Below are 72,089 nucleotides of genomic sequence, written 5' to 3' on the forward strand. Positions count from 1 at the left end.
ACTTGCTGCCATGTATGACCTTGTGTTTTGTGAAACCATGTGCATGTTTATTAACTATATTAACCACACGTGAAGATGCTGGATTTAAATATGAGTGCAATGTACTGTCAATTAAATATTAATGCAATTGATGAACTTCATAAAGGATATGATGTTTAACACGTGAACAGTGTTGAATGCAATGAACAACATAAATGCTATGCAATCATATGAAAGTAAAAACATGAAAAACACGTGAAAACTATAAGTATTAAAAATGAATGCATGGATTTACATGAAACATGTTAATATGATAATGCTAATGAGCTAATCAAACGATTAAATATGAATGCAAATGATTTGCACTATGATATGTTTATTGTGTGAACAACACGTGAACTTAGTTGAAAACCTAGGAACTAAGATGAATGCACGTTAGCTATATATATGATGTGTATGCTGTTTATGGAAACATGCTACATAACACGTGAACATTTTAAATGCTAAGATGGAATGCAAAAACTAATAATATGCATGACATGAATTGATGTTTGAACGAAATTGTGAAACATGATATGCAAAGCTACTCTAACATGCTAAGCAAACTTAAATACTAATATATAAAGACATGTAATGCATAAATAAGTAAATAAGTAATAAAATAAGGTAAGACTCCCTTAGAGTTAACAAGGTAGAACGTCCTTGAAGTGTTCATGTTGTGGAGAAAGTCGGTGCTAAACATGATCACATCATTAATCCTGACGGGCGGGATGAAATATGAAGATAATCTCTTCTGTTTAGAAATCCATGTATGATTAGAATGGACTTTTAAGGCACGTAATGTAGGCCAGGGTTCATGGTTATGAAAGAAAATGAAAAATAGGCCCAAACAAGTGTTTCAGGGTGTTGAACCAAGGATCAATTCATTCTGATGCCTTCAATCTTGTCTTGCTCAAAATGTTTCTCTCTCTTGATGCTCTATGATCTTCGAGTGAAGTGATTCAATGATTCGGGAATGATTGTGCTTGATCAATCTCATAGTTTGAAGCTTGATGTGCCATTTGTCTTTAGGGAATCTTTGCATGTGCTTTTTGTCCCTTTTTCTTTTTGATTTTTGTTCATTCTTTTTGTTCTTTTGTTTTTTTCTCTTTTTATTTTCTCTTTGCTTTTTTCTCTTTTTGTTCTTGATTGAATCTTCGCACTTGGAATTTGGTTCACCTTTCGGTATCTCATCTGAATCAATGTCTTCACTCATGCGAGCAGATTTTCTCCACCTTGCCCCCCAGTGTGGAGGGTGATCCTTGGTTAGGGTTGAATCAGAAGAAAAATACTATAGGCTCAAAAGGGGACACAAGGGATATATATTTTCTCCTGTTGTGAAGGGGTAAAGAAAGAAAACCGTTCATCATTTCATACATGTAAATCTTCACAGAAGAGGTATCCCCAGGGGGATAGATTTGCAGGATTAATCATATTCACATGAAAACAATGTAATTAACGCATGAATTATTTCGAATGAATTCTTCTTTCTTCTTTTTTTTCTCCCAACATGTCTCAATGTTCAGGCTCCCTGCGAGATGCCCCAAGTTGTGTCTTTAGAAGAATGTTCATGTTCAATGCCTTGGGTTTTAATGGTATTAAAATGTCAATTTTGAGTCTAAAAAGACAATGGCGTGACTTTATTTGACTCAAAGAAAGGTATGGGTGTATCAAAAAGATAAAAGGCAATGTTAAAAAATTTCAAAGGGATGTTATGTCAAAATTTGGTCTTTTTGGTAATGACCATGAGTTATTTTGGGTAAAGAATCAAGGTATTTTATTTTGGGGTTTGAGACAGGATAAGAAAGGTCTAATCTTGCCACATGTCAAAAATCTATAATTCTTGAAGAATTAAAAGAATCCTTAATTCATTTAATATTCAAAGAACTAAAGATTAAAATTTGTTCAATTGCTCCACCTTAAAAAGTAGCATAAATTCAATCGTTTAAAAGATTAAGCAAACATGAAAGATCAAAAGCAATCCTCTAAGTGCAAATGGTATATGTCATGCCCCCTTTTTCGGCAAGCGCCTTACAGTTTTCAGAGGAATGTTTGGGGCTTCTTATATGGTAACAGCTAACAGCTTCAACATCGTAGCCCTTAGGATATGGGAATTCTTTTCTTAGATCATCCTGGCAGGCTTTGTCCTACAATCAGTTGATCCAGCTCTCACTGTACTGATTTCAGTTTTTTCTTTTGATGTTACAATCTTGCTTCTTTGTGGTGTCATGTGGTTAAAACCACTTCATCGAATCCTCCATGAAGAAATTTCATGTTTATGAAAATGCTTAAAAATGAAATGTAGATGCAAAATGCAAAAATGCATGAAATATTCGAGGCATTGATCCAAAAACATGTCTGTTATTATAAATAATCTTTATTGGGACAAAAGTGTTTTATATTTCAAGAGACAATAAACATATTTAAAGGTACATCTGGACTAAATCCTCTAGACCCTGAAACAAGTTGACTAGTCTTCTACATTCGTCTGTCACCGATCGAATACCCTGTCGAACCGCTCCGGCTTCTCTGACTAAACCGTGCAAGTGACGAGCTATTTTTTGTACATGTTCCCAAAAGTATCGAATGACTGCATCTCTAGCTTTCATCCTTTTGCTGAATCGGAAACTCCATTGAAATCCTCCATCAAAGGGATTATCTGAAGTTCATTTGCTTGTTTCATGAATTTGTCGACAATGACTTCCAATTCAGCTATCGTTTTGCCATCTTGTTCTTGTTGTCTTTGAATGTACTCTCGAGGTTAGTAACATTTTTCTCGTCTTGCCCCTGCAACCTGTGCCAACTCAAAAAATTGACTTTGTTTGTTCGGTGTAAATTCTGGTCCATTCGGACTCCTTTACAATGTAGCAAAGTGACATATTCTTCGATTGCGGGTACCACGTCTCTTTGGTTGAATTGTCCTACAGATTGTCTCCTGACCATAGCCGGACCTCTGCATTTTTTACCTCTTGTATTACAACCCCTTTGTCCATTAATGCAAATTATTTTGGTTTAACGAACATGTTTTAGTGGATCAACGCCTCTTTTTAATGATGCAAATGATGAAAATGAAATGAAAGAAAACATAAATGAAAAGAGTTAGTGAGGTAAAAATAATAAAAACAATCATGAAAATAAAAGTTCTACCCCACATGATATCTACCTCACATGCTTATTGTTCTTACCCGGACATGATCTCTATCCCGCATGCTAACTTCAAACAAATCCTAACCTCATATTTGTCTAGTTCGCATGCTTTGAACAGAAAGTAAAGCAGGAAATAAAAACAGCCTAGGGTTTGAAATGAGGTTTTGGGGTGGACTCTAATTCTCCATAATCTCCCAGTTTATGTTCTAAAAAGGTACTCGAGTTCTCCTTGCTGGTGCCCCCTTGGGCTTGCCAGACCCTTAGTCCTAAGCCTATTACAAGCTTGTGTGGACTAAGTTCAACTCGAGGGGAAACATTCCCTTATGCCCGCATGGTGAATAAATTCACACGAAGACATAAGGTATATGAATCCCGAAGCTACTTGCTAGGCCCGCACGATGAATAAATTCAAACGAAGGCGTCGCTTTCACCCCCACTTAAAAGGGTTCAGAGCTCGGGTATAGAGTCAGAGATGAAAACTTTTTCAAAAATCTGAAATCATTGAAAAAATGTCAGTACGACTATTTATTTGAAAAATAATCAAAGGTAAATAATTAGAATCGAATAAATAAATTAAAATTAAAATTTACTATTTTTGTATAAAAGACAACCGAAAATTAATTCTGGCTTGACTCACTTACCTGTCCCCAGCAGAGTCGCCAAGCTGTCGGAACCGTCTTTCGGGCGGGCCCCGGAATTGGGCTTTGACGTGAATGAATTGGGTTAGAGTCGCCACCGATCGTTTTAAAATGAATTTTAGGTAGATCGGACACCATCTGATCTGATCTACGTTTTACTAGAGTTATGTCGGGTTCGGGAGTCGGTTACGGTCAATGAAGGATTAACACCCTTGAACCGCCCTTTCGGTACCAATTAATTTGCCGGTTGTCTTTATTTGCAAAAACTAGAATTTAAATTAAAATTTAAAAGCATTCTATTCGAATTATTTACATGTGGTTGATTAAAAAAATCCCTAAAAAGTAAAAATAATAAATAATAAATAAACATTAAATAAATCAAAGGGAAAATGAAATAAATTAAAAATTTTAAAAGTAGTAAGATAAATGAAATGAAAAAAGAAGAAACTCATAATAATTGAGGGACCATGGCAAGATTTTACCCAAAGTTTACAACCACTTGATATTTTGTTTAATCTCACGCAATAGGAACCAGAATAATGGCTTTCCTATTCATTTACCTTATCTTTGAGATTTTGTTCTCTGAATTGGTTGGGAATATCATATGGGCCCTAAAAATAGCAAACAAACAAAGAAATTAGATAAGATATTAAGTAAAGATAATATAATAATAAACAATGATAAAAGAATTAAAAGATGAAAGAATACAACAACTTAAACAAATATGAAAGACAATACGATAAACAAATAATTAGCCTCTAAATAAAATCGAAAATCAATTAAATATGACTGAGAAGTGAGAAGTTTATATATTGATTGAAAGAAACCTGAGAATAAATAAAAGGAAAAATGTTAGATTAAAGGCTAAACATAAATTAAAATTTTTAAATAATATAAATTAAGATAAATATAGAAAAAAACTTGTCTAAAATAAAATTGAATAATTAAGTTAAATAAACGAAAATGGTAAAATTGACCAAATCAAATTAATGGAGAAAATTAGAGGACCGAGAGAATGATTTTCGCAGACTTCTTCAAATTAAGTGGGTTACACCCTGGAATGGTTTGGCACGTTCAGTTGAGTGTGAGAACCAAAATTAAGAAAAATTGGTCCATTCCTTCTCTTTCTCAAATCGTGTGAGAAAGAGAGAGCTTTCTCTACACTGGTCTGATTTTCGGAAGCTGGGGCTGGAGCTACCACGATGATCGATGTTGGTCCTGGTCCTCCGCTCATTGTCGACATCCGTCACCGCCGTCCACTGATTGCCGTCGTCGGCCGAACGGGAAGACTCCTTCCCTTCTCTTTGTTTCACGTTCTGTTCTTCTCTCCCTCACTAAGCTATTGCTTTTACATGTTGATCTTCACTATTATAGAAAATATGCAAACCAAAATTGTACCAGAAGAAAGAGATTGGAAAAAAATGCTTTATTGATTCTTTATTTGTCGAAAATACAGTGGTATTCTTCTTCCCTATTATATCCTACTCTCCCCTTTTTTCTCTCGTATCGGACTGAATATTTCCTGTGTCAATCCCCCAGCTTGTGTGCGTGGTTATATGAATTTATACTATGAGAAAAAGCCTATTTTTAGTTTGTGCTAGACTCCTGTTGAGATTGAAATTGCTTCCCTTATCTTCGGCTTCTTTCCGAGTCCCATGGGACTAACTTGCTTTTGTCTTGTTCATTTGGTGGTTGTTGCCATGAAAATCGATCGCGTGGGAGGCGTGAAGAAGTTGGGGTGATGATGCGGCGCTCGAGGGAACTTGCTTAGGAAAGGATGCGTAACTGAGATGGGAAACCCTAATCCAAATCGGGTCACTACTGGGCCACGTGTAATGGATCTTGTAAATGGTCTTGTGTGGGACCTGTCACATATAATTAAACCCAAATAAATAAATATATATATATTATATAATATAAATTGTAAATGAAAACAATATATTATATAATATAATTTTAGTGGACGAAATTTGGTGTCTTCAAACATCCTTTAAATCTGGCCAGAACTTTAAAAAATTAAGGTTAAAATCATCTGGCCCCGGGCTCGGTTCTCATCAGAATTCTTAAGAACTTGGAGAATTTCTGTTCAAAAAACATAACCTCCAACGCTCCCATTTGACCTGAACTTGACTTCTTAAACGGCAGATTGATATCCTCTACCTCCAAAATGAATTTAGCATTGTAAGCCTGTTGGAAGTGATACTGTATAGCTTGTTTAATCCTTATGGGATCGTCCATGGTAGCATCGGTGCCCTGCAGTGACACAATAAGGTTTTGGTTTCTTCTAGCTGAGACGAAAGAGTGGAAAAAAGGGGTGTTCCGATCACCCTCCAATATCCACACTACTCTAGACTTCTGGAGCCAAAATCTTTCCTCTTTCCTGTACTCTTCCCATAATTTAGATTCTGAACCAATGCATATTGAGAAGCATCGACTCCCTTCCTTTTTCCCTATGGCTGAGAGTGTTATTCCATCAGATAGACTTCGTGAAAATCAAAGATTATCAAAAGAGGTAATTGGTTCTTTGTGGTGAAAGGTTAAAGTTATTTCCTGTTTCTGAAACATAGTTATCTAAGAGCATAATTCATTTGCATGCACTTCATAGAGATGTGGGGTTAAACCATACATCGTCTAGTTATCATTTTTTTTTTCAGGTAAGCTGAAACAAGTAATTCCACCTTGAAATGAATGTGAACTTGCTTGTTATTGTTTGTAATCTGAAGTATCATCTTACTTAAAATTCCAGACACAAGTACATCTTGTCTGATATCTAAGTTTGTGAGCGGGATAACGTGTTTCTAGTTCTTCTTCTTCCAGTTTGAATGATCATTGGATGCTTTGTCTATGCATTATATTTTTTTTGTCTGATTTGGCATACTGTTCTACATTTTGAAGGTTTGGAGATGCCCTTTGGTCGATCATCTTCTAGTCACAAGGATCCTGACTTCGAATCTGGATGAACTGTTCCAAGTGGAGAAACTCCGGCAGGAGTTGTACAAGATATTTTAATGAAATGTGGAACCAAGGTAATTTGGAAGTAATTTCTACCATGAGTTAGCTCGTAATGTTTATGTTACAAATATCATCTTGTTTCACTATATGCCTATTGCTTCTAAATTTTGTTTCTAAAACTTGTAGGTAGAATTTAGACCCACTTTGGTTTCTAGCATGGGCATGTAATTCTCCGTTGAGGTTTATATGCACTTTCACTTATAAAGCAGTTTTTACTTTCTCACTCTATGAGCTTTTGGCCTTTTTGTTCACGATTAATCTATTTTTAAATATATTTTCGGGTTTGATTTCATTTGTTATTTCAAAACTTGATAGACATACTCTTTGACTCATCCTCTATCTTGCCTGTGGTAGGCTTGGTTTGCTGGGGAGAAAGTTGGTGAAAGAATTGGGAGAAAAAGAAGAGAAGCTCAACGTCAGGCTGCAGAGGATTTTATAAAAGGCTGAGCTAGTAATACTTCTTCCTATTTTTAGTCTTATCTACAAGTATGTACTGAATGTTACGGGTTGAGTTGCTTTTTAGGCTTACAATAATCAATGCACAAGAGCAAAAAACCTAAAAGCAATCTTGCTCCTCAATCTCTGATTTGCTGAACTTTTGTGATATAAACTGGAGACAAAAGAGGATAGACAGTGAAAGACAACTACTTCAATTATTAGTATATCTTTCAGCAATAAGAGAAAGATACTTTTAACTTTTCTTTGACCTTTTATTAAAAAAAATAGTTAATGTTATATAAACATGTAGTAATAATCTACAAAGAAAATTGCTCGATGGCTCAGCTTCGCCTAGCTGAATAAAACATTTCTTCCACAGAACTCGTCACTAGATTGTCTGTTTTCGAGACTTGTGATTAAACCCGTGTTGAGTTGGTTTTGTTTCTGTTTAATCTCAGAGGAAAGGATTTGTGGCATGTTTCCTTTTTGCTGTCCATATTCAGGCTCTCTTCGTATATTGTTCTTTTGGACTAATTCTGATTCTCCAATTTTGTACTTACAGATGCATATTTGTCACGTATTAAGCCTGATATTGGGTCTGCACAACGGGACAATGGTTTTCTTGGTAATGTGAATTTGTATGGGAACCAGCCATTGTCTAAAGAGGAATCTGTCATTTTCAACGGCACTGGAACCATCTAGGCTTCTTGATCCGAGGCTGGAAGGCTCCACGAAATCTATGGGTTTGGTCACCGTACCTAAAGAATTAGTAATGACCGTTTGGTACACGGAATGCAAGATTACTTTTGGGAATGACATTACTTAATATATTATTGGGAATATTGTATTATCTGTTGAAAGAATATAAGATAGAAAAAATGTATGCTTTACTAAATTATCCTGGAGATATATTTTTCTTTAACAATTTAATTCTCAATATAAAAGTTAAAATATTTACGTGAAAGCTCATAGAAAATATATTTTTCTATTATTTTAATTTTAATATTTTTTAATAAAATTTATACACAAATAACTTAATATATATTTTTTATGAGAGATGTACATACTTACATCGGTGTAAATATGTGTTTATTTTTAGGCTTGGAGATGTACATACTTACACCGAAGTAAGTATATGTTAATTGCTACACTTTTTATTTATGCTACAAGTACGAATTACACAATAAAATATCATATCAAATTATATGACAAAATTAATAGAAAATATTAAAAAATATAATATAAAATCCTTTTATGAAAATTAATCCTAAATAATACATGTAATAATACATATACAAAAAATAAAATTTGAATAGAACACATATGTAAAAATTATCAAAATAAAATAAAATGTTGATATATTTTTATTTAACTTTTTATTTTATATGCATCCTATTATTTTATAATGAGTATTAAAAAAGTCCTAAATCATTAAAAAATAAATAAAATAAATTTACACTTGTGTAATTATATACAAAAAGGATAATTATTTTGAAATAATTATATTATTTCAAGGATATTATTGTTTAAAGGGAAGAAAATTGTCTAATACCTAACAAAATAAGGGAATGGGATTCCCGGAAATACAATGTAAAAAAATCACGGTAGGTAATGTTTTATTACCTCTTGGTGGGAATACTTCTGAACTAAACGTAATAATGTGATTGTTGAAAAGATTATTACCCTTTTGATCCAAATGTCCCCTAAGATCTCATGATCTTGTTAGTTTTTTTTGTCTTCAAATTTTGTTACTACTTGCGGCAATGTAGTCTTTAGGTTGGACTGATAATATGCGGTTTGTCTATCATAGGGATGACAAAAAAATTCGAACCCGACGGAGAAAATCGAAAACCGAATTAAACGGAGATAGAGACGATAAAAAACCGTTTATGTTAAATGGGGACGGGACGGATTTAGTAATTCCCGCCCCGATTACCCGATTACCCGGCCCGATAAATATTAAAAATAATTAATTTATATATATAATATTAATAAATTTAATTTAAATTAAAAATATATATATAATATTTATATATTTAATTTAAATATATATACCCGGCCCGATACCCGGTCCGATACCCGTTTAAATAACCGTTTATGCTAAACGGGGATACCCGTTTCCCCGCGGTTTTTCCCGATTACCCGGATCCCCGTTTAAATCCCCGTGGTTTTTTAAGCGGAGACGGGTACGAGTTTTTTAAACGGGGACGGGGGACCAATACCCGGCCCGAACCCGGCCCGTTGCCATCCCTAGTCTACAGTGCATGATGGAGTATTTTTCTAGCAGAGTCTCCATCTGCATCAAATACACTGCAAAGAGATGATGCATATGTACAGGTTAACACTTGACAACTCGTTCATTCTTTAAGGTCTATCCAAGAACAGTTCATTTCGTTGAATTCATTGGGGAACCCTATTCATATAAATTACTTATTGTGGCAATAACAAAATTTTAGATGTAGAAGCAATTATGATTTTTTAATAATATTTAGTTACTCTTCATTATGATTTCAATAGTTTGTGTATTCTGGTTTATGGTTTAGGTTGAAGTAGATGGGCAGTTTTTAGGGAAAGGTATCGGGTTCACATGGGAAGAGGCTAAGATGCAGGTATACCGTTCTATTTGCATTTAAAATTTTCATTTTTGACAGTATTTTACATGATAATATTTTTTTTCTGACGGGGATCGTTTATCCTCCCTTAAGCAGCTGAAAAGGCCCTTGAAAATCTAAGATCAATGCTCGACGGTCAATTTACTCAGAAGCGTCAGAGTTCTTCAAGGTATACGATCTTCATGGAAAAAACGTAGTTGCTTCATTCATTTAAGTTTTCTTATTTGTTGTATCATTTTGTTACATCGGACAAGGTCATTGCAAGATATGCAAAGTAAATGCTTAAAGCCAGATTTTTCACGGGGTCTACGGTGGATGACTTCTTTCGGTAGATATCACAAGAATGTTTTCTTCTCATTTTATAGTGTAGCAGTTGTTGTGACATCTGTACGGTACACAATATGGACGACGGGTGACGGAGGATGAGACCTGCATCCCAAAGTTGATTGTTAACTTCTATTGTTCCTTGCTTCACATGTCTGAAGCCCGACAGATGAGATCCCATGACATGAATCATCTCCAAGTGATCTAAGGATACTTGTATTCACCGTGTTATCCTTCCTGGGGATGGACATCCGTTCGGTTCAGACAAGGTGGCAAAGCAAGATGCCCTAATTCATGGTGAAATTTTGTGGAATTATAGGCAGTATTGTTTTCCTTAACCATAGAGTCTAGAGCCCCCAACTAACTGGTTTGCTTGCTGTATATATCCGTCAGAACGTGAGAAAAGTACTCTTAGAAACCGTAGTTGAAATTTATGAAAATCGCTTAGTTCGCCGAGTTCATCATGAATTTGGCTTTTCTTATGTGTCAGCTGCTTCATCTACTGATGCTGGTTTTGCATTTTTATTTTTGTTTTAAAATTCGAAAAAGATTTACGATAATGAATTGACATAGTAAATCTTAAAATAATGTACATCAATCTATTTATAGATTTAGTTCTATTCATTTATTAATTATTAGTGTCATTTAATAAGAAGGATAACTCAAATTTAAACTCGATTTTTCTCACTTTATAAATATCCCAAGATTCTCTCTTTCATTATTTTCTATATTCAAAATTTTGAATTTGAAATCAAAGTTTTATCTTTAATAATTTTGAACTATAATCTTCCGTTAAATAAAAAGAAATGAACCCTCAGATAAAATCAACTTAATCTCAAAAAAATACTAATTTTGAACCCAGAAATAATTGAAAATTTTAATAGTATCTTACTCGTTGATTAGTAAAAAATTTCACTAACCGCATTTTTAATGATTTTCATTTTGAATAAAATTTTGATAATGACAACCAACTTAGCACTAACTAATAAATAAATTAGGCATGAAGCCAACTTTATTCCTGAAGTGAAAGCGCACGGCCACCAAAGAAACCGAAAACAGCGTAGTTTAATTTGACCTCCGGTTGTTCATAGGAAATTTTTTAGATATATAATAATTTAAATTTGAGACTTTGTTAAATGATATTAAACTGCTTTAATGAATTTAACTGTCTTTCAACTTTAGGATTAACATGTAATTTCGTGTATTTTTTTTCTTGCCAAAATCAAGTCCCGTCCCGTTCCGTCGGCCGTCAACGTTTAGTATTAAACGTCAAAAAAATCAAAATAAATGTTTAAAAAAAAGGAGGAAAGCGCTCTCTCTCTCTCTCTCTCTCTGTTGTAAGCTAAGAAAATTCATTTCCATTCGTTTTCTCTAACCTTCTTTACAGAGATTCAGAGAAAGATGGATTCCTTTGATGCGTACGGGATGGAAGGAGAAGAGATTCATGCGGCAGCAGATTCTGCACCAAATAACCGTCCTTTCGAAGTTGACGACGAGAGCTACTCCAATTACGGATCTTACTCGAACTTTACCGACAATCAGCAGTTTCCGGCGGAAGGAGGTGACGTGGCGGTGAATCATTTGGCTTCTTCTCCTGAGATCTTTGACTTCGGGTCTTCCGATCCGTCCCCTGCTTACTCGCAATCTCCTTTCGGAACTACGATTCATGTGGAAAACGGAAACGGAGACGGAATGAATGGGTTTGGTGGTGCAAACGATGACGTTTTCGCTTCTGATGGACCGGTGCTTCCTCCTCCTACTGAGATGGCACCTGAGGAAGGATTCCTTCTACGCGAGTGGCGGCGGTTAGTAGTTGTAATTTATTTAGTTGTTATTGAATCGCTTGATTTGTTGACCTCTTTGGATGGATTTGATCTGTTCTTTTGGTTTAGTAATCATACTTAGCTTAGATCTGCAATCCTTTAAGTCGGCTACGAATTGATGTTGCATGGATTGAGCTAAGATTAACTTAAAATCAAATTCGTTAATGACCATTTCGTGTTTTTAAATCGGTTCTTTTAGCTTAGCAATCCTTCTCAGCTTAAATCTGCAATGATTTTCTAACGGCTGCGAATTGCTGTTGCATTGATTGGATTAAGTTCAACTTTAATTCAAATTCGTTAATGATCATTTCATGTTTCTTGATCTGCCGTGGTCTTAACTATGGCGGTAATCAGCTTGTTTTTGCAGTTTTTTTTCATTATGAAGTTCAGATTTGTTGTGCTCTTTTGTATTAATTGAAGTTCTTGTTCGATTTATATTTGCCTTGGTTGATAGTTTGCTTCTTTATACTCAACTGTAAGAGTTAATTAGTTGTGAGACACAAATTAGGGAACATTTGAATGTCATTGCTACTTATATTCTCTCATTAGCCGATGGATGTAGCAGATTCAGATCCACAATGATTTTCCAATCACCCATAGCCTGCACACTCATATAATATAAAGATCATTTGCATTATTGTACTGTCACGATAACCTCAATGATATGAGAATAAGGTTCGCAGCTCTAAGGTGGTGGTGTTTCTATAGTTCCCACCTGATCTCTTGTAGGTTGAAAAAACATGTTTCCTTCCAGTTTTTTTTTTTTAATTATTTTTTGTCCTGATTTGATGTTTCCTTCCAGCTTATGATAGATAGAAGAGGATAGTTTTATCATTGATAATAGTGAGGATGATAAACATTCAGTAACTTGTTTATTGTAGATTCTAAGAATATTCTCGTGTCTATGAAAGCATATGATGTTTCAAATGCTTTGAACCTCTTATGACTTTGGTTCCTGTGACATTCCGCATATTGAACTCGACATTTGCAGTTACTGTTTCAAGATCTGATTGTGAAATTTTCTAAATGTTTTATATTGTGTTCATTTATGGCGGAGTCCTTTCTTAGTTTGGGCGCAATGGGCATGATAGTTTAATGACATTTCTGAACTTTTCACTTTATTTCGATTTTGGTAGAGTTTGTCTTCAGAAGATCTATGAACTAACATGTCCTTTTACCCTATATCAGAGATAATCTTGATTCCTTCTTTGGCTGTTTTTACTATATTTGTTGGTTTAGCTGAAATAAGTTTCTAATTACTATAGTATTACTTCTACGAATACTATTTTTTCTGAGTTACCTTGTGTTTCTTAAACTAGTCTGATCTCGTCTGGCCTGAACAGTGTCTGTAATCCAGTCTGGTCTGGCCTAACCCAATTTATCATTCATTTAATACCTCTAAACAGTTTCTAATCACTATAGTATTACTTCTACGAGTACTATAAAGGTTTTAATGTTATTAAATAGTGAAACGGACTCTTAGGTCCGGTCCTTGTGGCAAGTAAAAACTAAAATTTCCGAATCCAGCCTAACCCATTAATACCTCTAAAAAGTTGTATATGGGAAACCTTCTTGTTCTTTTCTCCTTCTACATATAAATTCCATTAACTTTTACTAGCCAAAAGTTCTAATAGTTGATTGTCGTTTCGTCATTGCAGTCAAAATGCCCTTGTGCTTGAAGAGAAGGAAAAGAAGGAAAAGGAGTTGCGGAACGAGATTATTGAAGAAGCTGAGGAGTATAAGCGAGCATTCTATGAGAAGCGGGAGAAAACTATCGAGACCAACAAGACTAACAACAGAGAAAGGGAGAAGGTAATATTTTGAACAAAATGTCTTTTCGTTCCCGTTAGATATGCCAGCTTATCTGATCACTTGATTTTTTCTTCTGCAGCTGTACTTGGCTAACCAAGAGAAGTTCCATAAGACTTCGGACAAACAGTACTGGACCGCAATAGCAGAACTCATTCCACGTGAGGTCCCTAATATCGAGAAAAGAGGAAAGAAGGATGCATACAAGAAGCCGTCAGTTACTGTCATTCAGGGACCAAAGCCCGGAAAACCAACCGATCTTTCCAGACTGCGGCGCATTCTTGTGAAGCTGAAGCATTCACCCCCACCTCATATGATTCCACCCACACCAGCAAAGGATGCTAAGGATGAAAAAGATGGGAAAAAGGAAAACAATGCTGCATCTGCAGAAAAAGGAGCACCCGTTTCATCCGCAAAAGAAGACACCACTGCTACTGCCACTGCCACTGCCGCAAATACTTCCTCTCCTGAACAAGATGCTACTGCCGCTCTTGTTGCGGCTGCGGACCAAACTGTCACGGAATCGGAAGCAACACCAAAAGCCTAATTGCTTGCAGCACTTTTACCATGGTTGTTTTCTTAGCCCCATTCTTTTTTGTTTTCCTCAAGGCTTCGGTTTCTTGTTGCATTTCATATTACTATATTTCCCTTGGATGGATTCCGTACCATTAATTAAAGTCAACCCTTTTCTTCAGTAGTTCTTTTTGGACATTACATGATATTGGATTTCCTGACTGAATTGTTTCTGTGTGGACTTATATTGCTTGTGCAAAGTTCCAAAATTGTTTATAATGCGTCTTATTATTTTCATTCATACAAAAATTGCTTGCTACTTCTCGATATGGAGACACCTAACGGTCGGAATATTTGATAAAACAATAAATTTAAGTACAATCCATACAGTGTAACAACAATCGTTAAGGTTGCCTTAAGTACAATCCTCAAGAAGGCGAATCTATTACACCTTATTGCATATCCATTTGCAAACAAAGTTATAGTTGCCGTATGTTAAAGAAAGCAATAAACCTAAAATCATTTTATCAACAAATTTTATTGAGACAGATTCTGGTGGGGTTATAAGACATAATTTGTTCCTATGTTTAAGCTTAAAACTGCAACAACTTCTAAGCCATGGAGGGATATACTCAAAAGCTCTCTCCCCTAAAACATACCCGTTGGTGGAAAAGAGGAACCGAGGAGAACCCCGGATAAGAAAAAAAAGAATCGACGTTTCTGCAGGCATCCTCTACACAACTCGAACCCAAGATGCCACCGCACATTGGACATCCATAGGCCACCGGCTGTTTGTTTTGACCAGGCTGGTTGGTTGAGTCAGGGGAAGTGAAAACTGAGGTTTTTGTGGATTTGCATTTCTTTGTGGAAAGCGAGGTTGTAGAGCTCGCTGAAAGAAAAAAAGCAGAAAAATAAATAAAGTAGAAGTCGACATAGTCTATGAAGAAAATGGCAACCCCCAATGAGCCTAACAGCAGGTGTTCCTGGAAAATTCAAGTATTAATGCTTATTGTCGTAAAGAAGAGGCAAGCAGTGGCGGATCCAGAAATTTTTTTGAGAGTGGGCACACGTGTATTAATAACATAAATTTTTCATATGGGGTAGACACAAATAAAATTTTAGGCTGGACACAATAAAATGAACTAGTGGAAAAGGGGCCACTTATGGGGTTGGGAGTTGAAGTGGAGACTCCATCAGTTGAGTCACCAATCTTAGTAATAGAACCCTGTACCCAAGCTTGCATCTGTGTGCTGCCAGTCGAACTTGTGGTGCCACTTTGACCAGCCGTATAAACATGGGGTGGCTTAGGCATATAAATACATCATATTTCAATGTACAATCAAGAAGGGTAACAGAGACATGAAGTTCTTCAGCATAACCAAATAGAGCAGAAAAGAAAAAAGAAGAGCAATTTCTATGGCTAATAAATTTTGAATATCAAACGAAATCGCTACTGACCTTGACTAGTTGCTGGAGTTGCTGAACTTTGGGTAGGACTCGTTACCAAATTGTTGGATCACGTCAAATGGTCGTGGTTTCTCGACAGGTATAAGGATCCAAAGACCCTGTCCTGTGTCCAAAGATTTTTCTTTCGAAGTTCTTTGAGGGTCTTATTGAAGAAATTTTGGAGGGATATAAGTTAACAAGAAGCAATATCAAACGAAAGGGCATCAGGATTGTTTATGTTAAGTACGGTTTTGCCAAAAATAATAGTTGAGTGGCCAATATAGAAATACTAGAATAGGTAGGATACTAAATAGGTAGATTATTCATTAGAGTAAAAGGACTAAGTATCAGGATTTGACTGTCACCTTAGCTTTTTTTTTAAAAAAAAGATTTGACTGTCATATTGAGACAAAACGACGGCGGTTAGAAAAACCCCGGGAACTTTGCTAACAGAAACTAGAGATACCGCGAGATTTCGTTACATTTTTCGTTCTTGTTCCCCTTTCATAGTCTCCCAAGCCTAAAAGACTCAGAAAATCCCGTTAAAGCCATGAGCTCGACGCCGCAAGGAACTCACTCACTGGCGTTTAGGGGTAATGCGGCTTTGCGACCCGTCGTTCCACGTCGAACCACCGTTCCGTCTCGACCCTGCCGATTTCTTCGTCGGCGAGGACATGTTCGACGATCCTCTCGTCACCTCTGAGCTCTCCCCTTTGTTATCTACCCACCTCAGTAAGTCCACCGACTCCTCCGATATGTCCTTCGCCGACAGATACTTCCTCCACCACCCTTCCGATGCTATGGACTTCTCCGGCCTCCTCCTCCTCCTCCTCCTCCTCCCCCAATCATTCGGGTCTCACTATGCATTCTTCTTTCTTTTCTTATTTTTCGGTTAATTGCACTATAAATCCTCATATTATGATCAAATTTTGATTGGCCTAAATTTTAAAACCTTTTAATTAATACCTCACACTAAAATACTGTTCCAGTCAAGTTTTTTTTTCTTTCAACACAACATATTCAAGCTGACATTTGGCTCTAAGGCTGACGGCTGAAAATCTTGATTGGAACAATAGTATTTAATTGGAATTTCTGCAGCTATATTAGCATTAATAACAGCTCAAATTTTGAAGTTAGAGACATTCTGATGCTATATTAGCATCATTTTGTTTCTTTTTTGTCATGAATTTACTGCAATTTTTAGTTATAACAACTGTTTACAGATTGCATTGATAATGTGTTTAAAACGGAAGAAACTTTTAATATCAATTGGCATTTTCTTTGTAGTTTTTTTCTGCCTCTGTAACTGTATTTGACTAAGCTTTTGTGTTGCTAGCTTTGTAAATTGTAAAGTGCCAGATCATGTGCTTCTTTTCAAGCTTGCACTGCGTTGTACAATGATGGTAGTGAGCGGAAATACCTTCCACAGTTTTTCAAGTTTGTTGTTGCGAATCCATTATCAGTTAGGACAAAGATACTATGCCTTTAGAATGAAATGAAATAAATAAAATGCATATGCTGCCCCGGGCTAGCTCCAAAGGCATCCATTGCTTCTACTTTCTTCTTTGAAACCATTTCTTGGTTTCTTAAAATTTTCCTTTCAAAAGAGTAATGTTTCTTGCCTCTGCTGTGCAGGTCCGCACTGTCAAGGTAGGTTGAGATTAATTTGGGTTCTCTAATGTAAGTGAATAAAGCCTAGATATTCATGCTGCTTCAATTATGTTCTTTTTTGTGTAAACTAAACTATAGAAATAAAATGTAATTGGCTTGGTGTTTATTGCTTTGTGATTTTATTGATAAAGTTGATATCAATCAAACTCCTAAAGGTAAAGGTTTGAGAGCCTCGCTATTTTATCCCTCCTTAACTGAGCATTGCAAGAGGAAATGGCAAGGGATACAAAATTTTTCTTTATTTTTGTTGTTTCTCATTGTATTATTAAAATCAAAGTCGGTTTTCAAATGTGCATACTTACGTTGCAACTTGCAACTCAGTTTCCGCAACGTGTAAAAGCTAATATCTCATGATTGGAGTGTCTCGTTTGATTTATAGGTGTTTGTCTATGTCAAGTGCAGCAAATACTAGCACTATTGTCTTTACATTTGTTTCCATCTTCATCATTAGTTGTAAAACTTGTGAGCCAACTTGGGCTTTCATCCTTCTGTAATATGAGTGTTTCCATCTCAGGAAACTACCTATTTAGAAGCTTGCATAGAGAATCATACAAAATCAAACCTTTTTGTGGACCAAGTTGAGTTTGAACCAGCTCCTCATTGGAGTGCTACAATACTAAAAGCTGATGGACTCCTCCATCCTGCAGATAACTCTTCAGCTGGGTCAGTAGTGGATATATCGCTTGGAAGTTCTAATTTCTTTTCTCTTTGGTTCTTTTAACTAAAACTATTGTAATCATTTCTTCTTTGTTAATAATTCACTTACTGGCAGAGAGATAGTTAAGCCACCTATTCTTGTCAGATCTGGTGGGGGTATTCACAATTACCTTTATCAAATTAATTTTCGTCATCTGGTACTGAACAAGTGAAGGCAAAGAGGAGTAATATCCTTGGTAAACTTCAGATAACATGGCGCACAAATTTGGGTGAACCTGGCCGCTTGCAAGCACTACAAATTCTTGGCACTGTAAGTTGAGCACTCTTATTATTTTAGAAGACTTTCATATCCCCTATTCTGAAATCTTTACCGCAATAAAGAAAAGATTTATTTATTATGGCTTAACATGGAAAAAGGAAAAATACTATTGAATTCTCTATGTTATGTTTACTGAGAGTTTGGGATATGCATAAATTTCAATACCAAAAAAAAAAAAAAAGAGAGATTTATCAAAATCATTCTGATATGCTTTTCTCCTTTTCAGCTCATGAGCTGCCAAGAGATTGAGTTGCAACTTCTGGAGATTCCATCTTTAATCAATTTGGATAGGTCCTCTGTATGTTTACAATTTGGAAAAGCCATTTTTTTCTAGAAATTCTTTTCACAATAATGGCAGAACTTAAGGTCTGTCCAGGCCTTAGAGTATCTTCCTTTGCTTCTTAGTCTTTAGCTTTATCCTTAAAGAATTTTTAATTGACCTTTAATTGGCTTAATCTATGTTTTGCAGGTACATTTGAAGCTTACAAACCATAAAGAGAGAGAGATGGGCCCATTTGAGGTTTGGTTATCACAAAATAGTGCACATGAAGAGAAGTTTGTTATGATTAACGGGCTTCAGACGATGGTAATTGATTTAATTGACTGCCAACACTGATTTAGCTTATTTTGCCTAAACTATTGTGATATTGTCTATCATACATTTTGTGAAGGCGTATATACCTAAGGCTTTCCTTTATTTGTAGAGGTAAAGGGGATAAATGACTTTTTGTCTTTAAAATATTCTCTTAGAACTTCTTGATCAAGAGGGATTTGTGGTAGGTGGTGGCTAAAGTGATATGTCACACCGCATAACATGCGTACATGAATGATATGGTAGGAATTCTTCTGAAATTGCCTTCTTATAGCTTCATGAAGAAATGTGGTTGGTGGCATCTAAAGTAATCTGTCAGTCTGCATAACATGTATGTATGAACAGTCGAAATTTCTGTCCATGTAATTTGATAGTGACGACTGAGGACACTTACATTTTTCCCCGATTACTACTCAAAATAACCAGATAGTGAGTCTTTTCTTAAATATTATAGCTGTAAGTTATTTTTCCATCATTTTCTGTTGTTGCCATGAGGTGTAGTTGCATCATGTGTTGTGCACGACTCAAATTGTCTTCAAGTAAGACTATCAGCATCAGATTAACATTAATAAACATTTATAACAATGTTTTATATGTTCTTTTCTCAGTATAACATACTAAAGTTATGATCTGCTGCAATACTTGAATACAAATTTGACACTTTTGTACAGGCAGTACCACAGGTGGAGGCATTTGGTTCCACTGATTTCTATTTGGTATGAAGAAAATTTACGCGCAAATCATTTACCACCAGTGTTGCTTCTACTTGGTCTGCAACTTTCTTGTACATAAGCTGCTTTTCTACTTTGCATGTGCAGAACCTAATCGCAACCAAACTCGGAGTCCAGAGAATTAGTGGCATTGTGGTATTTGACACAATAGAGAAAAAGACTTTCGACCCTTTGGCAGATGTGGAGGTTGGTATTTCACACTTGCAGGCTGATATGTTTTCTTGTAATCTCAAATTAGTAAAACCAGTTCAGTTCTAATGTACCTTTCGATTGTGATTGTAGATCTTCGTGGAGTCGGATTGATTTGTCATCGAGTTCTCGTTTGTCAGAGCTCGATGAAAGGTTGAAACATCTCTCAACTTAATAGAATGAGTTAGATTGAGAGCAACAATTCAGCAAAAAAGCAAGATAGTTCATTGCTACTCTTGCTTGCAGATGGTCAGTTGCGAGGGCGTATTTTTGCCCATCTTTTCAATTGCTTGCGGATGATCCAGAGCCGTGCCATTTATTAGATGAGGTTAGATTATGGTTTATTTCTTCCCTAGGATGCTCAAATTTTAAATTGTAGTTTATGTACATTAATTTAGATTAATTTTGACCTATTTTCTTAAATAAAAAACCCCCTATTTATTTAATTTTTTTCTATTATTTCCCTAAATAAGCCTCGGTTTTCATATGTAAACATAATATATATATATATAATTTTTTAAATCTTATTTATCAAACATGCCTTTTCATGCTTTTAGGCCATTTTTTTACAGTTCGACTTAAGTAGAAAATCCATAAACATGAAGGAAATAATGCCAAGAAAAAACAAGAAATCATTCAGAAATCAAGGAATAAAATGCGGGTCTTGTTATGATCTCAATCGTCTCAATTAAGTATTCAAGTATGGGAGCCTCGCAGTGCCCAGTTGGCTTCACTACCGACTCGCGGCATGGTTCCAATTCTTGACTGAACGTCGGCCTTGAAATCGGCACCACACATAACACCTTCGCTGTCGATTCTCGGCATTGCCTTCACTTTGCTCCTCGGGTGCTCGAAACTCATCAACCCTTGCTCACTATGGAACATACACCCTGCATTCACCCATAAAGAAAGTTAATACATTTGATTCTTTTGAAATGAAAGGATTAAATCTTAAACTTTACCGATGTGGAACTACTGATGCCAAATTTCTACCAAAAGGCAAAAGTAATTGAAAAATAAGAAGAGCATACCAGCTGGAAATGGTGCAAATGATTTTGCACAGCTTTCTTTTATAAGCTTCAGATTATCCGAGACAACAACCGATCCATCAGCTGCAACACCCCAATGGAGTTTAACCCTTTCATCTGAACCCTAATCACCACCAAAAAAAAACAGTTGCTCGATTAGAAGATCATAAATACATGGTGTTTCCATTAACAGAAGTTTGGAAATGATGTTACCAGTGCAGCAAAAACACTTCCTGCCTTGCTATCATACACCACAAATCCGTAGCTGCCTTCAAGATCCTTTAGCACCTGATCGGCCGGGTAAGGACCTCGGTCACGGAGGGTCCGATACGCCTCGATGATAAACATTGCTTCGTTGCTGCCTTTCGACAGAGCATACTGCCTTAAAAGGCTGTTTAGATTATTCAAACCCCCCAAGAAAATGCAGTACATTTCATCCACACCACAAAACAACCTGCATTTTCCACCATCAATACCCAGAAGCTTTAAAAATCACGAACCATTAAAGAGAGAAAAAAGGGGGTTCTTTGTGGTGTAATGGTGAGCAGCTTACCTTTGATAGTTACAGTAACAATTCTCGGGCGGGGCATAAGCAATGCAGGCTGAGGATCCGAACCCGATTGAGAAAGCATTGGTGGGATTTGAAGCGAGAAAATCCTTGATGATCTCTTCTGGGAACTTGGGTTTGTTGGATGAACTGAGTGAGGCTGGGCTGTGCAGCTCCTTTGGCGGATTCATCAAATCCTTGTTGAATATTGTTAGCATCTTCCTTGCTCTCTTACAAATTAACCCTCTCTCTCTCTCTCTCTCTCTGAAAATGAGATTGGTAATGGAAACCGATTCGAATCAAAGCTAGAACGCAGATAGTGTGAAATGAAGATGAGAGGAGCAGATGATCTATGGGTATATATATAATGAAGGGGGTGATGCATAAACGCGTGGCAGCGTTATCCAAAACTGGATCATTGATTGCTAGATTACACGTCACTATCCTGATTAAGATGAAATGTTACACAACTCCCAACGACTATTCTGTGTTCTTTTTTCATAAAATACTAATCATCAAATTATTTTCAAAATGGGTTTATTGTATTAACAATCCTAAAATTATAAGTTCATATCAAATTGGTCTATAAGTTTTAAAATTTTATAATTGAGTTAACAATTATTAGTATCAACATAAATATGTGTATACTTATTGTATGAATAACTTGTACCTAATGTGTTAATAAGTAGTCTTTGTAAATGATATAGACGAAATTACAAATTTGTTTATGAATTTGTTTTACATTATATTTAAATGGTTTAATTAAAAATTAATGTTTAAATTATATTTTTTATTTATCGGTTGTAATTTTTGTCAAAATAAATCTTTAACGTTTTTAAAATTATTATTTAGTTTTCCAATTATTAGCAATTGTTAAAAAATTGTTATCTAACCAATAGATGTAGCATAACATTTTAAGAAAAAACCCTAAGGTCATTAATTTTTTAAATTTTAAATTCATAAACTATTCAAAATCTTTTAAGTCTCTAAATTTCATATGTCATCGTTGAATTATTCACTGTTAGTTATTTCTTATTATCACACTCATATTAATCGGTTGTCTCTTTCTTCATTTTGTACTCTCATACATTATATATAAACCTTATCGTATAAAATTATTTTTCACTCAATCATCGTTTATTTGTTGTCATATATGATCTTTGATCTATAATGGGGAATATGGAATTTTAGGCTTTGAGAAAATTTAAAAAATCTATGAGATTTGTGACATTATTATCAGATCTAGTGATAATCTTATTATAAGTTTTTTAGTCTCAAATGATTGTAATATATTATATGCTCAAAAAAATTCTCAATCATTTAATGATAAACGTTCAAACAATAATGTATACATCTTTTTTGAATTTGAGACCTCTAAAAATAACAATTATATCTTTAATCACTGAGATTGTTTGGTTTGTACACTCTCATGTATCTTTAGAATGAAACTAATTGATCTTCATCATATAAATACAAAAAGATCTTTTAGAAAAATACTATTTTAATTAAATTATTAACAATGTTAACTTTTAAATAAATTAAAATAGTTAAATAATATAAATTAAAGATCTTTAGTTTGCTAAATTTGTATTTACTCTTTGGGAGAGTATGTACTCAAGGTTTTGAGGTATAAACCTTGAAGTGTTTGTAATGTTACACCTTGTCCTTAAAGGTAAGCAAATCTAGTGGATTTAGAAAATCCTTAGTGTGGATAGTTAAGGTAATGGATGTAGACTTGTTTTAGAAGTCATACCACTCTAAATTATTGTGCAAAGTCGTTAATTTTCGATTGCTTCCATTACAAATCATTTAAAGGCCAATTCACCCCCTCTTGGCGATTTTCGCTTGATCGATTTGATCCTAACAAATAGTATCATAGTAGGTCTCTATTGACAGTCTAACAACCTTGAGAATATCCTAGGAGAGCTCTATCAACTTATACTATCAAAAGATAATGATGGCTTCAACCTTCGGCTCCTACTACATTGAAGACTCTCAACCGATCAACAAGCCACCATATTTCAATAGAGAAAATTATGCCTTTTGGAAGAATATGATGATGCTCTTCATTCAAGCAAATGATCTAGGAGCTCAATATTGGATGGTAACTTTACTCCAACTAATGAAACGGAAGATTGGAGTTAAGAAGAAAAGAAGAAGTTCTAACAAAATGCCAAGACCATGCACATTCTATTTTGTGCATTATGCCCAAATAATATGGAAGTGTTTCCTCTTATTCTAATGCCAAGGAGGTTTAGGATAAGCTCCAAGTCACTCATGAAGGAACCAATGAAGTAAGAGAAACAAAAATCGGTCTTCTCAATCATAGTTGTGAAAATCTCATGATGAAACATGATGAATACATGAAAGCTATGACGGATAGATTTTTCGTGATTGTTAGGTTTCAAGGGATACAGAGAAATCATCCTTAATGAAAAGCTTGTGAGGAAGGTGGTTTACTCTCATCCAAAGTCTTGGAAATCAAAGAAGACGACGATAATTGAAGCAAAGAACCTAAAGTCCCTCAATCTTGATGAGCTTATTGGTTCCTTGCTCACACATGAGTTGATGGTGAAAGAGGAGGAGTAAGAACAAGAAAAAGAAAAAGGATGTTGGCATTGTTCTTAAGTTCGCAAATGAAGTTAAGGAAGATTTTAGTGAATATATGGATGAAGAAGATGAAAAGATGGCCAAGCTCCTCAAAAGATTCATAATATTCATGTCTTCCAAATGAAAAAAATGAAACATGAATCGAGTAAGAAGAAAGGTCCCCCAGTGTGCTATAAATGCCAAAGAACAGGACATGTGAAAAATGAATGTTATATTCTAAAGAAGAAGGGATCAAGCAAGAAGAAGGCTTTTGTTGCTACATGGAGTGATAAGGACATCACTGATGATGAAGAATATGAAGTATCCAACTTTTTCCTTATGGCCATCCAAGAAGATTCAAATGTATCTTCTAACTCAAATAAATTAAATTTATATTCTTTTTATGAGTTACAAAATGCTTACAATGAATTGATTTTAGAATTTGAGACCATGAATTCCATATACAAGAAAATAATTTAAAATTTTAAAAATGAAAATGACTTTTGAAAATTAAATTGGATTTTGAAAGCAAAAATGATTTTGAAAAAAGGATTTGGAGCTTTCAAAATTGAAAAATGAAAATTTTGAAAAACAAATTGATATGAAAATTAAGCTTGATAGCTTAAGAAGAAAGAAAAAAATTATTTCTCACAATTCATCAAATTCAATAATAACAAAATGTTCACATTGCCATTATCAAGGTCATTGTAACACCCTAAACCCTATTAGACCTAAAGTGTCACATTGGGCTAACAAGGCAACCCCTGATTTTCAAGCCTGTACATTTTCTTTTCAAACATGCTGAATAATATCATAAATAAATCATAAATACTGTTATAAACTCATTTTACGAAACTGGAGCTCTGTGACACATAATTTAAAATCAAAATAATACAAACCTTGAGTTTAGTAAACTGAATACATAAGTAAGGTTCTATGAATGCATATGCCCACTAAGCTACGATATCGTACTCTAAAGGTGATGCTGGAAATCCTACTGTGACAATGCTCCATGAACTGCTCATGCTACAAATATGCCAACGGAAAACATCCGAAGGCTGAGCTTACAAAGCCCAATAGTAGAATCACTAATCTAGAGCAATATAAAAATTCATAAACACAAGCATGCCAAAGATGTGGTACTAAGCTATAAGTATTTACATGATCTAGATCAAGTTATACCTACTTAAGGCTTAGTTGTTCTATCTCTGAAGTAGGGGTCTCTAACCCTAACGTCTGAATCTACTACATATTATCTAAATGTGTTACTACCTCTACTGTGCATTATCTGAATGTCATACGAACTATGTTGTGCATTATCTGAATGCAATACTAACTCTGTTGTGACTAATACACTAGCTGTGGCAGGCATCATGGTGCGCCTGAGGAGTTATATCTTGGAGCTCATACACCCCTCTATCATGCCGGAATACCCTCGGGTACATGAGGTGAGATTCAGAACTGCATCGGAAATATACACTTGGCCCCTCAGACATATGGGGTGAGATCTAGAGCTGCATCAGAAATGTACACCCCACCAACTTACTCCACCGAGTCTTGGGGCATCTGCGCCCAGCTGGCAAGAGAAGTACCTCAGCACTGACTGGTATATACCTAGACATACTGACAAACAATACAATCACCCTACTGCTAAAGTAACATGGGTGTCCTGGCTGTTTCTCGAGTGTCACACAAAGGCTAGCTCTATGACATCCTAGTTGTAGCCATTTTTAGCTGCTATTACTACTGTTTTTAACTGTTACTACTACTATTTCTGTTTCTAGTTGTGTTGAGTTATTACTGATCTTTTTTACTATTTTTCCTAGTTGTTATCTCGCTCATTCTCTCATCTAGAACTTTATAAAAGGGTTAATTAATCTGTTACTTCTGATAAACTGTATTGATATGGTTATTTGATACTCAAGGGTATTTTAGTTATTCTATGACTATGAGGGAAATCTCTACGCGATTTGAGACTTCATGGAGATTGTTGTTTTTATTGTTTACTAGTTATTGTTTTGGTTGACCCGATATTTGACTCGAGCTCATTCCTGGGTAGCGATACTCTATTTACTATTACCGTGTTTCCCCTAAATTCACCTTTGAATTAAAGAAATATTTGTACGTCTAACACTCTCGATCGTTCATGCAGTATAACACACTATTGTTTCATAATCTGATTCCTTAATCATACATCTCGATGGTACACCCTGTACACTGATCTTCCATCCATAATTATCTGTTATGTATTCACTGAAGATACTTAGACGCGTTATGCCATCTATGGTTGCTTTGGTTGTAACCCACTCCTACGAGTGTCTCTGAGCCCCTTTGGTTATTTTCGTACCTCACAGACTAAGCCTTATCCTTACAGACCATCCTAAACTTTTATAGACCTTAATCGGGTCAAAACTAATCATCTGAGGTGGGTAGTATTGATACTCTAGCTATAGTATCGATACCTTAGGATCAAGTATTGATACCCCTATGATTATCGGTACCAAAAATACATTTTAATGCTGAAATTGGGGCCCGATCTCAAGACCAACACTTCTAGTCTTGAGACTGAAGGATCAGTATCAATACTCCTTTGGTATATCAATACTCTCTGCCCAGAAAACGTAATTTTTCCTGATTCATGCAATATCGATACTGTTTATCCCAATATAGATACTCGAATTGATATTTTAGGCTCACAAAAACACCCAAAATCATCCTAAATGACTTGGGTTAGTTCCTAAAATGACTCTAAAGTTTTATTAAGTTATTTAGGGTCCTTAGGTGTCATAAAAACACTTTCTTTACATCTAGAACATCATCTATGGCATGAATCAAGTTTAAACCCTAAAATGTTCAACTACAAAAATCTTGGCAACATCATGAAATTTATGAAAGCTTAATACCTAAAGGATTAGAAATACATTACCTTGCTAATTGAATCTCGAAATTGAGCTCCTTTAACTAGAAATAATCCCCCACTATGGCTTGGATGATAAAACCCCTAACTTTCTCTTGCAATCAAAGAACCCATGCCTTGAATGGTTAAATCCATGTTGCTTAAAGGATTAAGAACGAAAATTAAACTTGAAACAAGTAAGAAATGGTTCCATAGACTCACCTTGGCTTAAGGAGCTTGAGGAAAGAAAAAAGAGAAAATGGAAAATAAGAGGAAGAAAATGAAATGAGAGAATATAAAAGCTCTCATCCACAAAAATGAGGTAATTACACTATTGGTCCCTCCTTATCTTCCAACTATGAAAAAGTCCATTTTTATGGCTAATTATGCCCAAGACCATCCCAATTAAGCCCAACGACTTGAATTATAATTTTTGTGGGGTTCACTTACCTTTCGAGTAGACCCGAAACTACTAGCCTAGAATTTGGGGTGTTACAGTTATAATTCCAATACTTGTCCTATAAAGAAAAGAAAATCTTATAAAATAAGGCAAGTATGGGTTCCTAAGGGAACTAGATGCATTGAAACTAACAATCAAGGACCCAAAGCAATTTAGGTACCAAAAATCAAGTAAGTGTCTCTTATAGGTGTGTTAGAGCAATGGTTAGCAATGTCAAGCTATTTGAAGGCTCTGAAATACACTAAGGAAAGACACTTGAAGAAAGAGAGACAATCTTAATTCAAGTGGTAAAATGTTTTAATTTCATGCAATTTTTGTTCTTGATTATGTGTCCCCAAGTAGTGCTTAACTATAATTAGTGAGGGGAGTTAATATTGCATGAATTGTATTTTTGTGGCATTGTATGCTTAATTTAATATTCTTTGGCCTTAATTAATCCTTGTGGTATGTTTTGAACCTTGTTTTCTTTAACTAATTTTTTTATAAAGTCCATAATATACACTCTAGTAAAGTAGCTAAGGGAACACTATATTTTAGTATCAAATTATAACTTTTAGTACTTAAATAAGTTTCTAGTGCATTCTATAGTCTTAAAAATCATTAGGTGCTTATTCTGGAAGCATTTGAGGGCTAAAAATGTCAAATTTGACATTTCCAAGCATTCAGTCTCCAGACCAACTCATTGGTATCGAGACCAAAATTTCACTAGCTAAAATGGTATCGATATCGCCTATTCAGTATCGATACTGGGTAGGGAGTCTCGAGACCGTATGTCTCAGTTTCAAAACCGAGGGGCCATAATTGGTCATAATTAGGTTGTTTATTGGATATATATTTGCATGTTTTTCTTGCAGGAGGTCAACCCATTCACCATTCTTAGCCTAGAATCATTGTTTTATGATTGTCCTATAAGTGTTTGACACAATTCCTAAACGAAAATTCTTCTTGTCATATCTATTTTTCTTTATCAAAAATGCCTCCGAGAACTTCTAACAAGCGTCCTAGGTCTAGTAGGACTATCCTCGAAGGTCAATCTTCTAATTTCACAATCTTTGAAAATGCTTGCTTTAGGAACTCCGATGCTCTCGGTATGTTCAATCGATTTTAAAAAACTAAACAAATCTGTTTTGAGCATACCACATACCCTAATTTTCTTATGTCATGGGAGTATCAATTTCCTATATTTGAAACATTTGTCTGGTAGGGATAGTTAGACTTGTTTAGTATTCCTCCCAAGGTTCATCCGAGCCTTATTCGTGCTTTATTTTCTAATGTTATTCTTGTCCATGCCCAAGGTATTGAGGATATAATCATTGGAATTTATTTGTATCTTATGGGTCACACTTTCACTCTTACTCCATCCTCCATTGCTTTGTATTTGAATATTATTGATAATAATGATGATCCATTCAAAGAAAATTCTTATTCATATGGCGAGATTTCCAAATGACAGCCCTACCCATCTTGAGATTCCTGACCGTTTTTTATTGCTCTTCATTACTTGGTTCTTTCGTCCTTCCGATGGTAAGGCTACCCATATGCGCACTTGCGACTATTGGTGGTTTTATCATATTAAGAACAACATCCACCCAAACTTTGCCAAGATCATATTCTTAGACCTAGTTGATGTTGTCCATAAAGGGGTCAATTACACTAAAACGCTTCCCTATGCTTGTATTTGTATAAACTTATAGTGTCTACTGCCCTTGACCCTCATATTCCCCTCGTTAGTGTCATCGACATCAAATTGACCCACAAAGCCAATTGGGATTTTGATGACATTTTCGGTTAGTGGCATCCTTTTAGAAGACAAAACTTGGACGACATCAAGGAGGAAGAGGATGAAATATAAGAGCAACTGGTGCCCCCACCTCAAGAGGAGGTATCAATGAAGACCATGTATGATTACATGGTTCAGAACTTTGGTAATATAAATAATCATATGTCTATCATTAATCATTGCTTGGACTCTTTTGAGTTTACCATGGATTGTCGCTTGAACGCACTTGAGAATGGCGTTCACTTGATAAGTCATCACTTGATGCCTCCCTCTTCTTCCCCATCTCATCCGGAAGATTAGGCATTTATTTGTCATTTTAGGACTTTTATATTTTCATTTGGACTTTATGCACTTTGTGACTTATTTTGGAACTTTAAGTTATTTTATGTTTGATACTTTGTTACTTTGGTACTTTATGGATTTATGTTTGAACTATTGGTGTTGATATTATTTTTTTGAACTTGATTATTTTATGTTAAGCATAATTTAACTTTTGAATATTTTATGTTGAATATTTGAGTTTCCTATTACACTAGCATATTTTCTCTTTTGAAGCTTAAAATGAGTTTTCTATAACAAAAAAGGGGAGAAATATGTATAAGTGTAAATTTGCTAGCCGAAAATCATTTTAGCCAAAAATTGTTTTTCTAAGGCGGAGATTTTATTTTTCACAAATTATGACAAATCAATTTTAAAGAAAAATTTCTCAAAAGGTTTTGTTAGGTTAAAAAATGGAGATTGTTGAACTAAGTTTTTATTTTGATATAACATGATTATTTTAATGTTTTAAGTTGTTAAAATTTACATTTCACAATTTTTATAAATAATTTTTCATAAACAATTTTAAAGTATTTTTAAATGTGAAAATAATCCCAAGTGTTTTTCAGTTAATCCACATTTTATAAACATTGTTTTAAAGCTCAAAACACTTAATTTGTTTTGCCAAAATCACTGTTAGTCTCGAGACCATTAAGGCAGTCTTGATACCAACATTCCATAATGTATTTTGATATTGATACCAAGGCCTCAGTCTCGAGACCGGTGGGTTGGTATCGATACTGATTCAAACAATATCGATACTAGAGGTTCAACGGATATAAATTTGACCGTTGGAAATTTCGATCTCAAGACCAACATGTTGGTATCGATACCATATGTGCATGTGAGAATTAAATGCTCAAAATTAATGAATCCAATGGCTCTATTCATTCCCTAACGGCTCCAAACATGTAGATTGATGTTAGAAGACATAAAAGGAACCAAGATTCAAATGGAGAATATAAAGAAAGTCAATTGCAAGATCAATTTAATATCAAAAGAGTTTTTAGTGCTACATTGTTATATTCTTTGTAAATTCAACATCAAGTGTAATTTGGGAGTGTGCTTAGTTAGTAGCAAACTCATTTGCCTTTGTGAGGTTTTCTTTAGTTTGCTAAATTTGTATTTACTCTTTGGGAAAGTGTATACTCAAGGCTTTGTGGTATAAACCTTTAAGTGTTAGTAAGGTAACACCTTGTCCTTAAAGGTTTGCAAATCTATTGGATTTGGGAAATCCTTAGTGTGGATAGCTAAGGTAGTGGATGTAGACTTGTTTTAGAAGTCGAATTACTCTAAATCGTTGTGCAAAGTTGTTAATTTTTTATTTCTTCCACGACAAATCATTCAAAGGCCAATTCACCCCTCTTGTTGATTTTCAGTTGATTGATTCGAGCTTAACAAATTTAACTCGTTTAGTACCTAAACTATCAGTTTTAGTAACTAAACTTTTAATTTTTTTAAAATTTGATATTAAATTTTGAACGGGGTACTAAAAAGAAACAAAAACTAAAGTTTTAACGACAATGTACTAAAATAAAAAAAATTAAATTTTAGATACAATTTTAAAAAATTGAAAGTTTAGATTCTAAAATGGACCAACACTAATAGTTTAGGTACTAAACGACTTTTTTTTCGTGGAAAAGAGCATTTCCAAGGGGAATAATCTTTTCTGAAATTGTATTTTCACGTTTGGTTCACGGAAAAGATTATTACCTAGGAATAATATTTTCCCAATAGTAGTATTTTTTGTTAAAATGGTGAGAATGTCATTACCTCCAAATTCTTATGTATTAGACAATTCTCACCACTTTGGACAAGAATACCCCTATATTAATGAATTCTTTTTATAATGATCATTTTCAATTCTTATTTTTTTTATTTTACTCAAAAATATAAATATAATAATAATATACGAAGAGTTAATTTAGTAAAATATTAATAAATTTGAGTATTTAAAATTATTTTATATTTTTAATATTTAATATATTAATTCTTTATAATTTTATGAGGTAAAAAATAGTATGATTGTAAAAATGTAATTATTTAAAACAATCTAACTTTAAGTTATTTAAAATAGATCGTATACATTAAAAAAGAATATCTTTGTCCACTCGAGATCATAATATATAAATAAGTATGATGATTATGAGAATTATTTAATAATATAAGTGTAATATACTAATTATATATTAAATATATTTTTCTCTAAAATTAAATAGTATAACAATTAAAATATTTCTATGAATTTTCATTTAAATATTTTCTAATTTAATATTAAATTTTATTTTTAAAAAAAATATATTATAAGGATAATTTGATAAAATATACATTTAAGTAATTTTATATTTTTTCAACGAAACACTGTAATTTTACATTCTTAGTAAATGCCATGTTTCTTGGAGAATTTTAGAGCTCCGACTAAGGCAGAGAATTAAAAAACAATAAGGAAATTAAGCCGAAAAAAATACAAGAAATAATTGAGAATTCAAAAGTAATATGTGATTGTTATAATTATCCCAATTCCGTGGATTATTCAAGCTGTGGAGCCGCGCAGTGCCCAGTTGGCTTCGATACCCACTATTTTCTTCTCTACCAGAAGCATCCCTTCATAGAGATACTGAAGGAGCATTTGTTTGGATAAGTTGGGTTGCGAACAACTGGCACAAAGCTTTTTAAATTGCTCTCGGTAGTCGTAGAGTGACTCTCCATCATTATGTCGAATTCCCAAGATATGTTTTCTCAGTTCACTTGCTTTCGCCACCAGAAAAACCTATCAAGAAAAACATGAGTTAAGTTAGCCCATGTAGTAATGGAATTTGGTGGTAAATAAAATAAGCATTCATTAGACTAAGGAAAAATTCTAAGTTTGATTTGGTCTTTGAATACTTCCTGGGGTTTTATATTGGAGTAAACCATGTGAAATTTCGCGAGATGTTTGTGCAGACTCTCACTAGGGAGATCGTGATAGGTAGGAAGGATATGGATAACCCTTGTCTTGAGTTGAAATGGAGTCTCATCGTGAACGAAAACAATGCAAAGTGGTTACTGAACGGCGAGAGCTGTGGATAACTCTCTGATTGTCTGATTTGCAATTAGTTATGTTTTTCTTGGCGTGGAATTGATAACTGGAGTGGCATTGAGTTTTGTCTCTTCGTGGGAATGGGCGTTAACTAATGTCTCGAAAGTGGATTCAATATCTGAGTGCCTCTCGCTATGTTCTTGCTATTGTTTCTTTCATTGAAGCGTCTGGTCGTGGGTCTTACAAGATTTTGCTTTGATCTTCAAGTCACTTGACCTCTCGGGTTTCACCTGGTCATAAAATCAAATACAAAAAATAAATCAGTAAATTGCCGAAGTCCCTGGCAACGACGCCAATTTGTAAGAATTGTTTTACTCATCAAATAAATTCCTTTTCTCAAAATAAAAATAGATACGAATAAGAGTAATATAAAAAAGAAAAACATCAATCCATAGGGACGTAGAAATTCCTAATGTAAAGTTGCATTTATTTTGATCCGGGTAACTATAACAAAAAAGTAAATAAGGGGGTTTGGTGGAATACGAATCGAAGAAAATTAAATAAATGAAAACAATAAAAGTAAAAGATTCAAAAACAATTATAGAGAAAATAGCCCTGAGCTTAGCTTTGGTTAAATTCCATTTGATCATCGAAATAGATTTTACTTAGTGATTTATGCCGGTTACAGTCTACAAGGCCAATCCTTGTAACTTGATTTTCTCATTGGTAGTCGATCTTCCCAAGTCACTCTTCGAAATTTGGTCCTTGAATGGACTAACTACAACTATCTTCGTTAAAACAAATCATATTATGTTTTGGAAAAGCCCGACTCGGATTATGTTGTCTCGTTGAGAATCAAATTCGATCTCAGTTTCCCTTAGTGGACCACCACTAAGTGTGTTCCCAGGAAGTCGAACTAACTACCAGCTGATTCTTCCTCTACAATTTAAATCAGAACAACATCCAGTCTAACATCGACTTTTTGAACTGCAAGTGTTAAGATTTTTAAAAGTAAGGCCAATTACCAAACTAATTTTCCAGAAATCTGAGAATGTAACCCGAAGGTATTATGTTATTTCTTCAATTCTCACGTTTGGAATTGAGTCATTGCTAGCTCTTGGCTAAACAAGAAAATTAACTAAGCATGATAGAAATCATACTTAGCATATTTTGTGAAAACAATAAAAGCGTAAAGTAAAATAAAGTGAAAATGAAAAAATAAAGAAAACTTTTTATAAAAATAAAAGCAAAGTAAAAAAGTAAAATACAAGATGTGTTCAAGCTATACCTAATGAGATAGCTTTCTAAGTCCCTAAAGATTGCATGGAAATTCAAATGAAAATAATCCTAAAAATTGAAAGATAATTCCAAGTGTTTTGAATTCAAAATTAAAACTAGAATTCCTAAAAGATCTCCTCGAATTGTGCTGACTAGGTTGCTTCCAGAATTTTTCCAATACTGATTGGACCTTATAGAAACTTTCATGTTAGACTGCATCCTGCCCATGTCCTCGACATTAATCAGATAATAAAAAAATATGAACAACACCCTTTTACTGTTGATTCTGGCAAGTAGACCATTGCACGAAAATAAGCAAAACAGAACCCAAATCAGCAGTAATAAATTCAAAACATAGGAAAATTAACAAGTAGTGTCAATCTAGAACGCTCATCACCACCTTACCCAATCAACCCATATAAATCAGTGGGTATCGATACCAATAGGTGGGTATTGATACTAAGGGTTTAGTATCGATACAGAAGGGTCAGTATCGATATCATAGGACAATTTTGGGAAGACACTCCAATGATTAAGGGATTAGACTTGAGGGGCCCAAATACATCAGAATGACTGTAGATAAAACTACAACTATGAACAATAAATAATAACAAAATAGTAAAAACAGTAACAGTTAGGATTACATAAACCTAGCCTTGTTTGACACTTGAGAAACAGTCAGGACACCCGAGTCTCTTTAGTAGAACACTACAGTCAGTGGTATTCAGTTAGTGCCAAAGCACTTCAGTAGCTGACTGGGCACAGATGCCCCAAGACTAGATGGAGTAAGTTGACGGGTGTACGTTTCCAATGCATTTATGGATCTCACCCTATATACTCAAGGGTATCTCAGAAAGTCTAGAGGGATGTGAGAGCTCCAAGATGAAGAACACTCAGCCGCACCCTGATGCGTACTCAACAGTCTATACCAATATTTTGCATGTTTTCATACCTATGCCACTAGCTAGCTCACTTAGTGAATGCATGTAGTACAATAAAATTATTTGTAAGGTACCGAGCTCGTAAGCTCAGCATATGGAATGTGTTTCCGTGCGCATGTCCTTAGGTGATCAGTTCGGGAGCGTCGTCACTAGATATTCCAGCTCAGCAAAGATTTTCTGAGTATGTTTTGATTTGTATTAGAGGGCATGTACTAGTGTAGACCCTTATGTATTCAGATGTAACTCTATTTTGATTTGAACTCATTGTATTTGTTTGGATGATTTGGGAGCTCTCCACATTTTGTAAACTTGATTTATGATGTTTTATTTTACTTTGTTTCAGATGGATATATGAGATGGTTTTAAATCAGTTTTAAAGAAATTTTTGGGTTAGACATTTCGATGGTCCCGTGTGACATCGAAATTCATTGATCTTCGGGTTGGACTGGATTAAGGTATTACATTTGCAACATTTTTGCTATCAGATCTAGTGATAATCTTATTATATGTTTTTTAGTCTTAAATGATTATAAGATATTATATGTTCAAAAAAACTTTTAATCATTTAATGACAAACGTTCAAACACCAATATAAACATCTTGTTCGAATTCGAGACCCCTGAAAATAACAATTATTTCTTTAACCACTGAGATTATTTAGTTTGTGCTCTCCTATTTTATCTTTAGAATGAAACTAATTTATCTTCATCATATAAATACAAATCTTTTAGAAAAATATTATTTCAATTAAATTATTATCAATGTTAACTTTTAATTAAATTAAAGCCGTTATAAATAAAAGAAAATTATTTTATAAACTGATACATCAATTACAAGATAGACTTTGAACTCTTTCACATTTTTCGGTAGACGTCGTATATTAGAAAATTTCCCTCATTTTTCATTTTAAGATAATCTATGCATTTAGTACCTAAACTATTAATTTGATCCATTTTAGTATGTATGCTTTCAATTTTTTCAAAATCATACATAACATTTAGTTTTCATTTTATTTTAATACCCACCGTTAAAATTTTAACGCGTTTAATGACTAAACTATTAGTTTTAGTCAATTTTAGTAACTAAACTTTATTTTTTTTCAAAACTTGACGTTAAATTCTAAACGGGATATTAAAAAGAAACAAAACTAAAATTTTAACGGCAATGTAAGAAAATAATAAAAAAACTAAATTTTAGATATAGTTTAAAAGAAATTAAAGTTTAGGTACTAAAACGAGCCAAGACTAATAGTTTAAGAACTAAACGCATAATTTTCCCTTCATTTTATTTATTAAACATTCCTCTTCATGTTTCCAGGAGAATTTTACAGCTCCGACGCAGAGAATTCAAAAACAAGGAAATTAAGCCGAAAAATATACAAGAAATGATTGAGAATTCAAAAGTAATAACAGGGGTGTGATTGTAATAATTATCCCAATTCCGTGGATTATTCAAGCTGTGTAGCCTCGCAGTGCCCAGTTGGCTTCGCTACCCACTCTCGGCATGGAACCGATTCTCGACTGGACATCGGCCTTGAAATCGGCACCGCACATCACTCCTTCGCTGTCGATCCTCGGCATTGCCTTCATTTTGCTCCTCGGATGCTCGAAACTCATCAACCCTTGCTCGCTGTGGAACATACACCCTGCAATGCAATCACCCAGAAACAAAGTTAATAATACAGTTGGTTTTTTTTTTAAATGCAAGGATTAAATGTATGTCAAAATTTGACCAAAAGTAAATTGAATAAGAAGAAGAGCGTACCAGCTGGAAATGGTGCAAATGATTTAGCACAGCTTTGTTTGATAAGCTTCAGACTATCCGAGACAACCACCGATCCATCAGCTGCAACACCCCAATGGAGTTTAACCCTTTCATCTGAACCCTAATCACCACAAAAAATAAATAACAGTTACTCGATAAGAATATCACAAATACATAGTGTTTCCATTAACAGAACTTTGGAAATGATGTTTACCAGTGCAGCAAAAACACTTCCGGCCTTGCTATCATACACCACAAATCCATAGCTGCCTTCAAGATCCTTTAGCACCTGATCGGCCGGGTACGGACCTCGGTCCCGAAGGGTCCGATAAGCCTCGATGATAAAAATTGCTTCGTTGCTGCCTTTCGACAGACCATACTGCCTTAAAAGGCTGTTTAGATTATTCAAACCCCCCAAGAAAATGCAGTATATTTCATCCACTCCACAAAACAACCTACATTTTTCACCATCAATACCCAGAAACTTTAAAATCACGAAACATTAAAGAGAAAAAAAGGGTTTCTTTGTGGTGTAATGGTGAGCAGCTTACCTTTGATAATTAGAGTAACGGTTCTCGAGCGGGGCATAAGCAATGCAAGCTGAGGATCCGAACCCGATTGAGAAAGCATTGCTGTGATTTGAAGCGAGAAAATCCTTGATGATTTCTTCTGGGGACTTGGGTTTGTTGGATGAACTCAGTGAAGCAGGGCTGTGCAGCTCCTTTGGTGGATTCATCAACTCTTTGTTGAAAATTGTTAACATCTTCCTTGCTCTCTTTCAGATTAACCCTCCTCTCTTATTGACAGAAAAATGATAAAACGGAATTTGATTCGAAACAGAGATAAACGCAAATGATGTGAGACGAATGATGAAGATTGTGAGAAAATCCGGTATATATAACGGAGGGGGTGATGCACAAGAACATGGCAACATTATCCAAATCTCCAAAATTGATGCTTAGGTTACACGTCAATATCCCATTTGGATAGATTTGATGTTTCACACTTCACGACAACTTTCCACGTTCTTTTCGCTCTCTCTCTTTGAATTAATATATGATATCTAATTTGTTTATCGATTAATTTAGATAGAATACTGCAGATACGAAAGTTATTCTCTCAATTCAGTTTGTTTCATTCATACACGTCAGAGTTCGAATTCCTGATATTACTTAAAGAATTTAGTGCATCATCTCACTAAATCAACTGATTGTTGGGACTTTACATGTTCTTGATTAAATTATTTAAATCAAATCTATATATATTTTAATGGTAGATATGTATTAGACTTCCTCAAACTATGACTCAAGTTTCAAATTGATCCTCAATTTTTTAAACATTGTAAATATCGTATCAATTAAACCTTTTTAGTAAACACCTGGATCAATGTATAAACATATGTATATCTACTGCAATACATAAGTCTACCTAATATGCAAAGAAAACTTCCCTTAAATTTTAGGGTAAGTACACAAATTATCCATTGGTTATAGGTTGATACTTTGTTGAGTCTCCGCTATTAAAACTTACAAAATGCTCTTCTAATTATATAGTATTGTTTTATTGAGTCTTCCGACTAGTAAAAGTTACAAAATGGTCACCTAACTATTTATATGCTCTAAAGTCAACCTTGTCCATTAAAATTTTGAGTGGAGTCTGAACTGGACGTTAACCCTTTGACCGATATATGATAAAATTTGATCACAAAATCTCAAAAGATTATCATATCCTAATCAGAATGTTAACGTCTAGCTCAGACAACTGTCAATTTTTAACGATAAGGGACGAGTTTGGAATATATAAATAGTCGGGTGACCATTTTATAACTTTTAATAGTCGAAAGGCTCAACCAAATAACACCCTATAATCGAGGGACTATTCGTAGTGGCGGAACTTAGTGATAGAATTTTTGGGGGACAAATTAAAACTTTAAAAAAAATCAGAGGTTTAAATTAAAATTTGTAAAAAATTTGAGGGATTTAATTTACATTTTTTTTAAAATTAGGGTCTAACTAAAATTTTTGAAATTTTGATAGCTTAATGAGAAATTTTAAAATTATGGGAGGGGATTTAATTAAGAACACTAATTTTTTTTTAAAATTTAATCTGAATTTTTAAAGATTTTAAGAAGAGCTAAATTAAAATTTTTGAAAAATTTAAGGGTATGAATTATAATTTTTTAAAATGGGGGCATGACCCCCACTAGCCCCTCTTTAGTTATGCCACTGACTATTCGTGTACTTTACTTTATATTTTATTAACATCGTATCTTCTACTTAACGTATTAGATCCAAATTACCTATACAATAACCATGTACATTTTTATGTTTTCATTTAAGTACTTTCAATTACGTTTTATATACTTTTGAACTGAATTTTTAAATTGACTAATAGTTTGGTGAAAGGATTTAAATGATAAAATATTAATACTTTGAGGATTCAATTGAATATTTTTAAATTTACAGGCTAGATTAGAATATGGGTATGGTGTAGGGATAAACCTTGTTTTTAGTTATATATAATTAGTTTTAAATTAATAGAACTATTAGAATATTAATTTTGTTGACTAAAAACAGTGGATTTTAACTGTTTTAATTAAATGGAAAAAATATTGCATATTATAAAAGGACAATGATTTATTTAAAACTTTTAAAAAAAGTATATACACTTTTCAATATTCTTTAGCTTCAAATATTATTTGGAAAGAGACAGGAGACCTTATCGCTTAAACCACAAATTAATGTAAAATGTGTTGAACAAATCATCAAGTGGGGACATTGATAAGTAAAAAATGAAAAATTGAAATTTTGTATTTATATTTTATTATACTTAAATACATGAATTAATTTTTAAGTTAGAAGAGTTATATTATATGTAATGAGTTTTATATTTACATGTTAATTTTAAATATTTAGTTATTAATTAAATCAATTTTGTAATGTTTAATTATAAAATGGAGTAATTCAAAAAGAAAAGGTTATAAGTTCATTATTGGTGGGTTGCGTTTCTTACGAATAAAGGATAAATTATTATATTCAATGAGTTGTTTACAAGTTTTATTAAAGTTGAGGAGAAGATAGTTTAAGAATATTGACTACAAAGCTCGGGCTTATCCTTAGCCACAAGCCAAGAGTGGAACTGACACCGAACCAAGTCAGCACATTATTTCCACTGCTGACACGTGTTTCATAATAATTTTTAGGATAAACTATAACCTAACCATAGATTGTTTCGTAAACTACATGTTTGGTATTTAAACATTACTCCTCTTCAATTTTGGTACTTAAACTTTATTTTTTTTCAAAATCACACATAATATTTAGTTTAAGTTTCATTTTGGTAACCCGTTAAAAATATAAGAAACTGTGACATTTTTGTGTGGGTAAAATATATTATTCGTCACACAACTATCTTCTTACTCTTATTTTGTTCACTATAAGTTCAAAAACTTTTAATTTAACTATTCAACTTTCAAATTACTCATATTTTAATCAATCTAATTTATTTTATTAATATATTTTTATGACATTATTATTATTATTATTTTATTAATATATAATTAAAATAAAAAAAATTAAAATTGATTTTTTGGATAAGTCAATTTTATTATCCAAGAATAAGCATAACCTGCTTACAAAATACATAGAAAATTCCCTACCAATCTTATTTTAAACCCCAAGCTGTGCAAAGCCTAACGTTAATCAGGTCCTTCCTGTCTATACATTTGGTGTGTAAACGAATGCGCACTATATTCTTTATACAATCAAGAATCTCACTATTATTACGACATCGCCCCCTAAAATGTCAAGCATTCCTTTCATTCCACACAGTGTAAACAAAAACATTCCAAGAGAGTTTTAGAACAATCACCAGGAGAGATTTACATTTTAAACATGCAGAAGCCCAAGCAAGCTTATCATACCAGCCTTGAACAGGATTGGTAATACAGCAAAGCCTCAAAACATTCGACCAAATTCTCCTTGAGAAAACACATTCAAAGAAAATGTGGTCCCTCGACTCCATAGCATTCCCACACAAAAGTCAGCCATTCACCACTGTTAATCCCATGTGCTGAAGACAATCGTAAGTAAGCAATCTGTCCAAAATAGACATCGACCCAATAACGGCATGCTTTGGAACATGCAACGAAAACCAAAGCAACTTCTGCCACACCACCTTGCTCCTCTTCTCTCTAATGACATCCCAAATCCCTCGAGCATTAATAGCCATCCAGTTTCTGCCAGCCAAGGAAAGCCCCACAGCCTCACTTTTCAGTTTAAGAAGCTTTTTCATGATCCAACTGTATGCAGGCTTCCAATCTACTGTCCAAAAATCAATACCCCTCAGAATATATTCACGCACTCAAGCTAACCATAACGATCCATGATTAGCAAGGACATTTTTAATGAGGGCCAAAAGACAAGCCTTGGACAAACACTCCAATTCTTTTAACCTAAGTCCTCCCTCAGATTTGAGAAAGCAAACCTTCTTCCAACCAACTCTACCCCCCTTAGCTAAGCTATCGCACCCTTTCCAAAAAAAAAAACGGGAACAAAGTTTTTCTATCCTTAGAATTTCAACTTTAAGGAAAGGGACCTGCCCGCACTAATAGTTAGACAAACTATGCAGAACAACTTGTATCATTTGCAGCCTTCCACCATAACTAAGAGGTTTGCCAGACCACATTCTCAGCTTACCAACAGTCTTATCAAGCAGAGGTGTACAATCCTTGACGGATAGCTTTCGAGCCACGAGAGTTATCCTCAAATATTGAACCAACAACTTCCCAATCTGGAAACCAGTGCTATCAATGAAACTGGTGATGGAAACCTGACTTGTGCCAGCTACATAAATTTCAGTTTTTGCAACACTGAGCTTCAAGCCCAAGACACTATGAAAGACCTCAAGAACGCTCATCACCCTCAAAATGGAGTCAATGTCTCCCTTACAAAAAATAAGCAAGTCATCCGCAAAAACTAAATGAGTAAGGCCAATCCTTTTACACCTAGGATGAAACTTGAAAATCCCTTGCATAGCAACCAAATCGAGCATGGAAGACAACACATTCATCACAAACACAAACAAATAGGGTAAAAGGGGATCACCCTGTCTTAACCCTCGTCCCCATTTGAAGAAGCCCAGAAGACTTCTGGCAAAAACGATAAAAAAATGAGAATAAGTGACACAAGCAGTAATCCAACCTCTGAACTTCGGAGGCAGCCCCATGGCCTCCAAAACGGTCAGGATAAACTCCCAATCAACATAGTCAAAGGCCTTTTTCTACCTTAAGAGCGCATCTAAGGAAAATGACATTCTTATCATAACACTTAACTTTATCTTGAGCAAGAAGAATGTTGTTTGCAATGCTTTTTCTTTTTATAAATGTAAATTGATTGGAAGACACCAAATCAGGAAGAAAACTCACCAGTCTCAAGACCAGAATTTTGTAATTTTTTTATAGATTACATAGCAACATGAGATGGGACAAAATTCGCTCGGTCTGGAAGCATTTACCACCTTAGGAACCAAGGTGATAGAAGTAGCGTTGAAGGCAGAAAGCATACAGGAAGTGTGGAAGAAGTACTGCACAGCCTTAAAAAACTTTTCCACAACACTCCAAGAAGCTCTAAAAAAATCAGGGATAAACCATCAGGACCTAGGCTTTAATTCTTGCCTTGCTGGAAAAGGGCGTTCCTAACTTCAGAGCTAGTGACAGGCCTAAACAAGTCCTCAGAAGCAGAAACAGGGAAAGAGCACTGAAAGATATCAGCTAATGAATCCACCGAGCAAGCTTGCACAGAGTCATCTTTACTATCAATTAGCCTATACAAATATTTTACCTTTTCAGAAGACGTCCTCAAATGTTTCCAATCTATTACCCTCATCATCTACAAGCATACTAATAATATTATGCTTCTTCTTGCTACTGAAAACGATGTGAAAAAATTAGAACTAGAACCCCCTCATGTATTTATTGAATACGAACTTTTTACTGAAGGAAAGAAGCTTCAGACTTCTCCAAAGGCATCAGCTTAGACTACAACCTAGCCCCGATAGCATGATCAACATTGTGACCAGACAAATTCACCAACTGTTGCATGTCAAACTACTTTCGTTTCTCAATTACCCTAATATTAATATCGTTAAAATGCCTTTTATTGAACTCTATAAGGCAACTCTTCAAACATTTAAGCTTGACAAAAGGCAATTGCAAAGGGCCCCCTCCAATATCAGCTCTCCAAGAGACATTAACCACATCTATAAAATCAGGCCGCTGCAACCAGAAGTTAAAGAATTTAATGGTTTGGGCCTGTTCACAGTAGGGATGGACATTTAACCCAAGCCCAATGAGTTCCGACCCGATCCGAACCTATAAAGTCGATTTTTTTAAAAAAATCGAGTTTGGGTTTAGCTCGAGTAGTACGGGAGAGAATATCGGGTTTGGGTCAGAGTCGAGTTTAGAATGAAAAATATCATACTCCACCTGACACGATATGATATAAAATAATATTTGAAATATTTAAAAAAATGCCATTATATATATATATATAGGGTTTTGGTTCCCTTTCATTTTCCCACTTTAGCTTATGCCGCTCCTCCATTTGCCATTTTCTTCTTTATTCTTCTAATGTTCTTCATTTATTTTGTTAGATTTTCATTGTTTTTTTTTTATTTTTCCTTCATTCTCATGAGGTTTGTTTCGATTTTCCATAGAAAAAGCAGTCATTTGTAGTCTCTCCCATCTCACATTTGGAATAATTTTTTGAAGATTTTATGAGGGTTTCATAATCTAAATGAAGATTCAAGTATTACATGTATTATTTGTGGATTATTTTTCTTATTCTATTTTTTTGTTTAGTTTTTTGAGACTATTTTTAAAAATCACACATTTTTGTAGTAATTTAGATTTAGTTTTCAAGTTTGCATTATTTTTAAGTTCATTCTTATGCTTGGTTGTTTGTTTGGTTAGTAAGAAAATATGGGAATAGATGTAACACCCTAAACCCGATTGGGCCTAAAGTACCACACACTACAAGAAAATATACTTTTAACGACACACGAACGATGACACGCGCTAATTTATGACTTGCAAAAAATGTGTGTCATAAAAAATGCCATGTTTTTTAAAATCTGAACGATTTATGACTTACAATAATGTGTGTCATATTTAATAGTCATAATCCAAAACAATTGCAAAAACACGGAGTACATTTTTAATTGTATGTCATCTGTAAAAGTCGTATTTTAAATTTCCCCCCATTATTTTCATCCTTTCCTCGCTTCTTCCCCCTCGATAACAAAATTCACGCCGTATGCTTCCCCCATTTTTCTCTTCCATTTCCTGTTCCAGGAATCGGGTTTATCAAAGGTTCCCATTCTTAATCCCAATATCCTCTCTTTTTGACATTTTCTTTGGGAACGGAGGGTATGGCTTCCCCACTGTTGCTTTTGGTTACTTCTTTGTTGCTTCTCGCCACGGTTCACCCAAAGGTATTTCTGATTTTTCTTTCCTTTGCGTTCAATTTTTCTTTCGTTTTTTCTGGGTTATATATGTGTGTGTAGATTTGATACTATTTTTGACTTCGATAAATGTTAACGGTATATAAGAATATACCAGATCGGTTTTCAGTATTTTAGATTGAAACTCTTAAATTGTTGACTTTTTTGAGATGATAGTGGTGAAAAGCCTATTGTTCCTTTTATTAGTTACCTATGTGTTCGATGAAAGGATATAAACTAGCTCAGTATAAACTGAAAACAAAAATGGTTTTCTTCGGGAGAATTCAAGGGAGCTTATTTGCTGCTGGTAGTTTTGCTTTTTATGTATGTTTGCCAATTGTGGCTTTGTTGGCTGATAAACTATTTGATTAGATTATCGTTCAGTCCCCAAAGCTAGAATTTACACTTAGTTGATATTGAATTGTCAGCAGGTGATTGGTGTGGAACAACTTTCAAAAGTCAAGCTTAACTCTTGGATCCTTCAGGTATTATCTCAATTTGAAGCGTTGAAGGAGGGCAAAATAACTGTTGCCCTATTTGTTTTAAAATAAACTGTATTTGTATCCCCTTTTCTTTGGTAATTATCGCTCTATGTTTTTTTTGTTGAATGTTGCTTCTTGCGTTTTTCCCCATTTTGTTTTCAATTATGACGTGGTTGGATTAAAAGGAAAATACTGTTAAATGGGTTTTCCTTTTGAGCTGAATTATTAATGAGCTTGTATATGCAAATATGGGTTTTGGATTCTACTTTACTTATGAGCTAAAAAATTTAGGAAAAGAAAAAGAAAATTTAAGTTGGGATATTTGATTTCAGCTTTTACAAGCTTCCGCTTTTATTTGATGCTAAAAATGTGATTTTTTAAAGTCCATTTTTGTTGCCTATTTTTTTGTAGCAATCAAAATTTATTAGGTTAGATAAGTTGGTTCAGTTTGTTTCATTGGTTGGTGTGGAAATTTCGTTTTTACTCTCTTGTTTAATGACTCTTTTCAATCTTATACAATATGAAGCTTTTTTAGGCAGTATGCTTTGTTCTCATCCGGCCACTGTCCAATAAGACGTATAGAAAGATCAATCGTGTGGTGGCAGAGTTGTTGTGGCTAGAACTCGTTTGGCTTGTTGATTGGTGGGTGGGTATTAAGGTGTTAACCAACTCTTTTATTTCATTGTTTAATTCTAAAATCCTGTTTGAAGATATTACTCATTTTGGGCATTTTTGAAGATAACATAGTTTAATTATGAAATCCTTTATGGCATTGTATTGTTTTAATCTTGAAATCTGAGACAACATTTTATGATGACCAAATGCTTAAATTGTTTTATATTTCCATTTCCAACTAGACTTCAAAAAGTAGGTCTCCAAAATAATCTTTGCATGCTAAGTACCAAGATGCAGAATCGAGTTAAAGATTCTCTCTGCTTCGTTTGGGATTCTGAGTGTGGAAAACTTTGTTGGGTAAGTTATATTTAGGTGAAGAATGTTTGCCTAACTCATATTTTTGGTGTCCAGAGGCATAAAGATCGGTGCATTGTCAATTCATCTAGATTTTAGGCAAATAATGATTTGAACAGTTGTTGTGAAGTTTCCTATCTTCTCTAAGGGCTGATAGGTGTTATGTGAATAAGTTGTTAATTATTGAATTTTATTGAGCCAACCAGGATTTAATGTGGAAAAAGAACCGATACCATGAATGCCATTTCTTTAGCTGTCTCCTGAAAATTAACTTTAGATCTTTGATACATTTTATTTGTAGATTAAAGCTTTTGCAGACCATGAAAGCTTTAGTTTTATGGGTGACGTTAATTTCCTCTACTAAGAAACTTAGGTCTTGGGCTTAGAGTTATATGGATAATGGCTATTGTTCTATCCTAAATCTTTTGAATCATTTACTTGCCATCTGATATTGTTGATTTTTTCAGGTAAGGAACATGCCCTTGTCTTATCGAATCACATAAGTGATATTGATTGGTTAATTGGATGAGTTTTGGCTCAGGTCTGTAATTAATATATTCCAATTCAGAACATTTTACATATTGTTGAAACATCCATTCTAAAACATATTTGGCTGTGCTCAGAAATTTTCTACTTGGCACTTTAACTTTGTTTTTTTCTCTTAAAATGCTTTATGGGCTAAGATACAATTACAGTTGCTCTTGACAGTGATCAGGTTGTCTTGGCAGTACATTAGCTGTTATGAAGAAATCATCAAAATTCCTTCCGATATGTGTTGGTGTTATTCGTTTGAAGTTACAAATTTCTATCACGAGATTGTGTTTGTCACCATTTCTTTTAGTTTCATATGATATTCATATTTTGTCTTTAATTTTAACTGGTAATAGCTAATGACAATGACATGTGCATGGTATTTTCATAAACAATTGTCTGTGCTTGAGATACATGTTAATGTGTATAAAGTGTGAGATGTAATTATTGCAATAGGTAGCTAATGAGATAAGAAAGAATATTAAGTTGACTAGTTTGACATTTTGGTCAATGTTCCTCAATTTTATCCTATGTAATATTAGCTTATGCTTTTAAAAATGGAATATGATTGTTCACTTGAAAATCTAGTATTCTTAGTCATAGTAAGAACTTTGGTTTGCTTATCACGTGTTAAGTGAGTTTGTCTGGAGTATGGAGGGATGACCTTAAAATTTTCATGAATATGTTCATATAAATTTATGAAATTTATCTGGGTGATGAATAAACAAGCTTCCTGTCGAAGCAACAGTTTATTCCTTTTCTTTTCTACTTTTGTTTAACTGGCTCAAATTCTGATTGTTAACATTTTCGTCTTCCTTTATTTTTATCTAAAGAAAAATGATGAAACAAATGCTCTTATGAGTTTGCTACAGTTAATTTTGTTCTTTATAGTGACAATTAGTGCTGGTCTTTTGAAGATAGGCCATGCAGTGAAGTGATTGAAGTCTAGATTTTCTTTTGCTTTATTTTCCATCTGTGAATCTCACTGTATAAAGAAGCAAGTTTAATTTAGTTGTGCTTAGTTATGAAGAATAGAACCATGTCTGATTGTGTAGGTCATCGGTTGGTCAATGTGTTTTTAGTCAACTAGTTTGCTCATTTTTTTTGTAGGACATTCTAGAAGTGAAAATTTATGCTTAATGTAGCAGTTTTATTTGGATTTATTTGTAAAACCACATTAGTACTGAGAAATTGGATGGATGTGGGACATGAGATCAATTCTTATATTTGTATATGAAAAATTTGCTATTCTTTTGAATGACTTGAGAATCTGCTGCTTATTTTTATAAAGACATTTACTAGATCTGTGTGTCTTATTTCTAGGTGATTATTCTTGCATATACATGGTGTATTTGTATCAGATTATTGCTTCTTAGGATATATGATTCTTAATCCCTTTGTTTTTATCTTTTCAACCAAGGCTAATTATTTTCCATTTTTTTATTGCATATATATGATTCTCCACTGGAATATCTAAACACTGCCTCTCTTGCCCCAAAAAAGGATTATCAAACAAACATGTATCCTTAATCGTATCTATGCAACTAGGGGAAGTTAATGTCTGCAAGCATTAAGAAAACAGCTTGGAACCTTCAGCTTTTTCTTTTCTAAATAACTTCACGTTGTATTGCAGATTGATTCCTGGAGTTCTTTAGCTACCTACAAACTCAAAATTCATGGTTAATGAAACACAACTAGAATCAGGAAGCCTTAACTCCATTGGAATTGAGAATACAAAGTTGCTGAAAAATCTGATAGAGTTTCAAAAAGTATGCTGTCAGTTGGTTTGTTGAAACATGAGTGCATGTTTGTGCATAAATATACTGGACTAAGGAAGGTGTTTTCATAAGTTTAATGTGCATATTAGGAATGTGTTTGTTCTATATATTGCAACTAGTTTTAACTGTTACAATTATTTTCAATTATTTCTTGTGTACATGCCCGGATGGCGAGGGCATATTAGTAGAACTTTATTATGCCGTAATATTTTGTATCGACATATGATTACAATATTTTTGATAACTTAATGTGAATATATTGTATGTAAATGGATTGCATATATATAATATGATATATATATATATATATAATTTACGAAATACAATCACGATACACGAATGTGTGTCATCTTTTTTAATGATGTGTGCTTCAATGACACGCAATGTAAGTCATACATGCGTGTCACATATTTATGACACACAAATGTGTGTCATCTTAATTTATGACGGGGGCTTCAATGACGCTCAATGAACGTCATAAATGTGCGTCATAAATGTGTGTCATAAATGCGCGTCATAAATTTATGACGCACAGTTGCGCGTCATCTTAAATTCATGTCGGTGGCTTCAACAATAGGCAAATGTGTGTCATTCGCACCCATAGATGACGCACAATGCGTGTCATTAAAGGGGGTTTTTTCTACTAGTGACACTAGGCTACCTAGGCAACCTCTGATTTAAAAACCTGTTCATTTTCTTTTCAAACATACTGAATGGTATCATGACAAATCATAAATAACTGATTTAAAACATTTTATAAAACCAGAGCTCAATGACACTTAATTTAAAACAAATAATACATCTTGAAATTTAGAACTCAAATACATACGTAAGGTTCTATGAATTCATATGTCCACTAAAGCTATAGTACATTACTCTACTTGAGATGCTTGAAGTCCTACTGCGACGGTGCTCCACGAACTGCCCAAGCTACTAACCTGCCAACGAAAAAACATCCGAAGGCTGAGCTTATAAAGCCCAGCAGTATAATCGCTAATCTAAAGCAACATAAGAATTTCATAAACAAAAGCATGTTGAAGACATGGTATTAAACAGTAGGTGTATGCATGACCTAAATCAAGTGCTACCTACTTAAGATTTTACTGTTCTACCACTGAAGTAAGGGTCTCACACTTCTTTTAATCCTTTACTAAGGGCCTCACCATGAGAACACCTCCGAAGTATCTCTAACCAACGAATGAACATGCTATGCATTATCTAAATGTGACACTGATACTCCTATGCATTATCTGAATGCAAACCTAAAAAACTGTGCATTATTTGAATGCAAACCTAACTAGTATCTGGTCTCACATAGCTCCCAAACACTAGTTACTTAGGGAACCCCGATGTCACTTAGCATCAGCGTAATTCCTAAAAAACATACTGAATGATCTTTTGGTCTTTACATAACCATCAAATAGATCATTGAGGGGAACTCGGCGTCACATAGCATCGGTACAATTCACGTACAAACTAAAGCACTGGCTCGATATCACATAACATTCAATCCAGGCTTTAACATATATGACATACTGAACTGATGGGACTATACATGCCTGACTGACACAAAGATACATGAGATAAGTCTGGTGGTGTGGTCGGAGGAATTTACGTAAATCTCGGAATGACACCCCGACCTACCATGAGTACGAAATAGCCTAGAGTTAAGAACCAGAATTTACGTGCATCAGAAGCTTACCTGACTGTACTGAACTGACATAACTACCCATTCATATGTAAGGTCCATATGCCATATAACACTGACATCGGTAGCACACCCCTTCGGGAGTGTTTGGGCTTCACACCCTAGTTAGCCCCTGAAGTGCTTTGTGCACTGACAATGCCCCAGTATGGAAACTAAGGTAACCTAGGTATACCTTAACATAGTTGGACTCACTAAAGTGAAGTCAACATCACACTAGCTATTATCTGGCTCGTTCTCTCGTCTCGAATATTATACGAAGGCATACTTATTATCTGTGGAACTAGCTATCCCAATATCTAGCTCGAGTTCATTTCTGAGTAGCGATACTCTATTTTATCTTATCATACGTCCCTTCAAAGCCTTTTGAATTAAAAATGACAGTTTACTTTTCCTGGGTACATTGACATTCTCGAAGCTCATACTTTTCGCTACCACTGAATCTAATATATTCATCATACCAGTTATCAGATGCCTCCTTTAATGATCCTCTGTCCCAACTATCCATACACATCCTCGTTTGAAGATAATTTAGCATATTACGCTTAATATGGTTACACTTGATATAACTTGCTCGTACGAGTGTTTTTAGGCATGCTTGGCCATTTATGTCCCTCACGGACTAAGTCTTACTATTATGAATCGTCTTTAGCTCTTATAGACCTTAAACGAGTCAAATCTAACAATCCAAAGTGAGTAGTATTGATACTCTACTTGCAGTATTAATACCCTAGGGTCAAGTATCGATACCCCTATGAGCATCGATACCAAAAATACATTCTGTTATGAAATTGGGCTTTGGTTTCCATATTGTCACCTTGAGTATCGATACTGTAGGGGCAATATCGATACTCCCTTTGGCAGTATCGATACTTCAGCTCAAAATCCCTAATTTTTGCCCCAATTCAGCCAGTATCAATAATGTTCATCTTAGTATTGATACTCAAACCCTGAATGGCTTATTTTAGGCTTGAGAATAACTCAAAATTCATCCTAAAGGTAATAGTTTGATTCTATATATTTACTAAAGTTTAGAGAGCTAATTAGGGTCCTTAGGTGTCATAAAACACATTAATAACACCCAAAACATCTTTTAATCTTGAAATCAAATTTAAACCCTAATATGCTAAACTAAACAAATCTTAGTAAATACTTGAAATTCATGAAAGCTTAATAATCGAAAGGATTAAAAATATACCACCTTGAAGTTTGAATCCTGAATTTGAGCTCCTTGCTTAGCCATATTCTTTTTCTTAGTGATTTGGGTGGAAAACCCCCACATTTCCTTAGCTAGAGAGAACCCAAAGCTTTGAAACATTAATAAGAGTTTAATGAAGGGATTATAAATGAAAATGAAGCTTGAAGGAAGTGAGAATTAACCCAAATAACTTACCGTTGATTTTATCTCTTGGAGAAGAAATGAGAGAAGTAGAAGAGAAGAAATGAGAGAAGTAGAAGAGAAGAAAAAGACAAAAATGAAGAGAAAGTGACAAAATGGGATTTAAAAACCCTCATCTTTAAAAAATGGGGAAATTATACTTTTGGTCCTTCCCCATATTTTAACTATTCAATAACCATCTTATCAAGGCTAATTGGGCCTAATCCTAATTAAGCCCAACGATATTACTTATAAATTCCAGGAGGTGTACTTACCTCTCGGAAAAACCTGAAATTACTAGCCCAGAATTTTGGGTGTTACAACTCTCCCCTCCTTCAAGGAATTTCATCCTTGAAATTTACTCGGTCCAAACAATAAGTTATCCTTAAGGTCAAACACTTAGGAACCTTGAAGTACCTAAACTTATATCAATACTGATTCTGAAGAAATAAGTCCTTACAAACTGACATGTGACTTGGGATTCGTAAAATGGATCTACGATTTTCTAAGGGCGTTACCAATGCTGAACTTCAAGCAAAAACCTTCGAGAAACACGAACCTAAAGAAATCACATTCTTGCTATATGACAATTTTATTTCACTAAATCCCTTTTTTGGTTAACCTAACACAATTGAGTTAACTCACTATATAACCAAATAACCTTTTTTACTTGTTGAACATAGGCAACTCATACCATACACTGAGATATACAACACTTGACAACACTATCTTGATACCGACTACTAAAGAGGTAACTATATTCTCGACCAACATCGATCTCTACTTCTGCTGCACACTCTGATTCAATACTCCATAGAATTTGACTGTTTCTCATATACCTTGCAGTTCACATAAGCTTGTTCACTTGATAGAGCACCTAACGTACTCACATGAAAATTACCCACTCCTCTAGCGAAACTTACAACATTTGACTCTCCTGGAGAGTACACAACACAAAGAAGATCTTACATGACCCAACACTAACTTAGAGATTCTGAGACTCTACATCTGCACTCCCTAACGCTTACCTCATTGAGCTATTTGATGACAGCTATTGTTAGTCATACTATGCTTAACAAACTTGATTTCCTTTAATCTGAAGCACCTGGAGTCTACGATACTATGCAACGCTGCATACTGCTATGTGTTGTATACAACTTACGCTCATATACCAACACGAAAAAATAACATAACGAGGTTTGACTCACTTAGTTGATTTGCTTACTGATCGCGCACGAATACATACTGACAAAATCAGAGGAATCTTTGCACTTCGAGACTCGTAACTCACTACCTTACCTTTAGTGCTCTTAGAACATAGGGTAGGATTTTAAAACTGTTGTATCGGAACATATATCATACTAACTTACTCATCGATAGTACTTGGGGTATCTGCGCCTAGTTAACAACTGAAGTGCTGAGGAACTTTCTAAGGTAAATCTTGACGTTTCTGGCACACATAGCTATCAACATACTAGTTAAAGCGACTTGGTATTCTAAACTCTTGTGGAGATTTTTTCATCTCTAACGCTAAACTTGGTATTTCAAAATTTTCTACGAGTCGATCACACGAACCCCCTCGAAGTAAATCTAAAATAAACTTGCTTATTATGCTAAGGTCTATCAACCTGACACTTAGATCCTCACACAAAGATTCTTCCTATCTAGTTCACTTAACACCACAAAAGAATGCATGCACTCATTCCTAATGAAGTAACATGAAAAGCGAAGAAATCTGAAACATACCTGACATCTCATCTGCGTTATCGTTATCCTGACCTTGCTCCTTTGCTATTTGACAAGCGGGAACGAGCATCGTCGAACCATAAATAGGTTGAATCGCCCCTCTACTCTACTATCTGATAGGACTAGAACTAATGGAACTAGGACAATCTCTCACTATATGTGCCAATGATCCACATCCATAACACTTCCTAGAAAACTTAAAGAACATCCCCTGATGATTCTTTCCATAATACTCACACTCTAGATACCTTAACACTCTATCAAAGTCTCTAGAGCCTGCCATAGACAGGGAAACTGGCGGTCTCCTATGAGATCCTACGTCTGACCTTTGACTCGGCTAGAGTGACAAAGCTTACATCACTCTCCTTTGTTCATGGAGACCTCTGGCCTTCTCGACCAATGAATGAAATCGGTCTACTTGCACATAAGTCCTTATACTTAGGCTACCTGATTCACCCAAAAAATGCTTCTTCATAGCTTGCACCCTCTCCACAGCCTTAGCCTACCGTATCAACTTTGAAAACACCTTAGGCGGGTCTGCCACTAACTTCCCCTGGATATCTATATGTAGTCCTTTAAGGAACCTCTTGCACTTTAAGGACTCAGTCACAACTAACTCTGAGGCATAACAATTTAACCAGAAAAAATCCCTTTCGTACTCAAACACTGATTATTTCCCCTAAACCAACTGAGAGAACTGCATCCTCAAACCATCTATGTACACCTCACAGATATACTTACCTCTGAACTCATCTAAGAACCAATCCCACGTAGGTACATCTGACTGTAGAGCCATCTCTACAGTCTCCCACCAATCGATTACATCACCCTTGAGCAAAGTGGTGATACACTATAACTTACCCTATGGGGCAAGATGAAGCTGCCTCAAAGTCCTTATGGTATCCCTCAACCACTGATGGGTCGAAATCAGATCATCATCGCCTGAACCGTATAAGTCAACTGTCTTATACCTACTCAGTCTCTCTACTGGGGTCTCGACTGAAACTAGCGTACTCTCCATCCTATCCTCAAAACCACACTATAAACTATCGACCATCGCAACGCTCTACAACACAGATTAAGAAAGGAGCACCATCAGAATTCCAGACTAATTCAAGTACTTTAAGTACCTAGGGCATATATTCACTCACACCTTACTAAGATCGACCACTGGGTCTTAGGACCAATTCAACCTAACAATTTGATACCATTAAATGTAACACCCTAAATCCGATTGGGTATAAAGTGCCATATTAGGCTACTGAGGGAATCCATGATTTTAAAAACCATTCATTTTCTTTTCAAACATACTGAATTGTATAATGATAAATCATAATTAACTGATATACAAACATTTTACGGAACCGGAGCTTCGTGACACTTAATTTAAAACAAATAATACATCTTGAAATTTAGAACTCAAAAACATAAGTAAGGTTCTATGAATACATATGGCGATTAAAGCTACAATATAATACTCTTCTGGAGATGCTAGAAGACCTACTGCGACGGTGCTTTATGAACTGCCCAAGATAATAACCTACCAAAGGAAAACATCTGAAGGTTGGGCTTACAAAGCCTAACAGTTTAATAGCTAATCTAGAGCAACATAAGAATTTCATAAACAAAAGCATGATGAAGACATGATACTAAGCAATATATGCATACAAAAACTAAATCAAGTATTACATACTTAAGGCTTTACTGCTCTATCAATAAAGTAAGGGTCTCGCGCTTCCCTTAATCCTCTGTTAAGAGCCTCGCCATGAGAACACCTCTAAAGGGTCTCTAATCCTAACGAATGAACATCCTACACATTATCAAAATGTGACACTGATACTCCTGTGCATTATCTGAATGTAAACTTGACATATTGTGCATTATTTGAATGAAAACCTAACTAGTATATGACCTCACATATCTCTCAGACACTAGTTACTGAGGGAACTCTGGTCTCACTTATTATCAGCGTAATTCTTACAAAACATACTGAATGATCTCCTGGTCCTCATATAGCCATCAAATAGATCACTGAGGTAAACCCGATGTAACATAACATGTAATACCTATAGCCTGTATACGTCTCGAAGTACAAAGCTAAAGAAGTCACATCAACTTAGTAGACATTTGATGAACATAAATTCTTAAAATTTTGTTTCATTTAAACATTATCTATTTTAACTTGAAATTTTTTCCTTAATCATATAAAATCATAAAAAATTTAATCATTGAAAATGAATATGATTTCAAGAAACGGTTAGGCAGTTTGATGCTGTTTATAATCTGTTTAAAACTGCCTAAACACTGCTTGATTTTGAAAACCATTTATAACATATATATGTAAACTATTTAATCTTATATACAAACATAACGAGGTTTGGCTCACTTAGTTGATTTGCTTACTGATCGCGCACGAATACATACTGACAAAATCAGAGGAATCTTTGCACTTCGAGACTCGTAACTCACTACCTTACCTTTAGTGCTCTTAGAACATAGAGTAGGATTTTAAAACTGTTGTATCGGAACATATATCATACTAACTTACTCATCGATAGTACTTGGGGTATCTGCGCCTAGTTAACAACTGAAGTGCTGAGGAACTTTCTAAGGTAAATCTTGACGTTTCTGGCACACATAGTTATCAACATACTAGTTAAAGCGACTTGGTATTCTAAACTCTTGTGGAGATTTTCATCTCTAACGCTAAACTTGGTATTTCAAAATTTTCTACGAGTCGATCACACGAACCCCTCGAAGTAAATCTAAAATAAACTTGCTTATTATGCTAAGGTCTATCAACCTGACACTTAGATCCTCACACAAAGATTCTTCCTATCTAGTTCACTTAACACCACAAAAGAATGCATGCACTCATTCCTAATGAAGTAACATGAAAAGCGAAGAAATCTGAAACATACCTGACATCTCATCTGCGTTATCATTATCCTGACCTTGCTCCTTTGCTATTTGACAAGCGGGAACGAGCATCGTCGAACCATAAATAGGTTGAATCGCCCCTCTACTCTACTATCTGATAGGACTAGCACTAACGGAACTAGGACAATCTCTCACTATATGTGCCAATGATCCACATCCATAACACTTCCTAGAAAACTTAAAGCACAACCCCTGATGATTCTTTCCATAATACTCACACTCTAGATACCTTAACACTCTATCAAAGTCTCTAGAGCCTGCCATAGACAGGGAAACTGGCGGTCTCCTATGAGATCCTACGTCTGACCTTTGACTCGGCTAGAGTGACAAAGCTTACATCACTCTCCTTTGTTCATGGAGACCTCTGGCCTTCTCGACCAATGAATGAAATCGGTCTACTTGCACATAAGTCCTTATACTTAGGCTACCAGATTCACCCAAAAAATGCTTCTTCATAGCTTGCACCCTCTCCACGGCCTTAGCCTACCGTATCAACTTTGAAAATACCTTAGGCGGGTCTGCCACTAACTTCCCCTGGATATCTATATGTAGTCCTTTAAGGAACCTCTTGCACTTTAAGGACTCAGTCACAACTAACTCTGAGGCATAACAATTTAACCAGAAAAAATCCCTTTCGTACTCAAACACTGATTATTTCCCCTAAACCAACTGAGAGAACTGCATCCTCAAACCATCTATGTACACCTCACAGATATACTTACCTCTGAACTCATCTAAGAACCAATCCCACGTAGGTACATCTGACTGTAGCCATCTCTACAGTCTCCCACCAATCGATTACATCACCCTCGAGCAAAGTGGTGATACTATAACTTACCCTATGGGGCAAGATGAAGCTGCCTCAAAGTCCTTATGGTGTCCCTCAACCACTGATGGGTCAAATCAGATCATCATCGCCAGAACCGTATAAGTCAACTGTCTTATACCTACTCAGTCTCTCTACTAGGTCTCGACTGAAACTAGCGTACTCTCCATCCCTCAAAACCACACTATAAACTATCGACCATCGCAACGCTCTACAACACAGATTAAGAAAGGAGCACCATCAGAATTCCAGACTAATTCAAGTACTTTAAGTACCTAGGGCATATATTCACTCACACCTTACTAAGATCGACCACTGGGTCTTAGGACCAATTCAACCTAACAATTTGATACCATTAAATGTAACACCCTAAATCCGATTGGGCCTAAAGTGCCATATTAGGCTACTGAGGGAATCCCTGATTTTGACCTTTGATGACTTAATTAAAACAAATAATAACCATCTTGAAATTTAGAACTCAAAACATAAGTAAGGTTCTATGAATACATATGGCGATTAAAGCTACAATATAATACTCTTGGAGCTAGAAGACCTACTGCGACGGTGTTTGAACTGCCCAAGATAATACCTACCAAAGGAAACATCTGAAGGTTGGGCTTACAAAGCCTAACATTTAATAGCTAATCTAGAGCAACATAAGAATTTCATAAACAAAAGCATGCTGAAGACATGATACTAAGCATATATGCATACATAAACTAAATCAAGTATTACATACTTAAGGCTTTACTGCTCTATCAATAAAGTAAGGGTCTCGCGCTTCCCTTAATCCTCTGTTAAGAGCCTCGCCATGAGAACACCTCTAAAGGGTCTCTAATCCTAACGAATGAACATCCTACACATTATCAAAATGTGACACTGATACTCCTGTGCATATCTGAATGTAAACTTGACATATTGCATTATTTGAATGAAAACCTAACTAGTATATGACCTCACATATCTCTCAGACACTAGTTACTGAGGGAACTCCGGTCTCACTTAGTATCAGCGTAATTCTTACAAAACATACTGAATGATCTCCTGGTCCTCATATAGCCATCAAATAGATCACTGAGGTAAACCCGATGTAACATAACATGTAATACCTATAGCCTGTATATGTCTCGAAGTACGAGCTAAAGAAGTCACACTTATTACATTTGATGAACATAAATCTTAAAATTTTGTTTCATTTAAACATTATCTATTTTAACTTGAATTTTTTTCCTTAATCATATAAAATCATAAAAAATTTAATCATTGAAAATGAATATGATTTCAAGAAATGGTTAGGCAGTTTGATGCTGTTTATAATCTGTTTAAAACTGCCTAAACACTGCTTGATTTTGAAACCATTTATAACATATATTATATGTAAACTATTTAATCTTATATACAAAATAACGAGGCTTGGCTCACTTAGTTGATTTGCTTACTGATCGCGCACGAATACATACTGACAAAATCAGAGGAATCTTTGCACTTCGAGACTCACAACTCACTACCTTATCTTTAGTGCTCTTCGAACATAGGGTAGGATTTTAAAACTGCTGTATCGGAACATATATCATACTAACTTACTCATCGATAGTACTTGGGGTATCTGCGCCTAGTTAACAACTGATGTGCTGAGGAACTTTCTAAGGTAATCTTGACGTTTCTGGCACACATAGTTATCAACATACTAGTTAAAGCGACTTGGTATTCTAAACTCTTGTGGAGATTTTCATCTCTAACGCTAAACTTGGTATTTCAAAATTTTCTACGAGTCGATCACACGAACCCCCTCGAAGTAAATCTAAAATAACTTGCTTATTATGCTAAGGTCTATCAACCTGACACTTAGATCCTCACACAAAGATTCTTCCTATCTAGTTCACTTAACACCACAAAAGAATGCATGCACTTATTCCTACTGAAGTAACATGAAAAGCGAAGACATCTGAAACATACCTGACATCTCATCTGCGTTATCGTTATCCTGACCTTGCTCCTTTGCTATTTGAAAAGAACGGGACGAGCATCGTCGAACCATAAATAGGTTGAATCGCCCCTCTACTCTACTATTGAGCATATGACTAGCACTAACGTAACTAGGACAATCTCTCACTATATGTGCCAATGATCCACATCCATAACACTTCCTAGAAAACTTAAAGCACATCCCCTGATGATTCTTTTCATAATACTCACACTCTAGATACCTTAACACTCTATCAAAGTCTCTAGAGCCTGCCACAGACAGGGAAACTGGCGTCCTCCTATGAGATCCTACGTCTGACCTTTGATTAGGCTAGAGTGACAAAGCTTACATCACTCTCCTTTGTTCATGGAGACCTCTGGCCTTCTCGACCAATGATGAAATCGGTCTACTTGCACATAAGTCCTATACTTGGGCTACCTGATTCACCCAAAAATGCTTCTTCATAGCTTGCACCCTCTCCACGGCCTTAGCCTACCGAGCAACTTTGAAAATACCTTAGGCGGTCTGCCACTAACTTCCCCTGGATATCTATATGTAGTCCTTTAAGGAACCTCTTGCACTTTAAGGACTCAGTCACAACTAACTCTCTGAGCATAACAATTTAACCAGAAAAAATTCCTTTCGTACTCAAACACTGATTATTTCCCCTAAACCAACTGAGAGAATTGCATCCTCAAACCATCTATGTACACCTCATCGATATACTTACCTCTGAACTCATCTAAGAACCAATCCCACGTAGGTACATCTAACTGTAGAGCCATCTCTACAGTCTCCCACCAATCGATTAAATCACCCTTGAGCAAAGTGGTGATACACTATAACTTACCCTATGGGGCAAGATAAAGCTGCCTCAAAGTCCTTATGGTATCCCTCAACCACTGATTGGTCGAAATCAGATCATCATCGCCTGAACCGTATAAGTCAACTGTTATACCTACTCAGTCTCTCTACTGGGGTCTCGACTGAAACTAGCGTACTCTCCATCCTATCCTCAAAACCACACTATAAACTATCGACCATCGCAACTCTACAACACAGATTAAGAAAGGACACCGTCAGAATTCCAGACTAATTCAAGTAGATGAAGCTGCCTCAAAGTCCTTATGGTATCCCTCAACCACTGATCGGTCGAAATCAGATCATCATCGCCTGAACCGTATAAGTCAACTGTCTTATACCTACTCAGTCTCTCTACTGGGGTCTCGACTGAAACTAGCGTACTCTCCATCCTATCCTCAAAACCACACTATAAACTATCGGCCATCGCAACGCACTACAACATAGATTAAGAAAGGAGCACCATCAGAATTCCAGACTAATTCAAGTACTTTAAGTACCTAGGGCATATATTCACTCACACCTTACTAAAATCGACCATTGGGTCTTAGGACCAATTCAACCTAACAATTTGATACCATTAAATGTAACACCCTAAATCCGATTGGGCCTAAAGTGCCATATTAGGCTACTGAGGGAACCCATGATTTTAAAAACCATTCATTTTCTTTTCAAACATACTGAATTGTATAATGATAAATCATAATTAACTGATATACAAACATTTTACGAAACTGGAGCTTCGTGACACTTAATTTAAAACAAATAATACATCTTGAAATTTAGAACTAAAAAACATAAGTAAGGTTTTATGAATACACATGGCGATTAAAGCTACAATATAATACTCTACTGGATATGCTAGAAGTCCTACTGCGACGGTGCTCTATGAACTGCCCAAGATACTAACCTACCAAAGGAAAACATCTGAAGGTTGGGCTTACAAAGCCTAATAGTTTAATAGCTAATCTAGAGCAACATAAGAATTTCATAAACAAAAGCATGCTGAAGACATGATACTAAGCAATATATGCATACATAAACTAAATCAAGTATTACATACTTAAGGCTTTACTGCTCTATCAATAAAGTAAGGGTCTCGCGCTTCCCTTAATCCTCTGTTAAGAGCCTCGCCATGAGAACACCTCTAAAGGGTCTCTAATCCTAACGAATGAACATCCTACACATTATCAAAATGTGACACTGATACTCCTGTGCATTATCTGAATGTAAACTTGACATATTGTGTATTATTTGAATGCAAACCTAACTAGTATATGACCTCACATATCTCTCAGACACTAGTTACTGAGGGAACTCCGGTCTCACTTAGTATCAGCGTAATTCTTACAAAACATACTGAATGATCTCCTGGTCCTCATATAGCCATCAAATAGATCACTGAGGTAAACCCGATGTAACATAACATGTAATACCTATAGCCTGTATACGTCTCGAAGTACGAGCTAAAGAAGTCACATCAATTTAGTAGACATTTGATGAACATAAATTCTTAAAATTTTGTTTCATTTAAACATTATCTATTTTAACTTGAAATTTTTTCCTTAATCATATAAAATCATAAAAAATTTAATCATTGAAAATGAATATGATTTCAAGAAACGGTTAGGCAATTTGATGCTGTTTATAATCTGTTTAAAACTGCCTAAACACTGCTTGATTTTGAAAACCATTTATAACATAATATTATATGTAAACTATTTAATCTTATATACAAACATAACGAGGCTTGGCTCACTTAGTTGATTTGCTTACCGATCGCGCACGAATACATACTGACAAAATCTGAGGAATCTTTGCACTTCGAGACTCACAACTCACTACCTTATCTTTAGTGCTCTTAGAACATAGGGTAGGATTTTAAAACTGCTGTATCGGAACATATATCCTATTAACTTACTCATCGATAATACTTGGGGTATCTGTGCCCAGTTAACAACTGAAGTACTGAGGAACTTTCTAAGGTACATCTTGAAGTTTCTAGAAAACATAGTTATCAACATACTAGTTAAAGCAACTCGGTATTCTAAACTCTTGTGGAGATTTTCATCTTTAACGCTAAACTTGGTATTTCAAAATTTTCTACGAGTCGATCACACGAACCCCCTCGAAGAAAATATAAAATAAACTTACTTATTATGCTAAGGTCTATCAACCTGACACTTAGATCCTCACACAAAGATTCTTCCTATCTAGTTCACTTAACACCATAAAAGAATGCATGCACTCATTCCTACTGAAGTAACATGAAAAGCGAAGATATCTGAAACATACCTGACATCTCATCTGCGTTTTCATCATCCTGACCTTGCTCCTTTGCTATCTGAAAAGTGGGAACGAGCATCGTCGAACCAGAAATAGGTTGAATCACCCCTCTACTCTAGTGTCTGAGCATAGGACTAGCACTACGAAACTAGGAAATCCTCATTATATGTGCCAATGATCCACATCCATAACACTTCCTAGAAAACTTAAAGCACATCCCTTGATGATTCTTTCCATAATACTCACACTCTAGATACCTTAAAACTCTATCAAAGTCTCCAGAGCTTGCCACAGACAGGGAAACTGGAGGTCTCCTATGAGACCCTATATTTGTCCTTTGACTCAGCTAGAGTGAAAAAGCTTACATCACTCTCCTTTGCTGATGGAGACCTCTGGCCTTCTCGACCAATGAATGAAATCAGTGTACTTGCACATAAGTCCTTATACTTGGGCTACCTGATTCACCAACAAATGCTACTAATAGCTTGCACCCTCTCCACGGCCTTAGCCTACTGTATCAACTTTGAAAATACCTTAGGCGAGTCTGCCACTAACTTCCCTAGATATCTATATAGTCCTTTAAGGAACCTCTGCACCTTAAGGATTCAGTCACAACTAACTCTGAGGCATAACAATTTAACCAGAGAAAATCCCTCTCTACTCGAACACTGATTATTCCCCTAAACCAACTAAGAGAACTGCATCCTCAAACCATCTATATATACCTCACAGATATACTTACCTCAGAACTCATCTAAGAACCAATCCAACGTAGGTACATATGACTGTAGAGCCATCTCTACAGTCTCCCACCAATCGATTACATCACCCTTGAGCAATGTGGTGATACACTCTAACTTACCCTATGGGGCAAGATGAAGCTACCTCAAAGTCCTCATGGTATCCCTCAACCACAGATCGGTTGAAATCGGATCATCATCACCTGAACCGTATAAGTCAATTATCTTATACCTACTCAGTCTCTCTACTGGGGTCTCGACTGAAACTAACGTACTCTCCATCCTATCCTCAAAACCACACTATAAACTATCGGCCATCACAATGCTCTACAACACAGATTAAGAAAGGAGAACCATCAGAATTCCAGACTTATTCAAGTACTTTAAGTACCTAAGGCATATATTCACTGACACCTTACTAAAATCGACCACTAGGTCTTAGGACCAATTCAACCTAACGATTTGATACCACTAAACGTAACACCCTAAATCCGATTGGGTATAAAGTGCCATATTAGGCTACTGAGGCAACCCATGATTTTAAAAACCATTCATTTTCTTTTCAAACATACTGAATTGTATCATGATAAATCATAAATAACTGATATACAAACATTTTCGAAAACGGAGCTCCGTGACACTTAATTTAAAACAAATAATACATCTTGAAATTTAGAACTCAAATACATAAGTAAGGTTCTATGAATACACATGGCGACTAAAGCTACACTATAATACTATACTGGAGATGCTGGAAGTCTTACTGCGACGGTGCTCTACGAACTGCCCAAGATACTAATCTGCCAAAGGAAAACATCTGAAGGTTGGGCTTACAAAGCCCAACAGTATAATAGCTAATCTAGAGCAACATAAGAATTTCATAAACAAAAGCATGCTGAAGACATGATACTAAGAAGTATATGCATACATAAACTAAATCAAGTATTACATACTTAAGGCTTTACTGCTCTATCACTAAAGTAGGGGTCTCGCGTTTCCCTTAATCCTCTTTTAAGAGCCTCGCCATGAGAACACCTCTAAAGGGTCTCTAACCCTAACGAATGAACATCCTACACATTATCGAAATGTGACACTGATACTCCTATGCATTATCTGAATGTAAACTTGGCATATTGTGCATTATTTGAACGCAAACCTAACTAGTATATGACCTCACATATCTCTCAGACACTAGTTACTGAGGGAACTCTGGTCTCACTTAGTATCAACGTAATTCTTACAAAACATACTAAATGATCTCCTGGTCCTCATATAGCCATCAAATAGATCACTGAGGTAAACCCGATGTCACATAACATGTAATACCTATAGCCTGTATACTTCTCGAAATACGAGCTAAAGAAGTCATATCAACTTAGTAGACATTTGATGTACATAAATTTTTAAAATTTTGTTTCATTTAAACATTTCCTATTTTAACTTGAAATATTTTCCTTAATCATATAAAATCATAAAAAATTTAATCATTAAAAATGAATATGATTTCAAGAAACGGTTAGGCAGTTTGATGCTGTTTATAATCTGTTTAAAACTGCCTAACACTGCTTGATTTTGAAAACCATTTATAACATAATTATATGTAAACTATTTAATCTTATACAAACATAAATAAATTGGCCAAAAATAAAATGTCTTAGTTTACTATTACAAACTCTTCTAAAATAAATTCGATAAAACAAATCATCACGCCCTAAGTAAAACTTAGTGAGGCAATAACATAACTAAAGTGATATAAAACATAAATTTCGTAAAGTATTATAACATGAAACTATAATTTAAATAAAACATTAAAACTTTTCATATTCCTTTCATTCGTACATATTTCAAAACTTTCATCTTATTTTAATATTCTTTTCTTTCATATTCTTGTTATAACTTTCATATTTATTTGTATAATCCAATGTATATGTAAGAGAATACAAGGTGTGCGAGTAGAACAAGGTGTGCACTGGGCACATCACGGTGCCAATCATACTGAAAATATAATGCACTCCAAGTGCAATCATAACATGAGCACCAACGTTGCGGATCATAATGTACACAAATGTACCACTGAACTGTACTCAACCAATGTACTCTCAACTAGATATATAATCATCAGAATATCCACATAAGATTGGGCAGTTCATACCCTAAATTATAACATCCTAATCCAAGTTGACCCGAAGGTCATCGAATTACGATGTCATTTAGAACCACGTGAGTGGCTAACCATTTTTTTTAAAACGTTTTATGAAGGTACCATCCAAAAAATTTAATTACCCAAAAAATATGAAAATAAGTGTTTAATACAGGGGAGCTCCCGACATAAGTCTCGAAAATATATCATTAATTTAAAATACAAAGTTTATGAATCAAGATACAAATAAGGGTCTATAACAGTACATTCCCTCTAAAACTCTCGAAACGTACTCTGAAGAAGTCGAGTCTAGAATCCAAGTCTGGCGAAGAGCTGCTCAGCTGCCACCTACTGACCTACGCACGAAAACATATTCTATACGTTGAGCTTACAAGCTCAGTGCCCCAAAAAATAACCAAGCTATACTATATGCATCCAATATATAAACATGATTTAGTAGAGTCATGAGCAATGCAAAACTCAATGAAACAATAAGTATTATAGTGTAGTTTGGGGTCACATAACATCACAAAACTCACACCACTCTTTATTGACAACACTTAAGGAAGGCCTGGGTTACACAGCATCAGTGTCTCCTTAATACTCGGGTCAAGTCCAGGTCATGAAGCATCTACACTTGCCCGACTAGCCTACTCCTCAACAGTACTCGGGATGTACCTGAGTCATGTAGAATCAACACGACATCCAACTAGCATTTTAAGTGACCAAGCACTAGATTGGATATATTCGATATTTTATACACATTGTTAAGTGACTAGAGTGTCCTCGTCGTTTCCTCGAGTATCAAACAAGGCTAGTTTTATGTCACTTTATTTTGTAGTGTTATTAGTTGAACTTGATCATTATCACTAGTTTTTAGATTTAGGGTTTAAATAATTGGGTAAATCAATCAATGGACAAACTGAACTCATTCAACATGATAAGGCCAAGACAACATTTCATAACACTTTAGACTTCTATTGAATGAAATTCTACCTTTTTCCATCGACAAAAAAAGAATGGATCGATCCTTTATTAGATGGATCGATTCTTTCGGTCAAGGGATCGATCATTTCTGGAAAAATCACTAGTTTGTCGGGACATGCCTATTTAAGTCACCAACTTCTATACAATTATTTCTAGGGACAAGATGAACATTTAGGGTGTTATAATATCACTACCTAACTTTAAAATACACAACAAACCCCTTTCATACCTTAAACCCCTTCCAAGTGCAAAAAAGGCTTATACACAAAATGCATCAAAGCTTAACATTTTGATCTACAAGTAGTACGGGAAGATTAGAAATGTGTTACCTCACTCCTAAGAGTTGCAAAAATGACCTCAAATAACCCAAGGACTTCCTTCTTCTTGTCTTTGCCCTTGGAGCTTTCACTTTCTTCTCTCACTAGAAACACATCAAAGAAGTGAGTTATAAACCCATTTAAGAATCTAAGAAGGTTGCAAATAGGGTCTTTAAGCTTCCAAAATGGATTTGGAGTCCTAAGGGGTTTTAGAACTCAAAACTCCACTCAACTCTCACTCAAGCTTCTATGGACAAACTACTAAGTTCAAGGCTTAAAATAAAGCTCTTGAAGAGGCGATTTCGAATCTTACCTTCACAATTTTGGAGTGGAGATGTTGAGCAACAAGTTCCCACCTTTAACTTGGGCTCAAGGAGAAGAATGAGAGAGTTTGAAAGGGAGGAAGGAGACAAGGTTGGAAGATGAGGACAAAGGGAAATGAAAAAGAGGAATGAGAGAGTTTACCCGATTGCATCACCAACCTTAATTGATATTCAACCTTTGTAATAGTTTTGGGGTTAATTGCACTCCTAGTCTCTCTCCTATGTTACTCAACTAAAAAACACCTTTTTTAAGCCTTGTTGGGCTCAAGCCCAAACCAAAACTTAACCATCTACGAGCCTAACACTCTTGAATGGTTACTTAGCCCATTCACAACTCATTCAGGTTTTACCCAAAACTACTAACCTGAAAATCGGGTGATACATAAATATCATAAAAACATTATGAAAATAATCCATAATTAAAATAGAAAACATACTTAAAAATAATTATGGTTGACTTATCACAAGTTGTCGTCATTTAAATAAATAAATAAATAAAATACACTCATTTCATCATTTTATTTATAAATCAAAATAAGCCTCATTAAGCTTTAGGTTTAATTTTTCTTTCGATTTCTTCTACTACAAAGTCTATCGAAATTTCATACTCTAGCAATTTGTACTATCTTCAAAGAAGTATTATTTTGTATTAATATACATACTTAAAAATTATTCCTTTATACCAATGGAAACTAGACTCAAATACGAATCTAACCAGATAATACACTTTTCTAGTTCAACTTTTATAATTTATAGAGATTTTCCAAAGCTGACTCACTGAAACTATTTTGAGCAAAATCTGTTGCCTTGTTTTCTAACCTATCCTCGATTAAAAGTTCATTCTTTTTATATAAACTTCAAAATCAGTACTGTTTATTTTAAACAAAACTATACTGGCATATGAATCTAAAAGTATAAAGATCACCCTCTAATCATTTATATATAATTTATGGTGATTTTCTAAATTTACTGTTCAAATGATAATTTCTAGGCAGCTTTACTTAATTAATATCATTAATTTATTCCATAATTTTATTACTTACCAAAAGAACATATAGGCTTGAATCATAATTTACATAACATTAGGAGTCACATCTTATCGTAGTAACTCTGACACTGGCTCTATTGAGTTAATCGATTGACGGAATCGGCCAAGAGGGGGGTGAATTGGTAATTAAAAATTTGGTGGAAGCTTTTACAGAAAATTGAAAGTAATTGCACAACGATTTAGAGTGGTTTGACTTTCTCAACCAAAGTCTATGTCCACTACCTTAGCTATCCACACTAAGGGTTTTCCAAAAAAATCACTAATTTGTTCTTTCTTTTGAGGACAAAGAGTAACCTTACAACTCCCTCAAGAATTATACCCCAATTCTTGAGCACACTCTCTCTCAAAGAGAAATACACAAATTTCGCAAACTTACAAGAAAACCTCACAAGGTAAGATGTTTGTACAATTCTAGAACAAGAAAAGAACACTAAAAAATGATTACAAATGAGCACAATGTGTGTTCTTGAAAGTAAAATGAATATTGAAGGAAAATTGGCTTGAATTGTACAAACTTGGTGCTTGATGCTTTCTCTCTTGTTTCTTAATTGATTCTTGTTTCTTGTTGTTTCAAGTTGTTGATCAATGGCTTCTAAGCTTGTTTAAATACTCCTTCAATTGATTCTGAATGTTGGGGATGATTAGTGGAGTCAATGGAGTCTTAAGTGTGAAAACAATTAATAAAATTAGTGGGAGCGTCTGGTGCATCAATGCATAGGGCTGGTGCATCGGTACACTATGTGTAAAATTCAAATATTTCGACCGTTGGATACTTAGTGCATCGGTACACTGATAGTGCATCGATGCATAAAACACATTCGATGTTTCTTTGATTGTTCATTGATGCATCGATGCTATAAAGAGTGCATCGGTACACTTAATGCATTCGAAATTAAATTTAATTGAGAGTCATTGATGCATGGACTAGTACATCGGTACATCTCTTTGAAATTGATTTTATGGCTTGGTTTTGATTCGAAATACTTTGTGAAAATTGTTTCAAAAATATCTAAAGTATAAAACATAATTTTACACATTAGTAAGGATTGAAATTGAACTTGGAAAGACTAAGAGTAATATTTTGATATTTGAATAATTATATCGAATATACTTAAAAAGATTATTTGTAAAATCTTAAAATTCATTTAAACTTAGTTTGTTATATCGAAACATCAAAATGTTTTCAACAATCTCCCCCTTTTTGATATAACAAAACATTTTAGTAATTTTATGATTTTCTAATAAATTTTGAAATCAAGTTTGAAAAATTACCCCCTTACTTTAACACTTCTCCCCCTTTTTGTTAAATCAAAAAGACTTTAAAACATTGAAAACAAGGTTTTAAAAAGCATAGCCAATTGATTATAAATAAATATAGCTTAAGCTGCTAAGATCAATGATCAAGAGAAATGTTAGCCATTAGTTTCATAATTCAATATTCATAATCAAATGTGAAATGCATAATTGGTCATAATGCAACTAATATGTAAATGATGCAAAAATTAATAAACATTAAGCTCAAAAAAAAAGTGAAAACAAAACCAAATTAACAAGTTCAAACATCCAATCATCCAAATCATAAATCCAAACAAATTCAAACATTCAACAACCAAAGTAAAACAATCCAAAAGCATTCAAAATGTTTAAAACAATAAGATCTAAGTTTTTATCAAATAAAGCTAAGCAAGAAACAAGATCTAATCATCCATCAGTGGATCAGGAGGAGATAAATGTGTCCAGATGTTGGTCACATCATGTGAAAGAGCATCCATAAACTAAAGTTTTGACATGTTTAGAAGGGACATCGTCTCGTTGCTAGCAGTCAGATTAGAATCGATGGATGCGAGATTGATTTGATTTTGAAGAGGGATTAGATTGTCGATAGAAACTCTAAGACTAAGTTTGATAAAAAGATTACTAAGTAGACATCCATAAACTAAAGTTTTGACATGTTTAGAAGGGACAATATTTATGGTCTACTAGTTCACTAAAAATGATTTGAGGCAAATTTATCTTTCTATTATGTTGGATACAATGCATCCAACATAAATCCCTAACTCTAAAAGTGGAGTACCTACCTCTGGATGGTCGAAACCACCAAGAGCTCATTAAATGTAGAAAATGATCGTGATGTGTACCTAAGGTACTAACACTAGTATTAGGAAGATAGGGATATGCCACAGTTTCTTTCTCATTGTATAAACCATTGTCATCTAGCCCAAATTGTTTAGCTATAGTCTCGGAGTCAATATGAATATATTGTCCTAAAAGGTATGATCTAATTCCTATAGTCCCACATTGGCTCTCGTTTTGAATACATACCGCATTAGAGTAGAAAATGCGGACCAGCTGATGATAGACAATAGGTTTAAGGTGAAAAGGTTTATCAAACTTCCAGGACTTGAGAGTCGGTAGGTATTGAAAGTTGATATCTACCATGGCTTGAATAGAGGGAATACATTCTTCCTGGATTTTGTAAGATTGGAAGGAATCCATGTACCTATGGTAAAGTTCTTCTCTACGACGCTCAGGCAGATTAAAACATGAGTTTAGAATGGTCATATTGGGATCGTTTGGATTTGGAGCTTGAGGAAGAATAGGGATTAGGAGGTCGGTTAGAACAACTAGAAGATGTCCTAGGGCGTTTAGGATTTGACATAGTTTAAGAAATCGGAATTAGGAATGTAACCTGCAATTTTGAAACACATGTATGCACAATAATCAATCCCAAAACTCAATTGAGTCCGCAATAATTCAAGGTTCTCAAAATCGAATCCTAATTGGCATGTTTTTGAAAAACTGTTTGAAAATAACATTGGAAATATTATAATACATATATTTTTCATGAAAAAAATACAATTAAATAAAAAACATCAATAATTTTCGAAAATAACAATTTTTTTATATTATTTCGAAAATTCAAAGACAATGTTGAAAAATTGTTTGTTTTTGACAAAATTGATTGTACAATATAGTTTAGAATCATAATATAATCAATGCCCGATATAATGTTCATCCTAGAACTAATCTAAACTAGTTCAAAAGTCAAAATAGAGGTTTTTGGAAAAATACCTTGAAAAATTCGGATTGAGTGGAATGTGATAATGTTTTACAAGAGTTAATGATGTTAGCAAGATTTGGAGATGTAAAACTCGAAGATTCGGACTATTTTCCGTTGATTTTGAGCAAAAATAGAGTTTAGAGAGAGAGAGAGAACGAACGATGACAAGGGGAGTGTTTGAAGGGTTTTGAGAAAATGAAGAGAAATAGGGTTTTTAACCAAAAACCCGACGGATGCATTGATGCATGGCCTTGTGCATCGATGCACATTCAAGACGTGCATCGGTTCATCTTCATGATGTATCGATGCACATTCAAAGGGATGCATCGATGCATTATGCACAAAAATGTCAAAAATCTATTTTAAACACTCAAAATGCTAAATTAATTAGCTCTAGTGGTATTGGCAACTCATATTTTGAAAATTAATCATGTTCAATCAATCAATTTTTACCCTTGAACTATATTTGAACATATAATTAATTTTCTCCAAAGAATCATAAACTCTCCCTAACTAATAGCAAAGAATGCAGTCAAACAATATTATTATTATAAGCATTTTTAAATTTAATTTAAAAGTGCTAAACTTATTTTAAACACTAAGTGAAGATATCTCGGTTAAACCTAATTCTCTCCTAAGTGTCCAAAATTTCTCTTTGTCTAAAGGTTTTGTAAAGATATCCGCTAATTGGTGTAAAATATCAACAAATTCTAGAACAACATCTTCCTTAGTGACATGATCTCTAATGAAGTGATGTCTAATTTCAATATGCTTAGTTCTAGAGTGTTGGATGGGATTTTTAGTGAGACAAATAGAACTAGTATTTTCACACTTGATAGGAATGGTACCTACTTCAATTCTATAATAAAAAATTGTTGTTTCATCCATAAAACTTGTGCACAACAACTACCGGCTGAAATGTATTTCTCTTCAGTGGTAGATAATGCAACATAATTTTGTTTCTTTGAAAACCAAGAAATCATCATATTTCCAAGGAATTGGCAAGTACCGGAGGTGTTTTTCCTATCTAATTTGCATCCTCCATAATCCACATCAGAGAAGGCATGCAAGCTAAAACTAGAGTCTCTAGGATACCAAAGTCCTAAACTAGGAGTGTCCTTAAGGTATCTAAAGATCCTCTTAACGGCTAGTAAATGTGATTCTCTAGGACATGTTTGAAATCTAGCACATAAGCAAACACTAAACATAATGTTCGGTCTACTTGAGGTTAAATAAAGCAAAGAGCCAATCATTGACCTATATAATTTAACATCCACACATTTACCTCCTTCATCTATGTCAAGCTTTGTTGATGAGCTCATTGGAGTGTCATGAGGTTTCCCATTTTCCAGTCCAAACTTATTGAGCATATCTTTGACGTACTTAGCTTGATTGATGAAGATTCCATATTTTCTTTGCTTGATTTGGAGTCCCAAGAAAAATGAGAGCCCCCCCATCATGCTCATATCAAATTCACTTTGCATTAGCTTAGAAAATTCTTGGCAAAAAACATCGTTAGTAGAACCAAATATTATATCATCAACATAAATTTGAACTACTAATAAATCTTTACCTTTATGCATTAAAAACAATGTAGTGTCAACCTTCCCTTTTGAAAAACCTTTTTTAATTAAAAAGTTTGACAATCTTTCATACCAAGCTCTAGGAGCTTGTTTTAAACCATAAAGTGCTTTTTTCAATTTAAGAATATGATTTTGAAATTTTAAATCTTCAAAACTAGGAGGTTGTTCCACATACACTTCTTATTTTATAAAACCATTTAAAAATGCACTTTTAACATCCATTTGATATAATTTAAATTCATTGAAACATGCAAATGCTAATAGCATTCTAATTGCTTCAATCCTAGCTACAGGAGCATATGTTTCATCATAGTCTATACCTTATTCTTGAGTATACCCTTGAGCAACAAGTCTAGCTTTGTT

The 72,089-nt window shown here is 34.7% G+C and overlaps 2 protein-coding genes, 1 long non-coding RNA gene and 1 pseudogene across 5 annotated transcripts; 3 read left to right on the forward strand and 1 right to left on the reverse strand.

Moving 5' to 3' along the window:
- The first annotated feature begins 6,116 nt into the window (after positions 1-6,116).
- On the forward strand, positions 6,117-8,120 carry LOC120170785. The gene is made up of 4 exons (XR_005520819.1): positions 6,117-6,315; positions 6,699-6,829; positions 7,170-7,266; positions 7,816-8,120. It is a non-coding gene; the product is annotated as an uncharacterized LOC120170785 (long non-coding RNA).
- Positions 8,121-11,510: 3,390 nt separating this feature from the next.
- On the forward strand, positions 11,511-14,515 carry LOC120170729 (clathrin light chain 1-like). Its single transcript, XM_039178614.1, has 3 exons — positions 11,511-11,994; positions 13,671-13,824; positions 13,904-14,515. Exons 1-3 carry the CDS (start codon positions 11,591-11,593, stop codon positions 14,366-14,368), a joined length of 1,023 nt encoding a protein of 340 aa, XP_039034545.1. The 5' UTR covers positions 11,511-11,590; the 3' UTR covers positions 14,369-14,515.
- A 2,793-nt stretch (positions 14,516-17,308) lies between these two features.
- Positions 17,309-20,138, forward strand: LOC120170743 (annotated as a pseudogene).
- Positions 20,139-20,464: 326 nt separating this feature from the next.
- LOC120170787 (stem-specific protein TSJT1-like) lies at positions 20,465-37,402 on the reverse strand. 3 transcript variants are annotated; one of them, XM_039178652.1, is made up of 6 exons: positions 37,111-37,402; positions 36,774-37,014; positions 36,560-36,680; positions 36,305-36,440; positions 29,856-29,858; positions 20,465-20,690 (listed from the first exon to the last, which is right to left on the reverse strand). In XM_039178652.1, the coding sequence occupies exons 1-6, from the start codon at positions 37,320-37,322 to the stop codon at positions 20,636-20,638; spliced, it is 768 nt and encodes a 255-aa protein (XP_039034583.1). In that variant the 5' UTR covers positions 37,323-37,402; the 3' UTR covers positions 20,465-20,635. The 3 variants fall into 3 exon arrangements, with proteins under 3 accessions (XP_039034583.1, XP_039034582.1, XP_039034584.1); XM_039178651.1 differs by lacking the exon at positions 29,856-29,858 and having other exon boundaries at positions 20,465-20,649; positions 36,261-36,440; positions 37,111-37,396; XM_039178653.1 differs by lacking the exons at positions 29,856-29,858; positions 36,305-36,440; positions 36,560-36,680; positions 36,774-37,014; positions 37,111-37,402 and adding exons at positions 20,971-21,091; positions 21,181-21,421; positions 21,521-21,824 and having other exon boundaries at positions 20,465-20,829.
- Positions 37,403-72,089: the final 34,687 nt, after the last annotated feature.

This window comes from Hibiscus syriacus, unplaced genomic scaffold, assembly GCF_006381635.1.
Source record: "Hibiscus syriacus cultivar Baekdansim isolate YM2019G1 unplaced genomic scaffold, ASM638163v2 tig00111792_pilon, whole genome shotgun sequence".
Classification (NCBI taxonomy): domain Eukaryota; kingdom Viridiplantae; phylum Streptophyta; class Magnoliopsida; order Malvales; family Malvaceae; genus Hibiscus; species Hibiscus syriacus.

Bases quoted from the DNA above. Each gene is read 5' to 3' on its own strand.
- LOC120170729 (XM_039178614.1), top strand. From the start codon at position 11,591: ATGGATTCCTTTGATGCGTACGGGATGGAAGGAGAAGAGATTCATGCG. The intron at 11,995-13,670 runs GTTAGTAGTTGT...TCGTCATTGCAG, and splicing joins CTTCTACGCGAGTGGCGGCG to TCAAAATGCCCTTGTGCTTG. The intron at 13,825-13,903 runs GTAATATTTTGA...TTTCTTCTGCAG, and splicing joins ACAACAGAGAAAGGGAGAAG to CTGTACTTGGCTAACCAAGA.
- LOC120170787 (XM_039178652.1), bottom strand. From the start codon at position 37,322: ATGTTAACAATTTTCAACAAAGAGTTGATGAATCCACCAAAGGAGCTG. The intron at 36,681-36,773 runs GTAAACATCATT...TGTGGTGATTAG, and splicing joins GAAGTGTTTTTGCTGCACTG to GGTTCAGATGAAAGGGTTAA. The intron at 36,441-36,559 runs GTACGCTCTTCT...ATTGCATTGCAG, and splicing joins ATTTGCACCATTTCCAGCTG to GGTGTATGTTCCACAGCGAG.